The 64,562-nt window shown below is 39.0% G+C and overlaps 3 protein-coding genes across 3 annotated transcripts; 1 reads left to right on the top strand and 2 right to left on the bottom strand.

Annotated features, from left to right (window-relative positions):
* Positions 1-5,711: 5,711 nt before the first annotated feature.
* On the bottom strand, positions 5,712-25,785 carry C1H4orf47 (chromosome 1 C4orf47 homolog). The gene is made up of 8 exons (XM_029923673.1): positions 25,646-25,785; positions 22,983-23,166; positions 20,336-20,555; positions 19,199-19,336; positions 19,023-19,098; positions 14,713-14,892; positions 7,925-8,094; positions 5,712-5,949 (listed from the first exon to the last, which is right to left on the bottom strand). The coding sequence occupies exons 2-8, from the start codon at positions 23,080-23,082 to the stop codon at positions 5,901-5,903; spliced, it is 933 nt and encodes a 310-aa protein (XP_029779533.1). The 5' UTR covers positions 23,083-23,166; positions 25,646-25,785; the 3' UTR covers positions 5,712-5,900.
* Positions 25,786-26,046: 261 nt separating this feature from the next.
* On the top strand, positions 26,047-52,560 carry UFSP2 (UFM1 specific peptidase 2). Its single transcript, XM_029934668.1, has 12 exons — positions 26,047-26,178; positions 28,385-28,463; positions 31,109-31,292; positions 31,374-31,440; positions 34,150-34,307; positions 34,689-34,881; positions 36,508-36,654; positions 39,195-39,359; positions 39,569-39,693; positions 41,309-41,385; positions 42,255-42,379; positions 52,403-52,560. The coding sequence occupies exons 1-12, from the start codon at positions 26,176-26,178 to the stop codon at positions 52,487-52,489; spliced, it is 1,410 nt and encodes a 469-aa protein (XP_029790528.1). The 5' UTR covers positions 26,047-26,175; the 3' UTR covers positions 52,490-52,560.
* A 269-nt stretch (positions 52,561-52,829) lies between these two features.
* On the bottom strand, positions 52,830-55,834 carry ANKRD37 (ankyrin repeat domain 37). Its single transcript, XM_029922791.1, has 5 exons — positions 55,585-55,834; positions 55,224-55,376; positions 54,286-54,377; positions 53,323-53,526; positions 52,830-53,079 (listed from the first exon to the last, which is right to left on the bottom strand). Coding segments are annotated over exons 1-5 (477 nt in total). The 5' UTR covers positions 55,612-55,834; the 3' UTR covers positions 52,830-53,078.
* Between the last annotated feature and the right edge of the window lie 8,728 nt (positions 55,835-64,562).

Here is a 64,562-nt window from a genome sequence, read left to right as displayed (position 1 = left end):
CAACTTTATTTAAAAACTAGACAGAGGGACCTGAATAGTTACTCTTCCAAAAACATACAGCTGGTCAACAGGCACATGAAAAGACATTCAACATCACTAATCATGAGGGAAATTCAAGTCAAAACCACAATGAGATATCACCCCACACGTGAAGGAATGGCTAAAATCAAAAAGGCAAGAAACAAGTGTTGACAAGAATGTGGAGAAAAAGGAACTCTTGTACACTGTTGGAGGGAATGTCAACCAGTGCAGTCACTGTGGAAAACAGTATGGAGGTTCCTCAGAAATTTAAAAATAGAAATAACACACAATCCAATAATACCACTACTGGGTATTTACTCAAAGAAAATAAAAACATTAATTTGAAAAATAGATGCACTCATATACTCATTGTCTCTCTAATTACAATAGAAGGAACTTAATAATGGAAAGGAATGGAAGCAACCTAAGAATCCACTGGTAGATGAATGTTGTAACACAGATGGACCTAGAAGTTATTATAGTAACTCAAGTATATATATAATATATACATATTATATGAGTGTGCGTATGTGTCAAACTGAGGCAAATACCATATGATTTCACTGATATATGGAGTCTTAAAAAAATGAGTAAAAAAAAAAAAAAAGCAGAATCAGACCTATAAGCAGAGAACAAATTGATGGTTGCCAGAAGAGCAGGGAAATATAGGGGAAGGGGCAAAATGGGTGAAGAGGAATGAAACACAGAGGCTTCCAGTTATGGAATGAGTAAGTCACGGGAATAAAAAGTACACCAAATAGAGTCAATGGCATTGTAATAGCATTGTATGGTGACAGATGATAGTGGTGAACGTAGCATAATGTTTAAACTTGTCAAATCACTACATTGTACACCTGATACTAAAGTAACAAAAAAAAAATAAAAATTAAAAAAAAACATAAAAAAAGGGGCGCCTGGGTGGCTCAGCCGGTTGAGCGGCCGGCTTCGGCTAAGGTCAGATCTCACCTTTGTGGGTTCAAGCCCCGCGTCATGCTCTGTGCAGACAGCAAGCTCAGAGCCTGGAGCCTGCTTCAGATTCTGTCTCCCTCTCTCTGCCCCTCCCCCTCTCATGCTCTATCTCTCTCTGTACCCAAAATAAATAAAACATTAAAAAAAAATTAAAGTAACAGCGTGTGTCAAATACATCCAAATAAAAAAAATTAATTTTAAAAAGTATTGATGCACATAAATGTGAAAAACTGTTGTCTCATATTTCATTATAAAATTATATAAATGTCATGGAGTGCTTGGGTGACTCTTGATTTCAGCTCAGGTCATGATCATCTCACAGTTCATAATATTGAGTCCTGTGTTGGGCTCCACATTGACAGCATAGAGCCTGCTTGGGAATCTCTCTCTCTCTCTCTCTCTCTCTCTCTCTCTCTCTCTGTCCCTTCCCTACTTCTTCTCTCAAAAATAAGTTAAAAAATGTTTTTAATTATATAAATAGCAAACACACAATGACTTCAGGTACTGAAAAAAGGACTAAAGGTGAGCATTGAATCCATTAAATATAGAACTTTGATTAAAGAACTGTGAGACTTATGATTACGTAATAGAATATTTGTGTTAAAACCATTGCCAACTAAAACCAACTAAAAAGCAAAGTACATCCTTTTACTTTTAACCTATCTGTGTGTTTACAATTAGGGTGGTTTTATTTCAGAAAGCAAATAAATGGGTCTTTTTATCAAGTCTGACAATCTATGCCTTTAAATTGCAGTGTTGAGCTATTTACATTTAATGTATTAATATGTTTACTGTAATTAACTAGCATCTATGTATTTGATTTCTATTTGTCCCATCTATTTTGTTCCTTTTACCTTTTTCTGACTTCTTTCATATTAAGTATTTAAGACAACCTTTTTTCTCCAACTTGGCTTAACAGAGATCTGTTTACTTATTTTTTTACTTTTTATTTTATTCTAAAGTTAGGTAACATACGGTGTAGTCTTGGCTTCAGGAGTAGGCTCCTGAACTTTAACTTTATTAACCACTCTCCTTGCTGTTTTCATTCCAGCTAGCGTAGATTTATTTCATATTTTAAAATAAGATACAGGCTGGGGCACCTGGGTGGTTCAGTCAGGTAAGCATCTGACTTCGGCTTCATGATCTCATGGTTCATGGGTTTGAGCCCTGTGTTGGGCTCTGTGCTGACAGCTCAGAGCCTGGAGCCTTCCTTCCGATTCTGTGTCTCCCTCTCTCTGTCTCTCTCTCTCTGCCCTTCTCCAACTCATGATCTCTCTCTCAAAAATAAATAAAACATAAAAGAAAAAATTTAAATAAGACACGGGATGGCACTTGCCTGGGAGGGATTTATCTACTTTAGATAACTTGGAATATTTCCCACCATTTATCATCATCTTACTTTACTAACCCTAACTTATAGATGTTCAGATCTATTCCTTACTTAAGAAAACCTTGCTTGATCTTTGAGATGAAGGTAGGTTCCCCTGGTATGTATTCAAATAGTACCTTCTAAATTCATGTTTATAATATTTATTAACGCCATATCCTCTGTGAGATTATAAGTACCATGAGATCATATCTATTTTGTTTATGGTTCTTAGCACCTAACAGTGCTTGACACATTCTGTAGGCACTCAGTAAGTATTTGTTGACTGAATGAATTAAATGTATAATGGAGGCCATATTTTCTCATCTTTCATCTCCAACTTGAATATTTTGTAATTTCATGAAAGTGTCATGGTGTTTTGACTTACCATTTCTCTTCCTAGAATACCCTATGCCTTCCATTATCTTGCTAACTTCCCAATGATTAACCAAAACTGAGATCAACACAGTCCTCTAGGATTTAGGTCTCTTCCTAACTGAAGTGGAATGATTCTGTATCACTCTATGTTTTCTGAAAAATCACATATAAATCTGGGAACTATACATTTCTCTAGCTATCTCCCATAGGCTTGCAACCTGTGCCCCTTGATAAGGTGTACAGAGGAATAAACGGAAAAGTTTTCCCCATTTTCTTCCTTTGTCAACTAACTTCTCTATACTTGATTTCCTACAGGTGAGTAACTTCCGCCTCCTGCTCTCGCATTCTGATATGGGCTGAAAAATGAATAATGTGACTTGAAGCCATTTAGGAAGAATCATTACTTTTGTAGAAAATTGGGAAAGTGTCCTGGGGACAAAACATAGGAACAGGTAATTAAAAGCAGCCAGACCACCAGGCTTTGTCACGGTTGGTTGTGCTACTTTAGACAAGTTACCTAACTTTTCTCTGCTTCCTTTTCATCATGTTAAATAAAGAGTAAGTGATTAGTAAATATAAACTTATTAATATGTGAAGCACATGGAACGGTACCTGGCACACAGTAAGCACAATATAAGTGTTAGCTACGAATTCATTTTTAGCATTTTAAACAAAAGACTATCTTCAGTTATGACTAATGAAAATTCAGATTAACAAATTACCTTGAAGATTATTTACAACAAATTACTTGACAGGTAATGACTAATCTAGTTTTTTCAGTTTTACATATAATTTTTTATAGCTCACAAGGTATTTTAAATGTGGTCTTCATGGTAATTCTGCCAGATAAGGCAAGTGAAGAAAGGGTCTCAAGATTTGTGTGATTTGCTCCAGTCTACACAGCCTGTCATAGACTGACCCTGATTTATTATTCTTAATCTACCTTCCACAATATTAACATACAAAAGGAGCAGGCACTCTGAAGAACCAAGATAAAATTTCCAAAAATTCACACTACTATTTAACTTTCTATTTCCTGTTGGAGCTTCATGTTGGTCTCTCTTCAAATTACGCCTTTCTTCCACGATCAGGTTAACAACCTGAATGCTTGTTTCAATTATGAGCATTAGACAGATGTGGTAGGATGGCTCCTAGCAGAGACTAACAGCTGCTGAGCAAGCCTGTTTCTTCCATTATCCACTGAAAGTGGATGCAGAAAACGTCTCAAGTCATATTCAGGCACCAAATGGAAGGGAAGATAACTAGATGCCTGAGTTGTCAAGAGAGAAGATCTCAGTGCCCACTACCTCCTAACCCTTCAGGTCGGAGTCCAGAGAAAAAAGTAGTTCTACAAGAAACTACCTAATATTGTATTGTTGCATCTTCAGCATTAAGAGGCAATAAGTTGTAACAAAACAATTGGTGGACATCATAGTTTATGCCCCTTAAATCAAGTGTGTGTGTGTGTGTGTGTGTGTGTGTGTGTGTGTGTGTGTGTTCCTCTATTACTGATCATTTAAAAATCTTAGTTTTTCAATATGCTTCACTATTCCTGTTACTGGTTTCTGCATTTGCTTTTCTGTAAACTGACACAATGCGTTTGTATAAATTCTAAATAAGCTCCGCTAATTCTTATACTGCCTCTTACACCCTCCTATATTGCATAAGGCGTGCATTCCCATCTGTGAATATCATATGAAGTGTGCATGGCTATTAGAGGCACATTAAAAAAAAATCACAGCTAACAAAGGCGTAGGTGAAAATGAGCAATTATTTATATTTTAATAAAACCTGAAAATATAAACCTAATATCTCAACACATATATTCATAAGGCTTATTTAATAACACTTATCAGTACATATGAATTGTATTCAGCTATGTGCACCTGGTAAAACTATTCCTAAAGACAAATGTATTCCCTTTGAGTCACGTTATGCCCTTGATAATGTCTTTAAGATGTTCATTCCATGCTGTCCTTTGGGTAGGAAATAAAGATTTTTAAATACTTTAAAAAAAAAAAAAACTAAACAGTTTGAGATGTGAAAATAAATCTATATGGTGTTTAGATTTTACAATAGTAAAAATTCACTGTACTATCCGCAATCCCTTTAAAATAGACCCCTACTGAAAAAAATCAGTGGGGGGTTGGAAAGTAGGGTGTTGCAGCCACTAGACATTCTGATTGGCAGCTCTGAGAAGCCTCAAATGGAAAAGGGACAAATACTAAGGAAATCACCATGGATCAAAAATAACTTCCCCAGTACATTAATAGATATTGTAAATCTCCCTTTTTAACTACCACCCCACCCCGAACTGAATAAGGGCTGTCGATAAAGACCTCACTATGAATTACGGTAATGTACTTAAATCATATCTTTTAAGAACAACAGGTATTTCCTACAGTGGTAGGGTGGGTGAAAAAGAGATATGCAGGAACAAGAGAGTAAGACCAAGACGGGACGCTTGGGGAGAGGCAGCTTTGGACAGCCACAGAGGCACATGACAGGACACCGAAGACAAGCTGCATCCATCGTGTAACTTTGTACTTGGGTAAGATACTCAACTAAAAGGGCACTCCCATCCTCCCTCCCTCCACCTCATCCTGGGGCTGCCATTGACTAATATAAAGCTCTGCACAGGCCATAAATAGAATGTATAAGGACCACATAAATGGAGACATTTGCCTCACTTTAAACGTGTTCAATGTGCATACATGAATACATGCAGTATATTGGTTAGGACGCTTGGATAAGCTACCAGTCCAATTTTCAATTACCTCCAAGAACCACAAGGTAAGAATTTAATGTGCATTTTCTACCCTTCCAGACCCAACCTCCACATCTGCCCGCTAAGCTGGCAATTTTTTAACATTAGAAGCTTTCAAATGATAGACTACAGTTCAGGATTTTATAAAACGTGTAAACATTATATTTTCCTGAGAAAGATATAAGCAAAGATCAGCAATCACATACTAGATGATTAACAAATACTATTTATTCATTAAGAAATAGTATTAAAACAAGGAAGGATATTAGAGTTGCAGGTTTAAATATCTTTTAATTGCCTGACATACCTGTTCTATATCTTATGTGTTTTTCAAATAATTAGCACTTGATAATGAATTACTGGTAGCCAGGACCTAGAAAGCTATTTGTCTTCCAGATGCTAATAGGACTGTAATGAAGCAGTCTTGTAGTTCTTCGAATTTAGTGCCCTAAAATTGGAAAATAAATGCACATTTTATAGGTGCACATAAACATATCTGTATATTCTTGTAAAAAGGTTTTGCAATAAAAAACAATCCAAAACCAAACTCTCTCACCAAATTAGAAAGCTTCACTTGAAATGTAGTTTAAGAAGGAAAAACTGGAGGGACACCTAGATGGCTCAGTTGGTTAATCATCCGACTCTTGATTTCGGGTCAAGCCATGATCTCATGGTTCAGCTTGTGAATTCGAACTCCGTGTTGGGCTCTGCACCAACAGTGCTGAGCCTGCTTGGGATTCTCTCTCCCCCGCCCTCCTCTCTGCTCCTCCCCTGCTCTCTTTCTCTGCCAGTCAATAAATAAATAACGGAAAATTGTTTAATGGGACCAATTTTAAACATCATTATTTAGAGGTTTAGTAGTTTTAAAATTAGGGTTAAAAAAAGGTAAAACTTGATTTAGGATAATTGTAATAATATAAAACGAGCTTCAATAAATTCAAAATTACTAAGAGAAAATAAACTTCTCATTTTCTAAAAAAGCAATCAGTTCTTTTCTTTTCTCTAAACATATATATTTGTAGAACTTTCTCAGTTCTGTTCTCTGGATAGAAGAAAACACACAAAAAACCTGAACCTGCCCCTTTTGCTCCCCAAAAGAATCCCATATATTTGAGGGGGAGTGTGGTAAAGAAAATTATAATTCTACTCTCTGTTCTATATTACATAGATCAAGTTGAGCAGAGTACTTATAGGTGGATTGACAAAGGATGAAGTCCAAAGGACATGAAATAAAGTTTCCACATATTTCAATTTCCACCAACTAGCCGCCACAGAATATTATACCTGTAGCCAAGTCAAATTATATAATGATGATATAAATATAAATAAATAAATAATTTTGGGGATAGGATCATAAGACTGGCATTATAATCCCTGTCCACAAGTGATACAGATGTATTGAGATGTGTTTTTAGAAAAGAAGGTAAATTTGGTGTCCTTTACTTCATCCATTATATGATTATGCTGAAGTCAGATGTATGTAAATTAGCCTAATTGGCATTAAAACTTTTTCAGTGAATAAACAGAAAAGTAATCAAATGAATGCTTCCACTTATTCATGATCTTATACACACACCAAAAGACAATAATGGATTCTCCTTTCCTAATTTATATTCAGAACTCCTGAAAACTTCTTTTCAGTGTTGAGAGGGCACAAAACTTGGGAAAAATTGAGATATTTTAATAATATATTTCACTCAAAGTATTATAATGTGATATTAATAGCATTTTTTACTAATCAAAATATTTCCTAGAAGATTTCAGGAAAGATTATTTCAAACTTAAAGAGAGATGTCTTAAGTGTCATTAAAACTCCTCACAATTACTGAGAGCCTGAAGCCCACAAAGAGATAATAATTTAACAAAGATCAAAAACTCCCTTTGATGGGGCACCTGGGTGGCTCAGTCAGTTAAGTGTCTGACTTCAACTCAGGTCATCATCTCAGTTTGTGAGTTTGAGCCCCGCATCAGGTTCTGCACTGACAGCTCGGAGCCCGGAGCCTGTGTCTCCCTCTCTCTCTGCCCCTCCCCCACTTGTGCTCTGTCTCTATCTTTCAAAAATAAATAAATTTTTGAAAAAAAAAAACTCCCTTTGAGAAACAATGTTAACATGTAATGCTAACTGAACAATAAATACCTAAACAGTCTCAAACAACTCATAATAAGGTGCTACCGATTTACTTTAAAAATTAGGAACAGAATACTTTGGTACAAATAAATTAAGCTTTTTCAATTGGAAAATTTAGAAGACGGGAAAAGACTTCTGAGGGAGAGCTCCTAGGTAAAAGGAGCTGAGCTTTCCAAAGATGGCCAGATCGTCATTGCTTGTAGTATGTATGAACCAAAAGATATGATTTTGAAGGAATCTAAAAGTAAATAATTTTTCTTGGTTTATAGACTAAGTGTAACATATTAATTACTACCTTTTGACATTCAAAGTCATTATGCTTTCCATTGGTCTGCTCTTTGGTCCACTTGGTGGATGGAAAATCTTAGCACCTTTGCTGGAAATCTGGCTTGTCAATTTAGCCACATAAGGGTCAGCAGAATGGGAAGGGTAAGGATCAAATGTTCCTGCCTTCATTCCGCCAGCCTACAAATAAAAATGAGACAATTTAATGTAGTTTTGTAAAGTGCTTCTAACAAAATTAGATTTGGGAGAAGTTCATACATATTTGTGTATTGTCTATGGAGTTGGTTTTACATTTGAAGTTCTCCAAACAGACATTCCTCAGAGATGTTGTGAGTTCAGTTCCAGACAATTGCAATAAAACGAGTATCACAAAAAAGCAAGTCAAATGAATTTTTTTGGTTTCCCACTACATATAAAAGTTTTATTTACACAATGCTGTAGTCTGTGAAGAGTGCAATAGCATTGTATCTAAAAAAAAAACAATGTACATACCTTGATTTTAAAACAATTTATTGCTAAAAATATGCTAAACACCATTTGGGCTTTCAGTCAATGATAATATTCTTGATGGTGGAAGTTCTTGCCTTGATGTTAATAGTTGCTGACTGACCAGGTGGTGGCTGAAGGTTGGGGTGGCTGTGGCAATTTCTTAAAATAAGACAATGAAGTTTGCCATGCTGATTGGCTCTTCCTTTCATGAATGATTTCCCTGTAGCATGCAATCAGTGTGATAACATTTTACCCACAGAAGAACTTCTTTCAAATTAGTCTATCTTCTCAAACCCTGCTGCTGCCTTAGCAACTAAGTTTATATAAGATTTCCAATCCGTTGTTGTCATTTCAACAGTCTTCACTGCATCTTCATCAGGAGTAGATTCCATCTTAAGAAACCACTTTGATTGCTCAGCATAAGAAGCAACTGCTGATCCATCAAACTTCTATCCTGAGATGGCGGCAGCTCAGTCCCACCTTCAGGCTCCACCTGAGATCCTTGTCCTCTCACTGTTTCCACCACAGCTGCAGGTACTAACTCCACTGGAGCCTTGAACACCTCAAAGTCATCCAATAGGGTTGGAATCAACTTCCAAACTCCCGTTAATGTTGATATTTTTAGCTCTTCCCATAAATCACATTAAGATGTTCTTAATGGCATGTCAATGCTTTCCAGGTTTCCAATTTACTTTGCCCAGATCCATCAGAGGAGCCACTATGTATGGCAGCTAGATCTTTATGATACGTGTTTCTTAAATAATAAGACTTCCATGATCCATGGGCTGCCGAATAGATGGTGTTAACAGGCATGAAATCATTAGTCTCATTGTACATCGCCAGCAGGGCTCTTAGGTGACCAGACGCCTTGTCAATAAACAGTAATATTTTGAAAGGAAATTTTTTTTTTCTGAGCAGTAGGTCTCAATAGCGGGCTTAAAATATTCAGTAAACCATTTCACAAACAGATGTGCTATCACTCAGGCTTTGTTGTTAACAGAGCACAGAATAGATTTATCATAATCCTTTTTTTTTAATCAAATGTTTATTTGTTTCAGGGGGACAGGCAGAGAGAAAGGGAAAGAGAGAATCTCAAGCAGGTTCTACACTCAGCACAGATTCTGACATGGTGCTCAATCTCATGACCATGAGATCATGACCTGAGCCAAAATCAAGAGTCAGACACTCAACTGACTGAGCCATCCCGGCACCCAGATCACAGTTCCTCAGGGCTGTAGTACCTGGGGAATGGTAAATGAGCACTGGCTTCAACTTACAGTCGCCAGCTGCCTTAGCCCCTAAAAAGAGAGCCATCCTGTCCTTTGTAGCTTTGAAGTCAGGCATTGATTCCTCCTCTCTGGCTATGGAAGTCCTAGATGGCATCTTCTTCCAATAAAAGGCTGTTTAACCTACATTAAAAATCTGTTGTTTAGTGTCGCCACCTTCATTAATTATTGTAGCTAGATCTTCTGGGTAACTTGCTGCAACTTGTACATCAGTACTTGCTGCTTTACCTTACACTTTGGAGACTGCAACTTAGTGGACCTATCTCGGCTAGCTTCAAACTTTTCTTCTTTACCTTTCTCAGCCTTCAAAGAATTGAAGAGAATTAGGGCCTTGCTCTGTACCAGCTTTGCATAAGGAAATGTTGTAGCTGGCTTGATCTTCTACCCAGATCTTCTATCCACCAAAACTTTCTCCATCAGAAAGAAGTCTGTTTTGCTTATCATTTATGTGTTCACTGGAGTAGCACTTTTAATTTCCTTCAAGAACTTTTCCTTTGTGTTCAGAACTTGGGTAAGTAGCACAAGATGCCTGGCTTTTAGTCTATCTCGGCTTTTGACATGACTTCCTCAAGGAGTTTAACCATTTCTAGCTTTTGATTTAAAGTGAGGCATGCAGGGCCACCTCAGTCGGTTAGGCATCCAACTTCAGTTCAGGTCATGATCTCATGGTTTATAAGTCCAAGCCCTGCATCCAACTCTGTGCTGACCGATCAGAGCCTGGGGCCTGCTTCAGATTCTGTGTCTCCCTCTCTCTCTGGCCCTCTCAGACTCACGCTCTCTCTCCATCTCTCAAAAATGAATAAATGTTAAAAAAAAATTTTAAGTGAGACATGCAACTCTTCCTTTCATATCAACGCTTAGAGGCTATTGTACAGTTATTAACTGGCATCATCTCAATACTGTTGTGTCTCGGGGAGGACAGAGGCCCAAGTAGAGGGAGAGAGATGAGGGAACGGCCAGTCAGTGGGGCAGTCAGAACATACAACAGGCAATAACTTAAGTTCCCCATCTTACGTGGGTGGCATTCATGGCACCCCTCCAAACAATTATAATAGTAACAGCAAAGATCACTGATCACAGGTCACCATAACAAATATAATAATAAAGTTTGAAATATTGCAAGAAGTACTATAATGTGACACAGAGACAAAAAGTGAGCAAATACTATTGGAAAAATGGTGTCAATCAAGTTGCTCAACACAGATTTCTACAAACTTTCAGTGTGTTAAAAACAGTGTCTGCAAAGTGATGAAACTAAGTATGCCTGTACTGTTCAAATACCAGCACTCTCCCTGCCACCAATTTTATGGGGCAAGACACTATATTTTCAAAATTTCTCTATTAAGATGCAAATGTTTATAAGAAGGTAATATTCCAAACTATTGTCAAGTACTAATGTTTGTTTGTTTGAAGCTATTTATTTTGAGAGAGAGAGAAAGGGGGGAGAGAGAGAGAACGAACATGAGAAGGATAGGGGCAGAGAGAGAGAATCCAAGCCAGACTGTGAGATCATGACCTGAGTCTAAATCAAGAGTTGGATGCTTAACCAACTGAGCCACCCAGAAGCCCCAAATATTAATATCTTAGTGAGTTTACCAGATCAAGCTATCATCTAGCTATGGGATGAGCCTATTACCAAGAGAATAAGACCTAAGTCACGTATATTTTGATACATAAAGGAGTTGGGTCTGGGAACCAGAGGATGTTCAGAAGAGGAGGTCAAGGATAAGGTTTGTTCAAGAGGGAGGCTGACCTGAGTTTATTAAATATTGGTCAATGATGAAAAAGATACAAAAACTAAAAACTAAAAAAATGGAGTAGCACATAGAAGGTAAGAGGAAAACATAATCTACCTAATACTTTTCTTAGAGTCTATTAAGAAGTCAGTCAAAATTATTTTTTGACCTGTACACAAAACAAACCTTTGCTTTGACATTTTAAGCTGACTTACCACAATTTTAATCTTTATATTATATATAGTTACCAAGAAAGCTCTACAGAATCATCATACCCAATTTAAATAGGCATCCTTTATCTCATAGTTTCTATGCCGAATATACATGAAAATTTAATTCAATTAAAAGATATCATTGGAATATTTCAAGTTTTCCAGATTAAGGACACACAGGTTGTTTCAGAGAGCAACAAATAATAAGGAAACTTAAGTAAAATAAATTCATTAATAAAGGTAAAAGCAAAATGGATAAATTAAAAATAGAAAAATACAGGGCAAGGTGGGTGGCCCGGGCAGGTAAGCACCAACTTTGGCTCAGGTCAAGCTGCAAGGGTTCATAAGTTCGTGCAAGTTCAAGCCCCACGTCAGGCTCTGTGCTGACAGCCTGGAACCTGGAGCCTGCTTCAGATTCTGTGTCTCCCTCTCGGCCCCTCCATCTTTCCCAAAAATAAATAAACGTTAAAAATGTTTTAAGTAAAAAAAGAAAAAAAACTAAAGGAAAAATATACATGGTAAATAAATAAGCCAAACCACTGGATGATGCCTTACAAAATAAAGATAAATCTACATTATAATTAGGGATGAGAAAGGAGTGGTCATACATGGAATAACCAAAAATATAAAATAACACTTTTGTAAACCTCTATGTTAATAAATTTGAAGACACAAGTGAAATTATTTTCAAAGAAAATATAAATATCAAATTGATTCAAAAGAGATACAAATTAGATAAGGTGCCACAGAAGAAATTAAGCCCAGAACATTTCAATGAGAAATTCAAGCCTGCAAAGAACAGATATTTGTAGTGCTACTTGAATTGTTAGAGAACAAAGAAAAAGAAAAACATCTCCCTGATTATTTTAAGACAGTAACACCTACTTAAACCAAGATAAAACAAAGCATACAAAAAAAAATTAGACCAGTTACACTTAAAATTACTGATGCAAAAATAGTTAAAATATTAATAAGATAAAGTATTACACTTAAATACAATATAGCCAAGTGGAATTCGTTTCAAGAAATTTGTTATCATTCACCTTATAACAAGTCAAAGGGAGGAAAAAAAGATGGTCTAAACATATTACACAAAACATTCAATACCATTCTACATACATTCCTGATTTATTTCTACTTTTGGCAGTACGAATTATTCCTATTTTTATAGAAAAATGAAACCCTAAGTTCAAGTAATTCAAGTAAGTCAAATTCAAGTAAATTGAGTAAGGCAAAGAATGGCCACTATTGCTTTTCTAAGCAACTAGACATGAACATGACTCAAAAGCCACATACTGGAAAGGAGGGAGCAAAACTATTTGCAGATAGTGTAATCACATATCTGAAAATCTAAAGAGAATAAACATAATACTCACTAGAACATAAGAAAATTTAATGAAGTGGCCAATTGTCAAATGTTTTGATAAAGACAAATTACATAAGGGAATATATCATGGGAAAAAAATTGTTGACCAGAGCCTTAAAATAAATAGGAATAAAACATAAGACATATACATCTGTATGAAGCAAAATTCAGAATTCTACAAGGGAAATAAAGGTTTTAATAAGTAGTTTATTTCTAGATCAGAAGACTCAAACCCTAAATGTGCTGAGGGATGCCTGGGTGGCTCGGTCAGTTAAGCTTCTGACTTTTGACTTCAGCTTAGGTCATGATCTCACGGTTCAGGAGATCAAACCCCAAGTCAGTGCAGAGCCTGCTTGGGATTCTCATTCTCTCTCTCTCTCTAAATAAACTTTTTAATAAATAAATAAATAAGCTAAGATATCCAAAAATATAAAGATTTAACTTTTTAGCAAAATACCAAAGGTCTTTTCTTCCCCCAGAAATTTAGACAATAACTTCAAAGTTCTAGAGAATAAATATAGGAGAATAGCCAATGTAATTTTTTAAAGAGTAATTAGACCATCCAAAATTAAAATGTAATAGTAATTAAAAGGTAGAAATAAACATTACATAAAATGGAAATTGGCAGGGCAGAGGGAGGAATGCTAATTTGATTTGATAAGGGGGCCATTTCAAAGCAGTGCTGTTGAAAATTACTCCATCAGTGACACTAGGAACAATTGGTTTTTTTTTTAAATCCGTTTTCTTGAAGTCTAATTCATGTACAATAAACTGCACCCACTTAAAGCTTACAATTCTATGACTTGCGACATTTGTATGTCACCCATACAAACCATGACTGCAATCAAGATGTAGGGCAGGCACATCCTCCCCCCTCAACATGTCCTCCTACTCTCAAAATTGGATTTTGAAAAGTTAAAAGATGAATCCTTACCTTGCTCTTCATGTCAAAATATATTTCAAATGAAGATTTAAATGAAAAAGGAAAAAACTAATCAAGAATGTATATTTTTTAAATATTGTTGGTGAGAAGTCATTCTGAAAATGTCATCAAACTTAACACAAACAATCGACAAATTTCACTACATCAAATTATTAAGCTTCTGAATAGCAAAATGCCATAACTAAAGTCAAACATTGAACAAGCTAAAAAAAATTACTTTCAACACAAATAACAAAAGAATATCCTTAATACACAAAATGGTCTTACAAATCAATATGAAAAAGACAAATATCCTAATAGAAAATCTGCAGGGAAAATGAATAGATGATGTACAGAAGACAGAACAAAGTATAAACTAAGGTTTATAAACTATAGAAGCATTTTTATTTTTATTCATACTTGTAAATGTCAGCAGAGTAGGAGATAGTTCATTTTAACAACCATTTCAAAACTTGAAAGATGATCTGGCTTTTTATGGTTTTGTGAAAAACTATACCTAAGATCTAGAGAGGTACTTGGAAAATCCATTATAAATTCAAAAACTCATGAAATGATTAACAATTATTTCATTGCAAGAACTCATGATTCCCTATACGATCCAGGCTTTGTGTCTTTTTAAAATTTTGTTAAAACAGGTTTCACAATTCTTACTGTGAATAATAAACAAAAGTTTATTATTTACATGGGTAACAAAATGACTTGACATAAAGAGGCAACAATTCTTTATAATGCTTAATATTTTTTCATTCTAAAATTTTTAACTTACCTTTTTACCAGGAGAAGAAGGCTTAAAGGTGTGTGCAGGTAATTTTTTCTTTTCTGTTTTTTTAATTGGTGGTAAAGCTTTCTCAAACAAATAAGGATTGGTGTCAAAATATTCCCTTGGGTAAAGATGTAACTTGAAAGGTGTTCCTTTAACTAAACGATGGTGTTCTTCATTCTCCTTCTGTAAATCAGAGAGTTTGAAATTATGTAACATAAATTATTCAAATTAAAAGTAACAATCAAATTTTCTTTTAAATTTTAAAATAAGCATGTAGATTTTTTTAAATCTATACGGCTAGGTTCACTTCTTTAAAACATTCCTTTGTTATGTTTTGTTTCTAGGACACAAAAGATATGCTTACTTATGAATGGATGCAAGTATGATTGTTATGTTTAGATATGAATTTATTTGAAATATAGAGACCCATTTATCACCGGAAGAAATCTAAGTTAACGACCTGGGTGATACGATGTAGTAAACAAAAAGGATTGGTTTCTAGTTTCATGCTTTTTAGCATTTCTCAGGGACTCTGGGAAATTTATTTATCCTTTTCTTCAACGGCAGATGATATAATCTCTCTGCCCCTCCCCCCACAATGCTGATGTAAAGATTAAATAAGATTAACTGCATAAAGTACTCGGCATATGGTGGGCCCTAAATAACTAACAGTTTTTACTTCTAAAAAATGAGGAATACTTAACTCTTTATAACATTTTTATATTAACTACCTAGTACTGAAGCAAAACAGAGCTCATTTTTTCTCCTCCCATTTTGCAATCTTTCCTATGGGACAATACTTACAAAAATTTGTTAATAAAGTAGAAAAAAAATGCCATGCTATGAAATACAGACTTGAAGAGGCGACTATAAAATGAATATTAATACTTTTGTTCACTTTTTTCAAATATGAAATCTGGTATTTCATCATTCAACAAACACTTGGAAGCGTTTGATAAATGAAATCTAAAATAGATAGTTAATCCAGGGAAGACAAATTTTCATTACCAAGAATACTGCTGTAACACTTTCAGGATTTTTTACTCTTTTTTATATTTTTTTCCTTGCTTTTACTTGTCTTCTTCCTTTCTCCAACCCATAGAAATTTTACCTCTTCTTGCTGATCGTATCTCCCCTCTTCCACTCCGCAGTAGTAATGATAATTTTAACCATTCCATTTATCCTTTTGGGCAGTGTTTCTCAAATTTTAGTTCTCATAGGAGTCTCTTGATAATTAATATAAAAATTACCAAGCTCTTCCCTCAGAGATTTCTAGATCCTCTTGGTCTGCTATATGGCCAAAATCCATCATTTTTGGGGTGCCTGGGTGGCTCAGTCAGTTAAGTGTCCGACTTTGGCTCAGGTCATGATCTCACAGCTTATGGGTTCGAGCCCCACATCAGGCTCTGTGCCGACAGCTCAGAGCCTGGAGCCTGCTTCAGATTCTGTGTCGCACTCTCTCTCTCTGTATCTCCCCTGCTCACACTCTATCTCTTTCTCTCTCTCTCTCAAAAAACAAACACTTAAAAAACTTTTTAATCTATTATTTTAGTCACTCCAGGTGATTCTGATGCAGGTTATCACAAGGCAAGGCTTTAAAGAACACCTTTTGCTAGAGTATGGTCACCTTTTACTAGAATGCTGTGTTTGTTTTACCAATCCCTGCCCTAGAGTATTCGGTATAGTACGGATCAGTACATATGTGAGAGGAAGCTACTCAAAGCCAAAAAAAGAACCACCTAAGAAGACTAAAAGTAATAGTGGCTGGCTCTTACTACAGAGCCGGAAAGAGTTCTGGTTCCATCAGCTCTGCTGGAAAACATGATTCCCAGGTCACTGGGTAGACCACACAGAAAGAGGTGGCCCCCGTAGTACAGAGTAATCATCCCTAGACTGAGCATTGCTCCTGTCACACCTAACAAATCTGAAACCAAGCAAGATCTGAAAAAAAAAAAAAAAATCAAACTGTTTCCAAATCATTTTATTGCATCCCAGAATTTTTTACTGCAAGCCCAAGAATTTTTATAAGAATACAAAAATATACAGCACTCAACAAAGTAAATGTCACAGTGCCTAACATTCAATCAAAAATCACTAATCATGCAAAGCAGGAAAATATGACCCATATCAAAAAGAAAAACTAATAATTCAAAACCAACCAAGAACACAGATGTTAGAATTAGTAGAGAAGGAAACGAACAGTAATTAAACTGTATTCTATATGCTCATAAAGCCACATAGAAACATATAAGATATAAAACACTCAAAAAGAACTTCTGGAGAGCAAAAGTACAATGTGTGAGATTAGAAATACACAGGATATTGTAGATTAGATGTTGCAGAAGAACAGATTAGTGGCCTTGAAGACACAGGAAAAGAAAATTCAAAATGAAATACAGAGAAAGAAAAAAGAGAATTAAAAAAAAAAAGCAAACAGAGCACTGGTAAACTGTGAGATAATTTCAAAAGACCTAATGCATATGTACAAGGAGTCCCTGAAGGAGAGGGGAAAGATAGAAGGGCGGAAAAAAATAACTGAAAAAATAAAAGCTGAATACATTCCAAATTTGATGAAAACTATAAACCTACAGATCCAAGAAGCTCAATAAACCACAGGAAGCAAGATGAAAACATGACCAAAGCATATTATAATCAAATTGTTCAAATGAATGATAAAGAGATATTAAAAGTGACCAGAGAAAAAAGACAGTATGTGGAGAACAAAAATCAATATGACAGGGAATCTCTTGTCAGAAACAAGCAAGCAAGAATGCAGTGGAGAAATCTCTTTAAAATTCTAAAAGAAGGGGCGCCTGGGGGCTCTGTTGATTAAGCTCAGGTCATGATCTCACTCAGGTTCACAAGTTCAAGCCCCACATTGGGCTCTGAGCTGTCAGCACAGAGCCCGGAGCCTGCTTTGGATTCTGTCTCTCCCTCCTCCTCTGTCCTCCGTTGCTCATACTCTTTCTCTTTGTCAAAAATAAAACATTAAAAAAAATTTTAATAAAAAAATAAAAATTTAAAAGAAAATTCTAAAAGAAAAAGCAAGAATGCATTTTAAAAATTATTTTCATAATTAACTTTAAAAAGTCCAGGGATATAAAATATCTGACTTATGAATAATAAGTTCTGAAAAAAAAAGAACTTTACTATAAGGAGAGATAAGTATCTTATCACATAAAATTCAGAATAAAAGACTCATTACTGAGCCACTGATAAAATCGCCTTGTATATATTTATATCATGTATTATTATTCCTACAGATGAAAAGTTTATACACTAATTTTCTAATAATCCACACATAGAAACAAAGATGCTTATTAAATGACCACCATTTCTGCCCAATTTAATAGAAAACTGTGCCTGAGTTTGGACACACTGCCTGATAAAAATGACCACTATCCTTCTATATGGTGGCCCCACTGTTGCTTAAAGTCACCACAGCGAAACTGTTGAAGACCGTATGCCTGAAACAACAACACTAATGAAATGCTTGCCAGTTAATTTCTGTTGTTTAATAACCAGACTTGACTTTTCATTAATACCAGCTTTCTAAAGTTATATTGAAATTGTTAAATTATGTTGATACTGTCTCAAAATTTACAAAGTTTCCTCTATTCATTCTCATGTAGGCATTCTGCATATAAAGAGACTGTTTCGTTCTAAGTCGAGTATTATATAAAATGAGTGTAGAGGCATATACTAGTACATTTAGCTTTTATTTCTGTGGTTGAGTAGAGTGAGTACTCTCCCCTCACCGATCACTCTCTCTTCTGTAGGTGTTCATCCATTTCTACCTTCCGTCTTCTCCTTCCTCCCCATCACTCCTGCATTCCACTGCTGTCTTAGGCACAAGATATTAGGGTGTGGTGGTGTCCTAAGGGTTAGACCATGACTCTTTGATTCAAAAATAGGGAGGGGGAGGGAGGAGAGGGGGTGATGGTCATGGTGGGGGGCATTTGTGGGGGAGAAGCACTGGGTGTATTATGGAAACCAATTTGAAAATAAACTATTAAAAAAAAATAGGACATAGCTGATCAGCCCAGGTAAGAAAGGTCGCACAGCTAGTTTAGAGAGATATAAGGTAGATGTAGTAAACTACAACAAGAAATAAAAAGCTCATCCTGGGAAGAGCTGGGAAGATCTATAGCAAGATATGAATATCAAATATCAAAAAGGTAAAATTATCACAATTCATAGTTATCAGTCTACCATTGCCCTAGTAAATAAAACAGTCCATAATTAGATCACAAATGAATTCTCAACATCAATCAAGAGAAAGATTGAAGAAAGTTAAAATTAGATTATTTTACCTTAAAATTTAGTTTGGCTGCATCGTAGAAATCAGCAGAGTGTGAAAACTGTTTACCTATGGTAACATTTGCATAGCTAAGGAAGAAAATTAAGTAATGGTGACTTCATGATTCAGAAATTCTGAATTTTATTTAACTTCAAAACAAATTATAGGAAAGCATGAAAAGGATCTTACCCATATCCTGTTCCTTTCTTTCCTGGGTTTGTGTATAAATTCTTCCCAGGGACCTGATATTTGTCTTTGGGTTTTGCCTGGGAGCTGAAGAATGGCACCGGACCACCAATTGTGCCATAATAGCTTCCTAACCCACATCTAAAATATAGTTTTTAAAAAACAGAGCAAATTAAAACAGCAAATTTTGTGTTATACATATTTGACCACAATTTATAAAAAATGACTTAAAAAGAAGTAAAATATATACAATGGAATGGACTTGCCCAATGCTAGTAAAAAAAAAAAAAGCAATCATTTTGTTTAGTTTTTAATCTTATTTCTCCCATTTTTCAAAATCACAAATTTTGAGATATGTTTTAAATTTTTATGCTTATTTTAAATGTTCCACATAAATAAAATTTCATAATCTCTAGACAGTGAAAATAGTTTCCATTAATACAGAAGATTGCAGTTTTACTAACTTCAAAAAAAAAGAGCACAAGCACAAAATTGGCCTTCAACCAATCCTCATCTATCATAAATTCTACATAGAGACAGTCAACATTATAGAGTGTGCATTAACATCTTATTACAAAGCTCAGCCAAATATGATGTAACAGACTATATGATTTTCTTTGTTTAGTGGTTTAAAGGTAAAAAAAAAATGAACCTTCACATTGACAACTGTCACAACTAAACTATTGCTAACCTCTATGCATTATCTTCACAATAATTTTTAAATAACATGTCTTGATAAATTACTTTTTATCATACAAAGCCTTCACCTAATTTACAATTTTTACTTAAACATTAAAAAAATTTTTTTGCAAAGCAGAAAAAAGAGTGAAAGGAACAGATACAATGACTGAAGGAGGGTTTTTCAAGGTTTTCAAACAAATTTATTTGCATTATTTAGCTGGCTTTTATTATATAGACTGATAGCAGTGACATAAGCATAAATTTAATAAAATGAAGATCTGCTCAAACTACCTGTCAACTTATATCATCCAGTATAACTGTCTCCACCTAAGAAAAGCTCACCCTAAAAATCATACTCTACAAAATCCATCATACAAAATCCAGAAAAACACTTAATTTGGGGTAGAGGAGAGAAAGGTGCAGGAGATGAAATTTATGACTTTTCCCCCAAACACTTACGGCTTTTTAGCTCCACTACTAGGGAGGAAGGCTTTGCCTAGATTTTTTTTGGCTTCTTCCATCATACGCCGTCTCCTCACTTGGTTCATATTTACATAGCCTTCGCCTTCAAATATCCTTACAAAATAGGGATCAAAATAACCTGCCTGGAGATGTGACATTTCTTTGGATCCCCCAGGTAGCATCTGTTTATTTTTGCTTGCAGCCTCATTAAAGGGTCCTTTAAAAATAAATTAGGAATATCATGATTTTTAGCTCACTAATAATTAAAGACCATGAAAAACACCCGAGAAAAGTTTCAAACTTTGATTGGGGCTCTAAAATGCAGTCTCAAAATGCTCCCCAAAAGCTCTGTTATAGACCACACTGACAATAAGATCTAAGAGGTTTCCAATACAACATTTTAATAATTCGATCAAGGTCTTGTTTATAGACTCTGAATTTTAGAGCCGGGAGAGACCCTAACCATCATCTAATCTACTGTTTCCCCATCTACATACTAGGAAACAGCATGTGAGATTATCAGTAAATACGCATGCATGTGCGTGCGTGCGTGCGTGCGTGCGTGTGTGTGTGTGTGTGTGTGTGTGTGTAGGTTGCAGGGAAGGGTGTTCCAAACTCAAACTGAGGCAGTTAGTTCCCCTCCTGGATATGTACTCAAGACACATGAGTGTCTATATCCACTAAAAGGCATAAACCAGAATGTTCATGACAGTTTCATTCATAATATTCCAATACAGGAAACAACTCAAATGTCCATCAACAGGAAAACAGATAAGTAAATGTGTTATATTTATGCAATGAAAAACTAGTGGCCCCGCAATTTTTTAAAAGGCTGGTTTCATAAATATTTATAATTTTATTATAACTTAGATCTAGAAGAGTTCAATTTGGAAGTCCACCAATGTGAAAACTTTTTTGAAATTCAAACAATCCCTAAATCAACTAGTTATTTAGATACGAATTTATATCACTTGTTTTTTAACTTAAATTTTTGAAAAGGTAATATATTCACGTTTCTAAATTGAGTATATTAATGTTTTTACAATAAATTTCCCTCCCACACTCAGCCACCCAGTTCCTCCCCCACAGGAATTCATGATATTTATTTTGTTTTCCAGTGAGTGTTTAGGCATGTTCCAATGAATATTTTCATATATACCCTTTTCCATTTTTAATGCTTAGCATGCTATATAATAAACTATTCTGCACCTTGATTTTTTTTATTTAACAATATATCTTCAATATGTTTCAGGTCAGTGTATTCTAATTGTAACAAGGAAGTCACTGTATAGCCAAAAAAAGTTTGTTTTTTGTTTTTTCTCTAAATTTTTTTAACATTGCTTTTTTTATTTATAGCTTATTGTCAAGTTGGTTTCCATATAATACCCAATGCTCTCCCCACAAGTCCCCTGCCATGACCATCACCCCCTTTCCCTTTCCCCCTCCCTCTTCAGCCCTCAGCTGGTTCTCAATATTCACCAAACAGTCTCATATGATTTGCCTCCCTCCCTCTCCCTCTTTTCCCCTCCTTCCTTCTCATGGTCTTGTTAGATTTCTCCTGTTAGACCTATGAGTGCAAACATATGGTATCTGTCCTTCTCCGCCTGACTTATTTCCTTAGCATGTCACCCCTGAGGTCTATCCACTTTTGAATAGCCAAAAATTTAACTAAGATATATTAAATGTTTATTAACTTTAGCTCTTTTCATTATATATGACTCTTCTAAAACTCCCTCAGCTATTCACCTAGCATTTCAATTCTTCAAGAAAGAAATCAAGGCCGGCCTTTTGGGATGCAAATGTAAATGCTGCTTGCATAGCAGAGTGTCCCACTGAGCAACCATAAGCTGAAAACAAAACGTTCTGAGAGAAAACTGCCATGCACCTTTAGAAAGAAGTAAAATTATCTGTGAAGAGAATATATGAAAGTAGGGTATCCCACTGAAAGAAGTTTCCTGCCCTTAAGAAGGGGAAGGGGGAGTGGGGAAAAGGGGTAGTTGTGATGGTGGAGGGCACTTGTGGGGAAGAGCACTGGGTGTTGTATGGAAAACAACTTGACAATAAAATATTGAAAAAAAAATAAAAATTAAAAAAAAAAAAAAGAAAGTTCTCTCTTAACCGTATTGAAATTTCACAAGTTTATTCAACTTTAAACTTAATAGTTTAGGGGCTGTGGGTGGCTCAGTCGATTAAGCAAGGACTTCGGCTCAGGTCATGATCTCGCGGTTCTGGGGTTCCAGCCCCGCATCAGGCTCTGTGCTGACAGCTAGCTCATGAGCCTAGAGCCTGTCTTCATATTCTGTGTCTCCCTCTCTCTCTGACCCTCTCCTGCTCATGCTGTCTGTCTGTCTGTCTGTCTCTCTCCCAAAAATAAAATACTAAAAAAAAATTTTTTTTAACTTAATGCTTTAAGGGGAGTCTGGATGGCTCAGTGGGTTAAGCATCTGACTCTTTGTTTCGGCTCAAGCGAGCATCTCACAGTTCATCAGTGGATTCTCTTTCTCTCTCAAAATAAAAAATAAATAAATAAACTTAATGCTTTAAAATAAAGAGCATTAAAAACATCATTTAACCTAAACATGAAACCCAAAATTTCCTATAGGACATCCACTATGAGGCTGTAAAGAAAACCAGATACACTTACGATTGAAGGGGGACACGTATTTGTCGCCAACAGTGATGTACTCCATCTCACTGAAGAGGCCGACCCGCTCCATATCCGTCTTCCCTCCTTCCGCAGGCATGGCTGCTGCTTGTGGCACTGCTTTCTATACTGACAACCTCAAAAGGCTCCTTGCGGCTCTTCTACAGCAAAATCCTACTTTACACTGAAAAATACAGGGAAAAGGCTTAGGAAGAAGGTGAGTGCTAAGTTTCAGTGCAATTTACTTTCATTCTGAGAGTGGACATTACTATAAAATAATGGTTCTGAACAACGCAGGGAAGGAATCTACATTGTGGGGCTAAAGTGGGGGTAACGGCCCTCAAAATGATCACCATGAGCCCTCCCCTACATTCTCCAGGTAAAGTATCCTCAAATCACAAAGAGATGTGTATGAAGGCATTTGCCGAATTTCCATTCGTCTGTGGCAAACGATAAAATCGGTACTGTGTAGTGTAGTAAAAACACTGCATATACACCCCTCTTCTGAGACGTTCGAAATAGATTTAAAATTCATAATTACACAAAACGGGATACTTTCGGTTTAGATCAAATGATTTAAACATAGTGTGTTGTTTCTCATATTGGAAATTAAGTTATGCATAATACATACAATTATTATGTGTTATAGCCTATAGTTCTTGAGTTTTTTCAAGTTTAAATGAATACAAGAAATGTGTCACTGGAAAAATTAATCCACAAAGGGATGGGTGGGAAAGGACAATTGTCTAGGCAAGATTAAAATAAAGAACAACACAACCAACAAAAATCCACAATGAATTAAAAGTATTTGTTAAAGAACAAATTGCAACTGTGAATTTTCTGTTTTAAGCTTATTTTTTAAAGGGAGAAAGAGCATAAGTGTGGGAGAAGCAGAGAGAGAAGGAGACAATGGGCTCTGCGTGAACAGAACTCATGAACCATGAGCCAAAGTCAGACACTTAACCGAAAAAGCCACCTAGGCAGCCCTTTCTTTTGAAATATCACATTAAACAAATATTTAGATTTTTTTTAATTAGACATGTTCTAGAAAGGAAAAGCTAAGGAAGATGTGCCTCCATGTCATCATAGAATTTTTAAAGTACCAACTAGATCTAAGTACTGGGCACACATTTAGTGAATAAAACAAGCATTGGCTTATGCTTCCCAGTTTATAATCCAAGGTAACTACCTTTTGCCTTGAATTTCAGAGACACTAAACACATGTGCCTGTTTGGAACTGTCGCTCATCTGAGCATGAATCTTTACTAACATGTAATATCAAGGGGCAAGTAAAGATTCCATTTAAGCTAAGCAAAAGCGGGCGCCTGGGTGGGTCAGTGGGTTAGATGTGGGACTCGATTTCAGCCCATGTCATGATATCACAGTTTGAGTTCTAGCCCCAAATCTGGCGCCATCCTGATAGCCAGGATTCTGCTTAGGATTCTCTCCGTCTCTCTCTCTGCCCCTCCCCCACACAGTCTCTGTCAAAATAAATAAACTTAAAAAAATCAAAGCATAAAAAGGTATGCTTCCTTTCCCCTATTCCACTTATTCCTCTGATCATGTATATTTTAAAAGTAAATGAGGGGCACCTGGGAGGCTCAGTCTGTTAAGCATCTGACTCAGCTCATGATCTCATGGTCAGTGGGTTCAAGCCGCCCTTAGGGCTCTGTGCTGACAGCTCAGAGCCTGGAGCCTGCTTCGGATTCGTCAGTCAGTTGGGATATACCACTTCCATTTACAGCCTGTTTCAAAGCTCCATCCCACAGCCCAACTGCAAGGGCTTCCTGTGATGTTACAGGGACTCAATTCCTTTTCATGGCTCCCCAGGTCCACTATCACCCACATCTTGACACCATAGGAACCCCATTCCCCAGCACCTGGGCTGCATTTGTCTTTTTCCAGTTCACGGGTAAGGCTCTCGCCAGCCACAGGACCGTGGCATATGCTGTTTCCCTTCATGCAGGTACTTCACTGTGCCCACCCCTTATTTCCCCCAGTTAACACTGATCTTTCAGATTGTGTTATGTTGCTCATTCATCCCTTCTTTAACTCCCTCTGTTTTAGCAGCCTGTCCTGTTTCCAAGCCCTCACCACGGTTGTCTAACGGGTTATCACTCGCCATTCACAGTGTACCCATCTTGTAAGTAACAGCTGCCTTTTCCCCCCCATTGAACTGTTGGCGGCAGGAAGGCAGGAACCTCAGGCAGTTCGGTTCTTCCTACCACAGGATTTCCAGTCAGCACAGCGTCTGGTGCACAACGAAGGGAGCCACAGACCGGAGGAGAGGGGAAAAGTTCTCGCCTTGAATATTTCCTCTAAACTCTTCTTGAACATTTACAAAATCGTTCATTCACTTAACACTTTGCAGACCCCTCCTCTGGGTAAAGCTCGCTGACAGAAGCTAGGAAAACATTTTAAAAGGCCTGGACCCTGACTTCAGGGAGCTTACAATCTAAGCAGACAAGCACATAATGAAGACTAACGCAAGTGGAACTTGGCAAGGTCCCACCAGCATAATGAGCGGAGGGGGGCGGGGGTACGGTGAAGGAGGGGCAGAAAACTGCCTGAGTGACAGGAAAGTGATTTCTCATTAGGGAAACAGGCTCAAAGAACGTAGGTAGCTGAAAGACAACACCCGGCGGCCCAGAGGACCATGTCACCTCTCAAAGAGCACGGTCTGACAACCAGGACCAGAAGGTCTGAGCTCGCGTTGGAGTTCACTCAGCTGCAGGAGCCGCGGGGCCACGCGCCTCCCCGCGCAAGCGCGGCCGCGCGACGCCTCGCCGCGAAGCGCCCCCGCACGCTCCGCGCGACGCGGCTGCAGATTGTGGCGGCAGGTTTGTTGTGGCGCGTTGCCTCGGGTACGGGAGAACTCGTTTCAAAGTACGCTACGGAAGGTTACGTGGAGATTTCGAAACCACACCGAGGGACTCAGAGAATGACTTAACAGTGTCTATAGAAACGGGTTACTCAACCAATAGAATTTACTGAGCAAACGCCGCTGCGGTGCCCCGCCTCATTATCCCTCCGCGAGGAGTTGTAATGGGATACGCCCCATGACGTTGCTGCGAAGCATGCTGGGAATTGTAGTCACTCTTCCGAGGCCCCGCCTCTGGAAACACGAGTTCCGGGCCAGCTAGCTGAGCCCAAGGGCAGACGTCAGAGCCCTTGTCATAGCCACGTCGCAGACATGGTGAGTACTTCTGCTGGTCATCGCCTCTTGTGTTTCCCCTCGGGTTTTGGTAGCAGCCATGGCTCCACAGCCTTTGGAAGGAGCTGGTCACGGTGGCAGCTGCGAACTCGGTGCTCTGAGGCCGGAGGGAAACTGCCCGGACACTACCTAGAATACCCCAGCTCAACGTCAGGATCTATGCTGCCCGCGCCTCCTCCTTGTGTATGCATTTTGAGAAAGAGAGATTATTAGGCGTCTTTGAAGGTTTGAAAAAGTATTGGACCTAACTTTCTTTAAATACTCCGTTCTCTTAGCTCTGGTGATTGTCACACTCCCCGAGTTTCCCTCCTAATTACTCAGCCAGGCCCTCCAGGCCTTTCCTAGCCCAGATGTGCTGATCTTCCGGGATGCATTCCTTTACACCCTGTGCTTCCTCCCAAATTTGTTATCTCCGGCTTTTACAAAACTGTATTCCAGGGGCGCCTGGGTGGCTCAGTTAAGCGTGTCACTCTTGATTTCCGCCAAGGTCATGATCTCAGGTTTGGTAGGGTTTGCGATGACTGCTTGGGATTGGGATTCTCTCCCCTGCTAACATCTATCTCTCAAAATAAGAAAGTAAACATTAAAAATAAATCTTAACTGTATTCCGAGCTTACATCTACATATCTACTAATTGTACCTTCACTCAGGGAATTCATATGTATTTCATTTTAAAATATTTTTTTAATGTTTATTTATTTTTGAGAGAGAGAGAGCAAGAGCTGGGCAGGGGCAGAGAGAAAGGGAGACATTGACTCCCTAGCAGGCTTGCAGGTTGAGGCTCTGTGCTGACAGAGGCAGGGCTCCAACTCACAGCCTGTGAGATCATGACCTGAGCCAAAGTCAGATGCTTAACTGACTGACCACCCAGGCTCCCAATTCATATGTATTTCAAACTCAGCAAGTTCAAAACTGATTCATTATTTCCACTTCACCTCATCCCACACTCGCTCTTCCTCCCATGATCCCCATCTTGGTAAATGGTACCAACACCCGCCATGTTGTACAGGCCACACACCTGGAAATCATCCCTGACACCTTCCTCTTAACGCCTGAACATCTGATCAAGTGTCAGATCCTATGCATTCTTACTCCTACATGGCTGTCAATTGTCATTCACTCTACTCCAACCATCCCTGTCCTTGTCACCACCAGATCTAACCATCTGCGGCAGTCTTTTAAATGTTTTTTAAGCAGATCTTCACCAATGTGTGCAGCTGCTTGGAATGGGTTCTTCCATCTCCAGCCCCATCTTTCCTTTGGAATTGTTAATACTCACACCTACTCATCCTGCACATCTCAGCTTAAGTATTGTTTCTTCTTTGTCATATGTCATCAGCTCCTCAAAACTCAACATATAAACCCATATTAGGAACTACTAACAGATTCCATATCACAAGGGCTTTTTCCTTTTATAAGTTGCAAGCATTTTCCTATGCCATCAAATATTCTTCTAAAGCATATAGATTCTTCATGACTGTATAGTATTCATAATTATTTAACCAACCTCCTGCTGGTAACATTTAGATTAACATCCTTAGACCTGGACCTTTGTATGCTCTGCAGATTTCTTTTGACTAAATTTCTAAATGCAGACTCTTTAGACCAAGAACGTGAGTATGAGACTTGATGCCTGCTGACGCATCGCCCTATGAAGAGTCCTGCGGTTCATATTCCCAGCATTTTGATGTATTGGTTTACTCTCATTGGCTTGACCAGCACTGTCATCATATTAGATTTATTGTTCTTGTCCTATTCTTAAACCAGTTCTTTACCATTGATGTTTTCATGTCATTCTTAAACCCATTGTTAAGACTATAATTAAGACATTTTATTTTAAATCCGTGGTCCTCAACCTTTTTACATTAGAATCACTGGCAGAGAGGAGCTGTTAAATACCCTGTGCCTAGACCCTCCCCAGGTCATTTAATCAGAATCACTGAGGGTGCAGCCCACGTGTAAGTATTTTAAGCTCCTCAGGTGATTTCAATGTGGAACAAAGATTGAGAACTCCTGATACAGAATTTAGGGTATTTTGTTTTTCTGCATAAAACAAAGCATTAACTCATGAAATAATTTGAAGAATCAAGGTTAATTAATGCCTTACCCCAATCTCAGGAACAGTGTCATTTGTATGAGGCTGAGGTGGATTTGTTTGACAATGGAACTCTGCTTCTGTTTGTCTTAGGTGACTTCAGAGGGTACGGATATACTCTTCAGAATACGGGGAGGCCTCGATCTAGCTTTTCAGCTCGCTACGGCTAATGGTAGGTCTGACAAACAAATCAAAAACCTCTTCTTTTTTATTATAAAATTGATAATGAAATACACAGAGACTCTCTTCATTTTGCAGATGAAACTGAGTGAGAGATAGGATGAATAAACTAAAATCATATGGTTAGTAAGCTGTATAAATGGGACATAAACTTAGGGATTGTGTTCCAGCACCACCACTAGCCCATGAGGCTCCTCTGGGCAAATCAGGAAAAGTTGTCCCCCTTGTTAAAAAAGTCACTGCCCACTGGCAGAAAATCGTCACAATACATATAAAGATAAATGAGCACAATGTAAATGAGGGACCGACATTTGTGCATTGCAGACTTACACTTATACATAACCCTGCGTCCCCAGAGCCTCCTCTCGTCAAGGTTATGTTGCTTGGGCATGGTACAAGAATTCTGTGGGAGAAAACTCAGCAGAGTTTGTGTAAAGCAAATTCTAGGAGGTCTTCCTGTTTCTGATTTGGGCTAAGGCCACAAAGAGAGATAAAGACTATCAGAGGAGGAAGATGAGGCGTTGTGTTTGAGATGTGTTTCCTATGAGATGCTAGACTATATCAAATGCAGATTCCCAACAGGCATTTGGCAGTTTGAATCCGAAACTTAGGGGAGAGAGGTCAGGACTAGAGATAGAGAATATCTCTAAGGATGATAATTAACACCACGATAATAAATAAAATCACTCATGAAGAGTACGATCAGTGGTGTCAGAAGCCACAGAGAAGTTCAGAAAGATAAGGAATGAAAAGTGCCAGGTTCCTTGAAGGAGATCACTAGCTGGCATCGTTTCCATGGAAATAGGAAGGGAAAGAACGCAGAGTATTCTTTCTGACTCATCCCTTTATGCTAAAAAATTGTTCTCAGTCTTGGTCCATATTCTAATCCACACTCCCAGGTGAATGAAAGTAAGTCTCTGGGACAGAGAATCAGGTATCAGTAAGCTTTCTGGGTGTTTCTAATGTCCCATCAAGAGGAGAACCATTTTACAAAAATCAATCAAACTCATTTTCAGGCTGATCTTATCAGTAAAGTGTACTTGTTCCCTAATACGTTACTTGTGTGGTTAAAGCCTTGTCTTTCACAACTCCATGTAAATTGATGATATTCTTTGCTATGAACTTATTGCAAAGTATAATTAATCCATTAATAAGGTATGAAATGTAACTTCAAATAAACAAGGACTGTAGATACTTTTTACGTAGTAATTAATATATTTGAGCTTGTCTTCTAATTTATTATATTCCTACGCTATCAAAGTCTTTCAAACACTCAATGAAGAGAATAATTAATGAGAAAATATAGAAGGAGGTGCTTAACTTTAAAAACATCACAATTTTTTTTAGATTACTTTACCTCATGGTCCTTCAGGAATAAACAGAAGATAATCCAGGAATTAGGTTTGTCTTTCATAGTGGACCTAAAAATCTTTAAATTCAGCTTTCTGAAAAAGATCAAGATGTCTTAAAGTCTGACTTGGTATAAGCAACCTTTTCTCTACCACAACCCCAAGGTATTTATTTAAGATATCAGTGTAATATTTAAATAAATATTTTAATCCCAAAGTTAAATAGGTTTAGGATTTAAGAGTATAAAGCTAAGACAAGTATATATTATCTTCTTTAAATATTCCTTCTTGAACCATGAAAATGTTTTACATATTTCTAAATGTTGTATTAAAAGGAAATCCCTGAAAAATAAAGTCAAATAAATATCAAGTTAATGACACATTACACAGAAAAAAAAACTGTGACTGTAGAATACAGTACTTTGGTTGTACAGTCTTAGTGGGATACAGTCCAAAGAGAAGAAGAACTACAAAGAAATTTGTTTCATTCAACAGTTTTACTGCTTTAAGTTATATGGTATTTTGAAGATAATTGGAATCCTCCTACATTGCTGATGGAAATATAAACTGGTGCAGCTCTTTTGGAAACAATTTGGCAGCTCCTTGAAAAGTTAAACATAGAGTTAACCCTCTGAGCAGCGGTTCTTCTCCTAGGCGATCACCTCAGAGAGTTGGAAACATGCACACACTAACTTGCACACAATGTTCATAGCATTAGTCATGATAGCCAGAGAGCAAAGAGACAACCCAAATGTTTCTGGTTTGAATGGATAACCAAACTGTGTTGTATCCATACAAGGGAATGTTATTTAGCCATAAGTACTTAAGTACTGATTTATGCTACAATATAGGTGAATCTTGAAAATACTGGGTAAAAGGCAGACTTGGACACCTGATGTGTCATTCCACTTACAGGAAGTATCCAGAATGTGGATCTGTGGGTGCCATGGGTATGTGCGGGGGGGATGCGGAATGAGTGCTGATAAATACAGGGTTCTTTTGGGGTGAGGACAGTGTTCTAGAATTAGATAGTGATGGGTGTAAAACCTTGTCAGTGTGCTAAAAGCAGCTGAGTTGTCCACGTTGAAAGGATAGATTTTGTGTGATCTGTGACTTTTATCTCAATTTTTCAAATAGAAAGGCAAGATGATTTTTTTATTATTGAATCTGGGGAACAGTTCCTTGGGAGTCAGTTTTACTCTGCTCTACTTTTGTGTATTTGGAACTATTCGTGTTGAAAAGTTTAAAATTCGTCTTAATAACTTGTATTTATATTCTTTTAATTTAGAAATATTTATCAAGAAAGCACTAAAACATGTGCTGAGTGACCTGTCAACCAAGCTGTCTTCAAATGCACTTGTGTTCAGAATTTGCCACAGTTCAGTGTACATCTGGCCTAACAGCGACCTAAACACTGTCCCAGGGGAGCTGGCCGACACCTCTGCCTGCAAGACCATCATGCGCTTCATTCAGTGAGTATGTTTGAAAATTGCTGGAAATGTTTTCAAAACATCATTTCATAGTATAAACATCTTTGTGTATTTAAAATTTAGCCTTGAACAGGAAGAAGATACAAAACGAAAATTTATGAGAAAGAAAGACAAAAAGTTATCGGACGTGGTAAGCAAATCACCTGCCTTCTTAGTGTTAAAACCGCTTAATCCTTGAATTTGGAGTGAAGTGAGATCTTAGAGATTATTTAATCCAACTCTGTTATTTTCCACAGATCAGATTATTGAGCTCCAGAAAGAGTAGAGGACTCTCTAGAGGTCATATTTCTGCTTTGCGTGTCTAAGCTTTTGTTCCGTATGAATACATATCTTAAAAGGGTTTTCTTTTGATGCTTTCTGTGCTCCCACAAAAAATATACGGCTCAAGTAGGTTTACAAATTATATAAAAATAAATAAAAAGGAATCATTGTGGATCATGGTAGTGACGCATTATGCTGTGAGATAGTAAATAATAAGTAATTTACTCTTCTTCACATTGCTCTTAGTTCTGTTGCTTTTTGAACCACGTTATTGAGTGCTTGCCATATGCCACAAACTTGGCAAATGCTGGACATGAGAAATGGAGCTCCTTCAAGGGAGGAAGTCATATAGTTAAAATGACTGCAGTGTTTTTGTAGGCTGTTACGGGAGACTAGGACGACATGAGGTTAGAGAGGTGGGCAGGGGCCTCTTCAGAAGAAGCTGAACTAAACCCACAGGTACGATAATGGAGAGGAGGCAGTGGGGACAAGAGATATTTAGGGCATGAAATGGATTTATACTGGGAAATGATTGGATATGGGATGACCAGTCTCTTGCTTAGTAAAGATGGATGAAGGGGAGGACATGAGGTCAGGTTCAGTCATATTGTGTGAGACACCAATGAGATGTCCTCATGAGCTGTTAGATTTACAAATATAGAATGTACCCAAAAAAAAAAAAAAAACTGGCTGTAGATCAAATGATTTGAGAATTACCAATAGTTGGAGCTTGACATTTTGAGGAGTGTGGGTCAGTTACTTTGTAGAATGCCCATCAGTCGGGGTGTGTTAGGCGTCCTCATGATTAGACTCATTCATTCATACACTGTTGGTAAGACTCCGCAGAAGTGATGCCATGTCCTCCTCAGCACATCATAGTAAAGAGTCTTCTGGTTTTGTTGACGTTAACTCTGATCACTTAATATGGTGTCTGCTGGTTTTCTTCTCTGTGAAGACACTGTTTTTTCCATTATGTGTAGTTAAGTGAGACTTTATGCATGCCATACAGCTATTTTTATGTATCCTATTCTTTACCAAAGTCGTACTCCCCACTTCCAGTGGGTATTGATAATTATTACCCGAATCCAACATTAACCTCATGGTTGCAAAGTGGTGATTTTTTTTTTATCATTTCCTTCCACATTTATTAGATGATATTATACCAGATGAAATTATACCATAATGAAGAGCTTTGCTTTTCTTTATTTATTATAAACATGGAAGCATAGGTTTCTATTTTATTCAGTGAGTTACAGTCTGTTACTCTCATTAGTTATTTGGATGCTCACATTTTGTAAGATTTGGCCAATGGAAGCTTCCTCAAGCTGGCTCCAGTGTCCTTTTGACACTGTATTTTTGAGTACTTCCTACTTCCTTCCACAAGGTGTTCTAGGCACATCGTGTACTGTCCCTGTTCTGGCTTGGGAATCAGCCATTTCTCCAAGGGGCATGCACATGCATACATACTCACTACACACACACACACACACAATACATGCATTCATCTTTATCTATGTAAATCATATTTGTATTGCCAATTCTACTCCCACCTCACACAGCTCATAAATGTTGGCCAGTGGGAAACCTGGCTTCCAGTATCTTCAGTGTTTTGCCAGGTTTGTTCAAAACAGAAAATATTTCCTAAGTTGTTGTTTTATACCACTGTCAAAATCAAACCTACCAACGGACGCCTGGGTGGCTCAGTAGGATGAGTGTCTGACTTTGGCTCAGGTCATGATCTCACTGCTGGTGGGTTCGAGCCCAGCTCAGAACCTGGAGCCTGCTTCAGATGCTGTGTCTCGCCCTCTCTCTGCCCCTCCCATGCTCATGCTCTGTCTCTCTCTGTTTCTCAATAATAAATGTTAACAAAAAAAATTTAAAAATTAAAATCAAACCTACCAATAGAGTTCAATATTTCTTTATAGTTCTCCATGCCTTTAGACCAGAGGTGTATAGTTGTGATATATGTTTAAAAGTTCCTTTGGTATCTTGTTCATTTGATTTTTTTTTTTACTTTAAGCCTATACAAAAGTAGAGAGGATACTATATGAATACTGGTGAACCTCTCCCAGCTTCGCTGTTTATCAATGCACACACACAAATGTTTAAAATAAAATGTTTTTCAACACAGGATCAGTCTGGTTTCATCTTTATCCCCACTCACTCTCCACCTCCCCTCAGATTATTTTGATGCAGAGAAGAAGTTTTTTAAAGATATGATTTGTGCTTTTATGTATTCGTATTTTAAATGTTTATTCATTTTGAGAGAGAGAAAGAAAACACAGGGGAGGGACAGAGAGGGAGAGGGAGAGGGAGAGGGGGAGAGAGAGAGAGAGAGAGAGAGAGAGAGAATCCCAGGCAGGTTCTCTACTCAGTGCAGACGAGACCTTGACCTGAGCCCAGATCAAGAGTTGGACGTTTAACTGACTGATCCACCCAGACACCCCTCAGATGTGTGCTTTCAAACATTTTACTGTCATACAGCAGCTTTATGTGGCCCTTAAAAAGTCCTTTAACTTGCCCTTAATATTTAATGTTCAGTGTGCTCTAAGTTGACTATTACTGTTTGTCTTTATAGCATCAGATAGTGAATATAGATCTTATGCTGGAAATGTCAACCTCTCTGGGAGCCGTAACCCCCATCATTGAAAGAGAAAGTGGGGGGCACCACTACGTTAGTATGATTTTACCCGTTGATGTAGTTCTGTCTGTTGCTCCGGAAGAAACCTGGGGGAAGTAAGTACTGTGTCCTACTACTGCATTTGAGTGAGCACTCCTCCCCGAAGTAATCAGAGCCCGCTTTCCAATATCATATAGGCATATTCAGGATTGTTGTTTCTTTTACTGCGATTTATTCCTTGTTTATTATTAAAATGAGTCATCTAGGAAGTAAATGTTTATTTAGGGGATGTAGGGTAGTGTGCAAAACCTATACGGTTTTCGCTTTACCAAATACAGGAAATGCAGAGTTTAGTTCACTTTGCATAATCCACACTTCCTTTCATACACCAGGTCCAATCAATTTTTTTACTGTATTTGGGATATGTTTACTCTCCACTCTCATTTATCATAGCCACTATAACTTCCGTTAATGCACTTGAATATTTCTCTCCACAGAGTTCGTAAACTTCTAGTTGATGCAATTCATAATCAGCTATCTGATATGGAGAAGTGCATTTTGAAATATATGAAAGGAACATCCATTGTGGTCCCTGAACCACTGCACTTTTTATTGCCAGGGGAAAAAAATCTTAAAACAATTTCATACCCATCAGGAATTCCAGATGTCCAGCTGCAGGCCTATAGAAAGGTAAAGCCAATTCATGTATTGTTAGAGAAAATAGGCCCATCACTCATTTCGTATTTACTTGAACATTTCTAATAAATGGAAATTATTTTGTGGTTTATTATGAAAGTGTGGAAGCAGACTGTTATTTTTACATGTTATGTAATTTCTGTCCACATAGAACTTTTTAAAAAGTGGTATTAATGAAAAAACATTGTGCTAACCCATATGTCACATTCTGATTTCATACATTCAGTGTGGTTCATATGGTCTGTGAAATTTTTCCATAACCAACTACAGAAATAAAGAGATGCTTACATGCCTGGAGCTACTGATGAGTGTTTATAAATAAATTCCTTTTCCCTTCCGTTACTTTCAGATTTGTGAAAGAGACAAGATTCCAGCTAGGGAAGGAAAGTTAGAATTTATACTGATTTTGATTAGGATTTATAGTAAATAGTCCATCCCCCACATCCCATGGTTATTTGGGTTTCATTAGAGGTATTTTGAAGAAAACATGATCAGCATTAAAAGAACGGAGATTGATGAAATGATTGGTTTTGGAATGCATATTTTTAATGTCTAGTCTTGCCTGGCACCCATCAAATTATATTTTGGGAGCATCTTCCTCCTCCCCCTGGGAAGAGGTGTAATCCTGTAACCCTCTACGCCCTCTGTAAGTGGTGCTGGTGGAATTGACCTGCAAAGGCACCACGTGATCCCACTCAAACTGTGAGATGCGTAGGAGATACAAAAAGGAAAATGCCAGGCTTTACAGAGAAACTGTCACATTTTTATACAGTTGGGGAAATTCTGCATTTTAAACCTGTGTGTGTGTTTTAATTTTGATGCCATATTGGTTGGTTTCCTACCACCGAATTTCTACCTCATAATTGAATCACCAACCCTTGTATTTGTGAAGTGCTCTAAGCATGATTCTTCAAAATCCTGTCATATAATTCTATTAGTGTTAATTATAATTTACTCATTTACAAGGCTGTTTCAAAACCAGTGTTTAGCCTGGACATGTTTAACAGAGCATGTTATAATAAAGAATTAATTTGAGATTCTCTTACTTCTCTCACTCTGACAAATTACAGCTGGCCCTTGAACAACACGGGTTTGAACTGTTGGATCCGCTCATACACAGATTATCTTCAGTAAATACAGTCCAGCGCTGTAAATGTATTTTCTCTTCCTTACGATCTTCTTAATAAGGTTTTCTTTTCTGTAACTTACTTTATTGTAAGAATGCAGTATATAATACATATAACATACAACATATATGTTAATCAGTGATGTATCTAGATTATCAGGAAGGCTTCCAGTCAACATGGCTATTCAGTTTCTGAGGGGTCAGTGTCTCTAATCCCCACATTGTTCAAGGGTCAACTGCATTTTCATTTTTTCTACCTTTTTTTTCCAGTTTTTACCCATATCCATAGAAAAACGTAAATAACTCTCCTTTGGTTCTAGTTTGTTTTGTTATTATTATTCTGTATATTATATTAGTTTAGTGAATTATGTGTATTTGATAACTTTTATAGCCAATATGTAGTTAGTTTTGTTTTATATCTTTAGCTTGAATTTGTTTACTGATAAGAAATCTAAGTTATTTAACTTTTTTCTGTTGATTCTGACTTCATTTAGGAGTTACATGACCTCTTCAATCTGCCTCCTGACAGACCTTATTTCAGAAGGTCTAATGCTTATCACTTTCCAGATGAACCATACAAAGATGGTTACCTTAGAAATCCACACTCTTATCTCAATCCGCCCAACACAGAGACTGGCATGGTGAGTCTAATAATTATTTCTAAGTCAACTGATCATCAGTGTCAGTGGTGGGTTTTTTTTTGTTTGTTTGTATCCTGGGGAAGCTATAAGGATTGATTCATAATGTCTATCATCTCTAAAACAAAATTTACCACTCGTTTCCTTTAATAATCACTGCTTAGGATAGTAGTAATTCACAATTGTCTAAAAAGGTCAGGAATAGATAGTATGTACCACATTTTTCCTACTGAAATCCCATTCCCCAATTTATTTAAAGGCTTGTTCCCATTTATTCCACTTATTTTCATTCCGAACCTGAGAAATCACACCGAGGAGAGAGCACATTCTCCCCGGGGCACGCCGCAGCCAGGAGTGGGACCTGCACCGTGTTTCCTGTGCGCAGCGTACCTGGCTGGGGGTGGCGGGTCCTCACTGCCGGCAGCGCAGATGGGAGTGGATTGGTGGAGCCCGCGGAGGGTTCCTCTTAGGGTGTGAGGAGGCCGCCAAGAAAGGGTCTCGGCCCACGGGGAGCAGGAATGCTTGCGCAGCCGGCGGCCTAGAGCTCCGCAGCCCTGAGATTGGCAGCCACCTGTCTCAGGCCCCTGCTCCCGCTGGTGGCATTTCCGCTGCTTTCTGTGGGTATGCTGTGGTCCTCTCTGGCCTGCTTTTCTCAGCCTCCGGCCCCTCATCACTTCAGCCTGAGTGCAGCAGTTTCCTGTCCTCCTCAGAGCTGCTCACTGCCCATATCCTGTAAGGTCTGTTAGGGCCTCACACTGGTCTCTGTGCTGACAGCTCAGAGCCTGGAGCCTGCTTTGAATTCTGTGTGTCTCTCTCTCCCTGACCTTCCCCTGCTCACACTGTCTCTCCCTGTCTCTCAAAAATAAAAATAAATGAAACAAAAGTACTAGTTTGTGGGGGGAGAAAAGGTATTCTCTTAAACTTTTTTTTAAGCATTTATTTATTTTTGAGGCACAGAGAGAGAGAGAGAGCATTAGCAGGGGAGGGGCAGAGAGAGAGGGAGACACAGAATCTCAAGCAGGCTCCAGGCTCTGAACTGTCAGCACAGAGCCCAATGTGGGCTCAAACTCATGAACCATGAGACATGACCTGAGCCAAAGTCAGATGCTTAACCAACTGAGCACCCAGGCGCCCCTCTTTTTAGCTTTTTTAATGTTTATTTTACTTTTTGAGAGAGACAGAGCATGCGTGGGGGAGGGGCAGAAAAAGAGGCAGACACAGAATCTGAAGCAGGCTCCAGGCTCTGAGCTGTAGCACAGACCCCGATGCAGCGCTTGAACTCATGCACCGAGAGATCATGACCTGAGCCGAAGTCAGAAGCTTAACTGACTGAGCCACCCAGGTGCTTAATATTGTTTACTATTATACCATAAGAAATAAGTTATATGATCTTGGCCTTTATTTAAGGATTTTTAAAATTTTTTAATGTTTATTTTATTTTATTAGAGAGAGAGAGAGAGTATAAGCAGGGGAGTGGCAGAGAGAGAGGGGCAGAATTTGAAGCAGGCTCCAGGCACAGAGACCAGTGTGAGGCCCTAAGAGACACTGAGATCATGACCTGAGCCCAAGTCAGCCCATTAACCGACTGAGCCCCCCAGGTTCCCCTATTTAAATAGCATACCTGGCGTGTAATTAATGGCAGGTTTACAAAATTGGAGAAACATTCTTCACATGTCCCATTATGTAGCCCTTTGTTTGTTCATTCCTTTATTCCTTCCTTCCCTCCTTCATGGTTTACTCAACAAATATTTACCGTTAACCATTCGCCAGGCCCACTGGAGAAGCCCAGGCCCAGAGATAAGTGAGACCCAGGACTTGCCCTTATTGAACTCGCATATTAGTATGGTTAGACAGAAATTTAAAAAGTAACAAGGAAAAGAAGAATATTCTGCTATTGGATGACAGTGTTGTTTGGTTCAACTCTATTCTTACTGATTTTCTACCTGCTGGATATGTTAATGAATGATACAGTAGTGTTACAATCTTTGTTTAAAAAAAAAAGTAGTAAGTAATGGGTCAAGTAGTGCTTTGAAAGGAAAAAAAAAGCAGGCAAGAGAGTGACAGCCAGGGCAGGAGGTGGTGGCGCGGGAGTAAGCATGCCATGTTTAGGTTGGATCATCACAAAGGCCTCTGACGTTTGAGCAGAGACCTGAGTGAAGTACGGGTGCAAAGCTGCAAAACTATTTGGGAAAAAGAGTGTCCCAGGCAAGGAGAACAGAAGGCTCCGAGATCGGATTGCCCCTGGCGCATCTGCACCTAAATCTGCACCTAAAGCAGAGCAAACTATAGGGGAAAGCCAAAGCCGGAAAGATGAAACTGCCAGAGGGCGGGACTTGCCAGGCCTGACAGCCTATGCCAACGACTTTGAACATTTACCAGAAAGCCAAGAGGGTATAATGTTCGACTGTAGTTCTCTGGAGGCATTTTTCTAAGGAACTACAGTAATAGTCTAGCTCTGAGAACAGTAAACTTGGCTCGGGTGTCCGTATAGCATATGTGCATCTATCTTAAGTTGATATGTTACTCCGTTTCTTTTCACACAGATTTCTGTGGTCCAGGGCACATACAGCTATCACCACTACATGCAGGACCGGACAGATGACAATGGCTGGGGCTGTGCTTACCGATCTCTGCAGACCATCTGCTCTTGGTTCAAACACCAGGGCTACACAGAGAGACCCATTCCGACGCACAGAGAAATTCAGCAGGTACAGAACATGCCACTTAAAATTGTAATCAACTGTACATTTCACTAGCCCTTAAATGTGCTGTTAACAACTATTATTACCTCATGGTGCAAACTTATTTCTGTTTTGAAGGAAAAAACTTACACTCGTAATCAGGAGAAAAGGTCCTAAATAGGGTTTTTAACAGCTGTCTTGTGTATGGGTTTGTTTGTATTTTTAAATGCGTGAAGGCCCTAGTTGATGCCGGGGACAAACCAGCAGCCTTTGTCGGATCTCGGCAGTGGATTGGATCCATTGAGGTACAGCTCGTACTGAACCAGCTGATTGGAATAACATCAAAAATACTGTACGTCAGGTGAGGACACGAAGAAATTAGTGAAATCACTTCAAGCCAAGATTGTCACTTTATTAAAATAATAAAATTCTATCTTTTTCTCCTTTTTCCTCCACATTCTTTCTCCTTTCCATGTTGTCTCATTGCTTTGCTAACCCCATTTTTTTAAACCCTGAACGTTTTTTGGTTATTTTTTAGAAGACTTTGAGTTGATGAGTAAACTTCGTGATATATACTTGTATGGTCTAGACTTAATTTTAGCCTACAAGAGGAAAGCTTGGAAATATGTCAACTTTGACTGGAGTTACAGAAAATCAAGTTTTTTTATCCTCAAGTCTTTAAAAAGTATTCAAAGTTGAAAATCAAATGTTGATCTATGACTCCCCTTCTTATGTAACTCCTGCTCTTTTTCTTCTTAAGATGTCAATAAACTATTGAATCTAAATAATATATTTATTTTTCCAATACAGTTTAACCATAATTCTAGCATTAAAATGAGCAAATATTAAATGATTGATTTCTACGACCATAACTAGCTTACTCCTTATTTATGAGCTTATGTTTTATGTTTTCTTAAGTCGATTTATTTATTTTGATAGAGACTGAGAGCATAAGCCAGGGTAAAGGCAGAATACCAAGCATGTCCACGCAGTCAGCGCAGAGCCTGATGCAGGGCTTGAACTCATCAAACCATGAGAAAATGACCTGAGCTAAAATCAAGAGTTGGATGTTCAACCAGCTGAGCCACCCAGTTGCTCATTTGAGCTTATGTTTTAAATATATTTTCTATTACAACAACCCCAATTGATTTTGTGCATGTGGTTTTGTCCTAGTTCATCTGATTTCACACTTGCAGTTTGGATTGGCTCTGGAAACCAATGCTAACAATAAATGATAGACTAAGTAGTGAAGCATATGGTGCTTAAAAAGTGAGCATTTTGGCACCTTCAAACTTGATAGATTCCTTACTAAGCAAGAGCAGGATTAGCACCACCCGGCATGTCCAATCTAAAAAATAATCTCCCTTCATCTGGCCGACTTTGTCTTCTCAAAAATGCAAATTGTATACGATATTAAAATAGCCCCTAAAAACAGTATGTTGTACTTGAAAACGTTTTGCAGTTTTCACATCGGCCTCACAGATATTGTCTATTTTAGTCCCGAATCTCCTGTCACGTAGATAGGCCAGGGGTGATTGGTCCCAATTTAAAGATACGGAAATACAGACTGAGTCTGATGGCAAGAAGACAAGAACCCAGGACTTAAAACTCATTCATCCAAAATTACACCCACCCGTAAGAGCCCGCTGGGCATCAAGGCGACCCGACCCTTTCACTGCCCCCGCCCCATTAAAAATCCGGGCCCTTTGTGCAGTTCCAGAAGAAAGGAGCAGGTCTTCTTGCTTCTTCCCAGCACGTTTCGTGGCCTTAAATATTTAGACAGGTGAGGGTGCTTTCAATTGCTCTCAGGTCAGTTGCCTACCACTTAATTGTATTTAAATTTATATTACGTTTTTTTTCAGTAACCAAAAAAAAAAAAAAAAAAAACTAGGTAGAAAACATTGGCTCCCAAACTCTTTCTTATTTGACCTTAGTGTGAGAAATTGTTCATCTGATAGAAAATGGTTTCTTTCTAGCCAGGGTTCTGAAATGGCCTCTCATGGACGGGAGCTGGCTAATCATTTCCAGAGTGAAGGAACACCAGTAATGATCGGTAAGGTGCTTTGGGCATCTTGGGCTCTTTTGGTAGGGTGGAGAATATGTCAAATGTATAATTAATATAAATAATGTCACATAAAATCAGTCATTTTTAAACCTTTTAAAATTAGCTTTTATACCATATATACTGACGTCTGGGTATTTATTTTTCAATTTCCAAGGTGGGAAGAAAGACAAAAAAAGACTATAATAACCAGAAGGAAAGGTTAAGACGAGAAGTGATAACTGTGCTGAAATATGTAGAGTTGAGAGCCGTATAGAAAAGAGACCATGGTCACTGTTGAGCCTCATAGGTCATGGTGCTGTCACTAACTTGGCTGGCTGTGTGACATGGTACAAATCGCTTCACCTCTCTGGGATTTATTTGTCAGGAGGACCGGAGGAGTCCATCTAATGATTGAAGGCTTGTTCTTTGACAGAAGGCGAGCGAAGACTGGCCTAGAAGCCATGCAGACAGGCAGATTTCAGCAGAGAATTAGAGCCCCGAAGGGGTCGGTGGGCACCAAGCACGGCCGCACCGCCCATGTGCTCAGAGTCTATCACGGGGGGCGGGCTGCTGACTCTGCTGGCAGCACTTTAGACGCTGCATCGCCCTTTCTGATCAGCGTCGGTGAGGCCATGCAGGCAGCAGTGCAATATAAACCTATGTGATTATAAGTATGGTTGTATCTTTTTTGTCTTTGAAGATAAATTTTACCTCCTCAGTATATTTGACATCATCTGTGGTCTTTTATAATATAGGCTGGTCCGTTTTAATGCGGCATTAGATCAATTGGTAGGCAAGGTAGTCCTTTTAAATCGGAACTGAACAGAAAGTTGAGATTCATACATGCCCTCTCACAGTTCACATTTCCCTTGTCGCAGGGGGAGGAGTTCTGGCTCACACAATACTAGGAGTGGCATGGAATGAGATTACGGGACAGATAAAATTTCTGATTTTAGATCCACATTATACAGGCACTGAAGATCTGCAAGTTATTTTAGAAAAGGTAAGTATCTGTTTAACAGAAATTAAGACACAAGGCAAGGAACCTGGAACCAAAGGATAGCGAACTAGCCATTAACAGAAAGACTAAACCGAAGGCAGTGATCACACTGTCAGGAGGCATTCTGGGGCTATCAGGACTCTCTGTCTCAGTAGGGAAAGCAAAAGGAAACTAGAATGAATTGCAAAGGAAAAACTTCAGGTTAGACTTATAAACACTTTCTTAATTATTAAACTTAATAATGGAATACACAGCTCATCAATATATTCCTTTGGAAATGTTACAGCTTTGCATAAACAAATGTATTGAAATAGGATGAATTAAATAACTTTTATAACTGTATTATTAACTAAAAATAAACTGAGCAGTATGTTGGACATTATGGAGGCTTAACTACTTTTAATTTATTTACATATAACTTAATCTCATTCTTTAGAAGATTTAAATTTGAGTCAAATTCCAGAGTATTCACTGATACTTATAGTATCAGTTAAAGGAGGGATAATTATAGGCAGCTAACTCACACATGTGAAAACTCATACTAAAACTTGAAAAGTCAAGTATCATAAGCCATAATTAACTTGAATTTTAACTACTATAGTCTTTGCCAAATATAGTAAAATTACAGTGCATACCTTTTCACCCGTAAGCCAATAAGTATTTCCTACCGTTACCCACTATCATTCATTTTTACCATGTTGTCACTAAGTCAACACCAACACGAATGAAAAGGTTTCTCTGAACTATGAATTGGTAACTTAATTAGATCATTATGTAGAAAGTCTAATTAGGGGTTATAAATAATATCTCACAGCTGTATATTTAAAAACTCTAGTTGGGGGTGGGGGCAACTTGGTGGCTCAGTTGGTTGAATGGCTGACTTTGGCTCAGGTCATGATCTCATGGTTTCTGAGTTCGAGCCCCACCTCGGGCTCTGTGCTGACACCTCAGAGCCTGGACCCTGCTTCAGATTCTGTGTCTCCCTCTCTCTCTGCTCATGCTCTGTCTCTCTGTCTCTCTCTCAAAAATAAACATTAAAAAAATAATAATAAAATAAAAATTAAAACTCTAGGGGCACCTTGGTCAGTTAAGCATCCAACATTGGCTCAGATCATGATTTCAATTCATGAGATCGAGCCCCTCATCGGGCACCACAGTGACAATGACAACCTGCTTGGGATTCTCTGTCCCTCTCTTCGCCCCCTGCTTGCTTCTCTCTCAAAATAAATACACTTTAAAAAAAAAGAATAATGTTAAAAATAAACTCTAGAATTTGCTTGTATTTTACTTTTTATGTATATATTTTTTATTTTAATCCAAGTTAGTTAACGTCAGTGTAATAATGGTTTCAGGAATAGAATTGAATGAGGCATCACTTATGTATAACACCCAGTGCTCATCACAAGTGCCCTCTCTGATGCCCCTCACCCATTTAGCTGGTCCCCCACACAACCCCCCTCCAGCAACCCTCAGTTTATTCTCTGTATTTAAGAGTCTCTTATGGTTCTTAAATACACAGAACAAACTGAGGGTTGATGGGAGGAATGGCAGGGGGAGTGGAAAAAGAGTCTCTTAGGGATTGCCTCTCTGTTTTTATCTTATTTTTCCTTCCTTTCCTCTATGTTCATCTCCTATGTTTCTTAAATTCCACATATGAGTGAAATCATATGATATTTGTCTTTCTCTGACTTATTTAGCTTAGGATAATACACTTTAGTTCCATCCACGTTGTTACAAATGGCAAAATTCCATTCTTTTTCATTGCCGAGTAATATTCCATTATGTATAGATAGCACATCTTCTGCACATCTTCTTTATCCATTCATCTGTCGTTGGACATTTGGGCTTTTTCCATAATTTGACTATTGTTGATGATGATGCTATAAACATTGGGGTGCATGTGCCCCTTCAAAACAGCACTCCTCTGTGTATCCCTTGGATAAATACGTGGATAAATAGTGCAATGGCTGGGTCATAGGGTAGTTCTATTTTTAATGTTTTGAGGAATCTCCATACTGTTCTGCAGAATGGCTGCTCCAGCTTGCATTCCCTCCAGCAGTGCAAAAGTGTTCTCCTTTCTCCACATCCTCACCAATGTCTGCTGTTTCCTGAGTTGTTATTTTAGCCATTCTGACAGGTGTGAGGTGGTATCTCATTGTGGTTTCACTTTGTATTTCCCTAACGATGAGTGATGTTGAGGATCTTTTTCATGTGTCTGTTAGTCATCTGGATCTCTTCTTTGGAAAAGTGTCTGTTCTTGTCTTTTGCTCATTTCTTCACTGGATTATTTGGTTTTTGGGTGTTGAGTGTGTTAAGTTCTTTATAGATTTGGCATACTAACCCTTTATCAATATGTCATTTGCAAATATCTTCTCCCATTCCATCAGTTGCCTTTTAGTTTTGTTGATTGTCTCCTTTGCTGTGCAGAAGCTTTTTATCTTGATGAGGTCCCAGTAGTTCATTTTTGCTTTTGTTGACCTTGCATCCAGAAATATGTCAAGTAAGAGGTTGTTGCCACTGAGGTTGAAGAGGTTATTGCCTGCTTTCTCCTCTAGGATTTTAAAGGTTTCCTGTCTTGCATTTCAGTCTTTCATCCATTTTGAGTTTATTTTTGTGTATGGTGTAAGGAAGTGGTCCAGGTTCATTTTTCTGCATGTCACTGTCCAGTTTTCCTAACACCGTTTGCTGAAGAGACTGTCTTTTTTCCATTGGATATTCTTTCCTGCTTTGTCAGAGATTAGTTGACCATACATTTGTGGGTCCATTTCTGGGTTCTCTCTTCCGTTCCCTTGATCTATGTTTCTGTTTTTGTGTCAGTACCATACTATCTTCATAATTACAGCTTTGTACTACAGCTTGAAATCTGGGATTGTAATGCCTCCAGCTTTAGTTTTCTTTTTTAACATTATTTTGGCTATTCACGGTCATTTCTGGTTCCATACAAATTTTAGAATTGTTTATTCTAGCTCTTGGGAGAATGCTGGTGTTATTTTGATAGGGATTCCATTGAATGTACAGATTGCTTTAGGTAATCTAGATATTTTAACAATATTTGTTCTTCCAACCCATGAGCATGGGATGTTTTTCCATTTCTTTGTGTCTTCAATTTCTTTCATAACCTTTCTATAGTTTTGAGTGTATGGATCTTTTATGTCTTTGCTTAGGTTTATTCCTAGGTTTTCAGTGCAGTTGTAAATGGGATTGATTCTTTGTTTTCTCTTTCTGCTGCTTCCTTATTGGTGTATAAAAATACCACAGATTTGATTTTATATCCTGTGACTTTGCTGAATTCATGGATCATTTCTAGCAGTTTTTTGGTGGAATCTGTTGGTTTTCCATGTAGAGTGTCATATCATCTGTGAAGAGTGAAAGTTTGACTTCTTCCTTGCCAATTTGAATGCCTTTTATTTCATTTTGCTGTCTTGATTGCTAAGGCTAGGACTTCTAACACTATTTTAAACAACGGTGGTGAGAGTGTACACCCCTGTCATGTTCTGACCTTAGGGGACAGCTCTTAATTTTTGCTCATTTAGGATGATATTAGCTGTGGATCTTTCATATATGGCCTTTATGATCTTGAGGTAGTTCCTTCTATCCCTGCTTTTATGGGGAATTTTATCAAGAAAGGCTAATATATTTTGTCAAATGCTTTTTCTGCATCTATTGAGACTATCATGTGGTTCTTACCCTTTCTTTTATTAATGTGATGTATCACATTGATTGAAATGCAGATATCGAACCACTCCTGCAGCCTCGGAATAAATCCCACTTGATCCTGGTGAATAATTCTTTTAATATATTGTTGAATTTGGTTTACTAGTATCTTATGGGGAATTTTTCCATCCATATTCATTGGGGAGATTGGTCTGTAATTCCCCTTTTTAGTGGGGTCTTTGGTCTTAGCATCAAGGTAATGCTGGTCTCATGAGTTTGGAAGTTTGCCTTCCATTTCTACTTACTGGAACAGCTTCAAAAGAATAGGTTTTAATTCTTTAAATATTTGGGTATAATTTCCCTGGGAAGACGTCCAGCCCTGGACTCTTGTTTGTTGGGAGATTTTTTATTATTGATTCAATTTCTTTACTGGTTATAGGTCTTTTCCTATTTCTTCCTGTTCCAGTTTGGTAGTTTATATGTTTCTAGAATTGTCCACTTCTTTCAGATTGCCCAATTTGTTGGCATAAAATTGTCCATAATAATCTATTATTGTTTGTATATCTGCGGTGTTGGTTGTGATCTCTCCTCTTTCATTTATCAATTTATTTATTTGGGTCCTTTCCTTTTTCATTGATAAATCTGACTCAGGGTTTATCACTTTTGTAAATTCTTTCAAAGAACCAGCTCCTGGTTTCACTGATCTGTTGTTTTTTTGGCTGTGATAGCATTGATTATGACCCAGTATGTGATCTGTTCTGGAGAATATTCCATGTGCACTCCAGAAGAATGTGTAATTAGGATGAAATGTTTTGAATATATCTGATCCAGTGTGTCATTCAAAGCCATTCTTTCCTGGTTAATTTTCTGCCTAGATGATCTGTCCATTGCTGTAATTGGGGTGTTAAAATCCCCTACTATTATGTCAATGAATTCCTTTAGGTTTGTGATTAGTTGATTCATATATGTAGATGCTTTCAAATTGGGAGCACAAATATTTACAGTTTGTTAGCTCTTCTGGATGGATAGACTCCCTTAGTTAAGATATAATGCCCTTCATCTCTTGTTACAGTCTTTATTTTAAAATCTAGTTTGGGGGCGCTGGGGTGGCTCAGTCGGTTAAGCGTCCGACTTAGGCTCAGGTCATGATCTCACAGTTTGTGAGTTCGAGCCCCACTTCGGGCTCTGTGCTGACAGCTCAGAGCCTGCAGCCTGCTTCAGACTCTGTGTCTCCCTCTCTCTCTGCCCCTCCCCTGCTCTTGCTCTGTTTTTCTCTGTCTCAGTAATAAATAAACATAAAAATTTTTAAATAAATAAAAATTAAATAAAATCTAATTTGTCTTATATAAGTGTGGCTACTCCAGCTTTCTTATGACATCCAATAGCATGATAGATGGTTCTCCATCCCCTTACTTTCAATCTGCAAGTGTCTTTAGGTCTAAAATGAGTCTCCTCTAGGCAGCATATAAATAGGTTTTTTAAATCCATTCTGATAGCCTATGTCTTTTGATTAGAGCATTTAGTCCATTTACATTTATAGTGATTATTTAATGATACGAATTTAAGTGCCACGGTGTTGCCTGTAGAACTGGTGTTTCTGGTGGTGCTCACTGGTCCTTTCTAGTCTTTTTTGCTTTGGGTCTGGTTTATTTTGTTGTTTTTTCTCCCCTTAGAGAATCCCCCTTAAAATTTCTTGCAGGGTTGGTTTAGTTTTTGTCTGCCTGGGAAACTTCTTATCTCTCCTATTCTGAATGACAGCCTTGCTGGATAAAGAATTCTTAGCTGCATATTTTTCCAGTTCAGCACATTGAATGTATCCTGCCACTCCTTTCTGGCCTGCCAACTTTCTGTGGACAGATCTACTGCAAACCTGATCTGTCTTCCCCTGTAGGTTAAGAACTTTTTCCCTTGCTGCTTTCATGATTCTTTCTTTGTGTGTGTATTTTGTGATATTGACTGTTATGCCTTGGTGATGGTCAATTTTTGTGGAATCTAATGGGAGTTCTCTGTGTTTCTTCAATTTTGATGTCCATGGCCTACCTAGATTAGGAATGTTTTCAGCTACTAATTGTTCACATAAACCTCCTGCCCCTTTTCTCTCTATCTTCTGGGATTCCTAGGATACAAATGTTATTCCTCTTTAATAAGTCACCGAGTTCTCTAAGTCTTGTACTGTGATCCTCTTTTTTTCTGCTTCATTATTTTCCATGATTTTATCTTCTGTATCACTGATTTGCTGCTTTGATTGATCCATCCTTGCCATCACAGCATCCATTCAAGATTGCTTATAGAATTTTTAAATTCGGCCTAAGTTTTAGTTCTTTTATCTCTGCAGAAGGGGATTCTCTCTTGTCTTCTATACTTTTCTCAACACTATAATTGTGGTTTTAAATTCTAATTCAGACATCTTACTATATCTGTGCTGATTAAATCACTGGCCATCATTTCTGTTTTTTGTTTTTGTTTTTGTTTTTTGGTTTGCATTCTTCTCTCTCTTGATCATGACCTGAGCCGACGTCAGACACATAGCTGACTGAGCCACCCAGGCACCCCACAAAAGATATTTTAATAATGAAATACAACAAAATAAAATAAGGAATATAAATAGTATAAAAAATTTAAAAATTTGCTTGCTTTCTGTATCCAAGAAAGAAAGAAAAAGAAAACAGAAGCAGAAACAAATGAACAAGCAAACAGAATACAGCCTGAATGAAGTTAAATCTAGTTTCCCCAAGAATTGAAACCTTGCAGCATGCGGTAGTCCCTTAAACAGGTGGAAGGAATTTGTGCTGGTCTTCCCAGGGATGTGCCTGGAGGGTGCAGTTTGGGCAGGACTTCTTGTAACAACTCCGTTGTCCACTTGGTGGTGCTGATTAGCTCACTGGGGTCTAGCCCTATGTGTGCACATGCGCGTTTGAGGTGAAAATGGTTTCACCCAGCTCTCTAGTCTCTGGCGTGGGAATTTTGTGTCCTCACACATGTGATAAAGCACCCCTCCTTTGTTTCAGGCTCCTGCCTTTACTCTGTCCGTGTCCACGGGGTCTGCCTACCAGGCATGAGCTCTGAAACTTCAGACTCTACACTCCACTGTTGATAGAATCCTGGCAGTATTGAAACCCCTTTCTTTCTCCCTCTGAATGGATTTGGGGAACTGATTTCTTGTCCAGTCCCCTGCAAGTGTTTCCACTCTTTCTCTTTCCAGCTACTTTCTGAGGAAGTGTTTTTCTTGCACGATCCTGATGCATACCCTCTCCCCCTTTCTCTCTGTCCCCTCTCCATGAAAACAGCCCCTTACCCTCTCTGGCTCCACTGCTTTTCTCTCCCTAGTTTATCTCTCCACACCTCTGTACCTGCCAAGTTATCTGGCTTCAGTTATGCAGATTGTTGCATTAATCCTCAGATAAATTTCCTAGGTTTTCAAAATGGTCTGATGCTCATCTAGCTGCATTTCATGGACAAGTTCAGGGTCCCCAGAATACTCTGGCTTCTTCATTCCATCCAGGTCATTTTTTTTAAAGCAGAATTCCTGGGAAATTGGGTGTTTTAACATTGAAATTGATTGGTGATACACTTTCAGAAGTTGAAAAGAATGTAACTGCACGAGGTTACTAAAGCCCTGATGATAAGGGGTTTTAGTATGTAAAGAGCTTTGGTGTGTGGGGGGCTGAACTCTTATATTCCAGTTTAGTAAAGTCTTTTGCTAATGCTAAGACTATCTAAATACTCACAGGATATAAGTGCATTCTGCTTTTCTCGTTCAAGGCATTTGGACTTTTAAACATATGGAATGGATTTGGCTGGTACATGAAAATGGAAGCAGTATTTACTCTTAAGTAAAGTGTTCACTCATTCGGCATTAAGTGCCTACCTAATATCCACTGCCATCCACTGTCTGAAGCTCTAGGGATATTAAAGAAGGTCTGTAAGAAGCTCTTAGTGTGGCTACAAGGACAAAGGAGATCCCAAAAGGATTCCCCAGAAAGACTATGGTTATCTAAGGGGGCGGTAGGTCCTGCAGAGTTATAGATCCTGCAGAGGCATCACTTAGAGACAGTGAAAAGAAAGCTGGGCATGTTCCCGGAACTACAGTCGTTTTAACCTGAGCAGAGCTGGTGAAGGGGTGTGGCGATGGGACAGTCATGAGCCCTGCAGAGAACCCAGACATTTAGATTTTATCTGTGAGGCAATGAGAAGCCTTAATTATTTTAATGAGAGGTGTGATACAGATACAAGTACTTCTTTCTGGCTGCCTTGAGGAACTCTGTGCTAGACGGAGTTGTCTAAATGGGGTGTTCTGAAGCGTCTGGATAGGTCCCGTAAGCTTTGTCCCTGATTACTCTCTGAGGATTGTACTGTCCTTTGCTAGTTATATTTCTGTAGATTCTGTAAAAAACCCTTTGTATTAGTACATATGAGGAACCATGAAGCCAAGGCCTGGCCATCAGTAGTACTGACTCTCACTGAACTCAAGAATCTAGAGCACTGTTTCATTGTCTGTTCAGCTGCTATCACAGAACACCAGAGCCGGAGTGGCTTTTAAACAAGGAAAATATTTTCCTTACACTTCTGGAACAGAGACATCCTAGGCACCAGCGGGTTTGGGCTGGTGAGCCCCACTTACTAGTTGACAGATAGCAGTCTTCTTCACGGTCTTCCACATGGTGGATGAGGGACGTTTCGGGGGCCTCTTTCATGAGGGCACTCATCCCATCCATGAAGGTTCCACCCTCATAACCCAGTCACCTCCCAAAGGCCCCGCTTCCAGCTACCGTCACCTTAGGGATTAGGTTTCAACATGAATTTTAGAAGGACACCAACCTTCAGTCTGTAGCCGGAGCTACATGGAGAGTTCTGTCTCTGCCTGTCCTCTCTTTACCCTTTTGTGGAACTTTCCTCTTTGAAGTTTCCAGACTAGTAGGCTCAAAGGAAAAAAGCAGGCTCCCCTACCTACTCCCATCAGTTGCTGGTTGGGGCACCCTCTCTACCCACTTCTTTTTTAAATGTTTGAGTCTGGTTACCTAAAAAAGACCTAAAAGATTAAAACAGATAGTATAAGCCTTTTTTCTGTTCATCATTAAGAAAACAGATTTTATAATATTAAGTTTATTAGAAGTTTTGCTAAAAGAAATAATAAAAAGTTTATTTTCATATAGAAACAGGCCTCAAAGATACATTAGCAGTTACCTGGGAGCAGGAAAACAGGACCGACGGAGGATTTTGTTTTTTACTTTCATTTGAACTCGTATAATGTATATATTATTTTTGCAGTCAGAAAAAGAAAAATGCAAAAACTAAAGAGCATCTCTACTCAACCCTCCAACCTCCACAAATAGAGCTAACACACTAACTTCTGTAGAAAGCACGCACTTGAACTCTGGGTCCCTGACTCAACGCCCAGCAGCATCTGAGTTAGGGTAACTACTAGCCACTCACTCATTGGTATTCATTTTAAGGGTCCTAGGTGGCCTCCTCGCAAGTATTTTGCAAGCAAAGCATTTCATTTCAGAATGATATAACTCAGACTAGTCATTAGCTGGGTCTTTAAGAAAATAAACCAGGGGCACATGTGTGGCTCAGGGAGTTGAGCATCCGACTTCAGCTCAGGTCATGATCTCTTGGTTCGTGAGTTCAAGCCCGGCTCTGTATTGACAGCTCGGAGCTGGAGCCTGTTTCAGATTCTGTGTCTCCCTCTCACCCTGGCCCTCCCCAGCTTGCACTCTCTCTCTGTCTCTCTTTCTCTCTCTCAAAAAAAAAAAAGTAAACATAAAAAAAATTTTTTTTTGAAAAGAAACCAATGACCCTAAAAGAAATTTGATACACTTTTGTACTTACAATGAGATTTTGTTGGAAACTAACTTTCTCTGCGGGGAACAAGGAGTCACAGAGATACGAAGAACGGAGAGGGGAATGATTATGGCCCAAAGACCATGAAAGGCATCTCAAGAAGCCAGCACAGATTTCCTCATAGCTGAGATGCACTGCTTGGTCCTTACGACAGTCCCTACAACAGTTGTCCTGTAGTGGACAACTAAGAAAAACAGACTTCCAGTTCAACTATCACCTGCCATCAACTAACTGCCAGAATTGTAGAAGGGCACATCTTAGAATCAAGAAAAACGTAACCATTACCATAAGCAATTTTTTGAATAATTTCTAGGATTAAGTACTATAGAGTTAAAATTTTGTTAACTCTACCTGAAATGGACCCAAGTCTGTTCATCTCCATGCTTCACAGGAGTTCAGATTTTTGAGTTACAACACGTAGTCTTATTCCAGGATCCAGCAGACAGAAAAAGATTGTAAAATGTTAGTTTTGATCACATAGTCCTATAATTTTGTAAAAGATTTTCCTTTTGCTTTTCCCAAATCTAGGGCTGGTGTGGATGGAAAGGCCCAGACTTTTGGAACAAGGATGCTTACTATAATTTATGTCTTCCTCAGCGACCGAATGTTTTTTAAAATATCTTGGACTCAAAGACTGTAAAGTTGTATTATAAATTTGTTAATAAAGACAGATTTTAAATCCTGGGTATAGTCTGGTGGATTAAACTATGATTTTTGGGGGGCACCTGGGTGGCTCAGTTGAGCATCTAACTTCGGCTCAGGTCATGATTTCACAGTTCGTGGGTTCGAGCCCCACATCAGGTTCTGTGTTGACAGCTCATGAGCCTGGAGCCTGTCTTCAGATTCTGTGTGTGTCTCTCTCTCTCTGACCCTCCTCTGCTCATGCTGTCTGTCTCTCTCAAAAATAAATAAAACATAAAAAAAAATTTTTTAACTATGACTTTTCCCCCAAAGGTTGTACACAAAGAAAAGTTTATTCTTTAGACATTCTTTAATAATTTAACAGACAAAGCATGCACAACCAAAATATTCTAGGCATGTAAAAACATGTGTTCCTAAATGCTATCTTCACTTAGAAGAAAGTTTTCCTCCTTCTTAGAAGGAGTTTAGGTACACCTGGTGAGCCAGAAGCCATTGCTCATAGCCGACAGTAGGTCTGCGTGGCGTGAAGGCTTTCTTCAAAGCTTTTCAGAACCGACATGAATCTGTTAAGAAACAGTGACATTAAACAATTTTTTAGAAAGGTTTTCTCCTCAGCCTTCCATCCTACAGGACAATTTCTGGCCTCTAGACTCTAGCAGTAGTTAATAAAATGAGTATTTAAATGTGTTAATGCAAATAAAAAGATACCCTAGAAATTAGGCTGCCCACATTTAAATGAAACCATAAACTCTGTACTAAATAAGAGATCTCTGAGGGAGGAAGAAAAACAGAACTGAGGTACTTACCAACACTTCCTTTTTCCAGTTGTATTTTCTGCACTTCCAAAACTTCTTTTCTGTCTGAGCCCTGGAACACAAGGATCTCTATCCGATTGTTCACTTGCTTTTATTGTCTGCATACATTTAATTGTTGTAAGAAACTTGGCACAGTCTAGAAATCCACATGACCAAGCTAGATCTTCGGCTGTTTGCCCGTTCTTGTTACATAAACTGGATTTAAAACAGAAACTGAGTTACATAAAAGTTGACAATTGTTCCACTTTGCATTTTTAGATACATCTTTCTACCAAGGAGATTTGGGGTCCCAAGAATGTTGGTTTCAGAACAGAAGTAAAGGAATCCTAGGGGAATCCTATATTCCCATACTACTGCAACCTCAGTGGCTAGCAGAGTTCAGCACAGACTGGACATTCCACTTCTGAACAAATGAAAGAATATTCTGTGCTCAGTATAACAAGAAATACTCAAAAGAGGTCAGTGAGAACTTTTATAAAAGGGATAATCCTGAACCAAAACAAAGATGTAACGTTGCCACAATAGATGAAAAGAACTGCACCTCTCATTGCTAAGAATCCATTTTTTTCTTAAATGTAGTAATATTAGGTATCATTAATAGCCTAATTTAACATTTAAATAGCTAAGTTGTTAATTAGGCAAGCAACATTTTTAAAGGTACTCATAACTAAGCTTCAGGAGTCTGATTAGTTTGGTGGCTCACTCGGTTAAGCATCAGACTTCGGCTCAGGTCATGATCTCGTGGTCCATGAGTTCGAGCCCCACATCAGGTTCTGTGCTGACAGCCCAGAGCCTGGAGCCTGCTTCAGATTCTGTGGCTCCCTTTCTCTCTGCCCCTCCCCTGCTCATGCTGTCTCTGTCTCTCAAAAATAAATAAATCTTTAAAAAAAATTTAAAGGAGTCTGATTAGTCCAAGAAAATTATGAAATGTGAAGCCATTGGTTTTATACTTACTCAATTTGGGCATCACTGGCTACAAGCAGGCTAAGGCATTCCAGACTTCCAACTTTTGCCGCCTTGTGTAGTGGAGCTTCTCCAAAAACATCCTTAAAGATAAGACAGCACATTTAGTCTCTCCCCACAACACTCTCCGTATAAGTTGGTAGGTAAAGTCTAATTACCGTTCGAGAAAGCCAGTTAAAACTACATGGTTGCGAATTTTTTGAACTCAGGGGTTTTTTAAATAAAGTTCACTTGGTGTTTATTAAATACAAAGTTTTCATCAATAAAAACATACACAGCCACAGCTACATATGTTAAAATTTAGGTGAACAAAAGCAAGGTAGAGTTTTATAGAGGTAAAAAAAAATTACAATTTAAATTCACCATACTTTACTACTCAATGGAAGATGCAGGCTACCATATAGGAAACCACAATGGTTATGAGTTCGCCTCACAACTGTTACTTCAGTAATTACTATACCGAGACTTTTAATTTGGCCAGGTAGCAATTGTTCCTTTTGAAATAAGCTGTAGACCCAGGTATGCTGTCCGGTACAGTAGCCAGCAGTCATATACGTGGTAAATGAGCACCTGAAATGTGGTTAATCTGAACTGACATGTGCTGTAAATGTAAAGTACACGCCAGACTGAGATGTACGAACGTAAAATGCAACACCTGTAAGTAATGTAATATACTGATCACATATTGAAATGATCATTTTTAGGTCAGTTGAGTTAAATTCTAAAATTTATTTAATGTTTTATTTTCTTTCACTTATGTGGCTATTAGGACCTTTTAAATTAAGAGTCGCACTTTCTATTTCCATTGGACTTGGCTGCTATAAACATGTAACAACAGCGACAACTTGAGGTTTGGGCGACTAAGAAGCGTTTGCGTGGACTTGGGCGGGGGGCAGGGTGCACACAGCAACAATCCGTAACCTGCTTACCTGTTGGTTGAGGTCGGCGCCCGTCTGCAGCTGCCACAGAAGAAAGCAGGCGAGGCCGCCACCTGCGGCCAAATGGACCGGCGACTGCTCGCGGGGGTCCGGGGGTGCGTTGACCGAGGCGCCCGCCTCCAGCAGATGCGTCAGACTATCCACCTGCGGGAAGAGAGCAGCTCGAGCACGCTCTTGCCTCGGACCATCCCGCGCTCCCCCGCCGTTGAAACTCTTCCCCCCGCTCCCCAAATCTAACTCTGAAGAGGCTGGACCCGGCAGCGCTCAGCGGTCAGTCACCCTCGCTAGTGCTCCCGAGCTGCCGGGCATCCGGAAGCGTAAGCCTGCAGGACAAAAGGGGCCCGAGTCTCACCTCTGGGTTGCAGTCAAGCAACAACATTGTCCACCGAAAGCAGAGGACCGGAGGCCTTGGGAGTGCCGCGCGGCGGGGCAGGCGCTGCTGACCGGCCGGTAAGAGCACAGCCAGCCCCGGTGCGGGAGGATTTGTACTGCCCGGGCCAGAGGGACGGCCCCTCGCGGACGCGCCCCGGCGGCCTCACCCTCGGCTCCCCGGCCCTTCCGCGCCCGGCGGCGGCCGCACGTACACAAACACCGGCACGTGCGGCCGCGAGGCCAGCTGGGGAGGGAGGGGCAGGCTCGCCAGCCGATTGGTCAGGCGCGCGCACCTCGGGGCGGGGCCCTCGGTGGCCGTTGCGCAGCCCCAGGGCGCGTGCGCGGCGGAGCGCGCCTGGCGGTTGGGCTCCGGCGGCAGCCATGGGGCGCGCTTCGTTTGACACGTCTCACACTAGCGTGCCCAGCCCTCTCGTCCCTGTGGAGAAGCCGCAGTCCTCGGTTCTGCTAGCACGCACGTAACCAGGAAACCAGGGAGCTCCGGCAGCACCAGCTTTGGAAGCCGCGGTGCGTGGTGCTGGCGCCGCGTCCCCGCCCTCTGGTTCCGGAGGAAGGATGAGAGTTCTTTCCCATCACGTTCAAATTCGGCCCCCTGCTCGCCTGTCACCTTCGCCCTCGACTTTTAGGGCAGAAGGCCAGAGGGGGGGGATGGGGGACCGGGGTAGAGGCTAACGTGAACCGAAGTGATGAGTTTTAGCACAGGGACTGCTCCGACCTGTGCTAAATGACTTACCAAACCTCACCTTTTCTGTGACGCCGCCATATTGGGAAATCCTGTAAAATAAGCCAACCGTGGTCATGTGTCCCCTCCTGGAAAAAGGTTAAAGCACGCCCCTGGGCTTGCCGCCTGTGGAAATGTCCCGGCTATTAACCGTGAGCTTCCGTAAGGGAGGAAGACACGTGTCAGCCCTAACACTGTGGGGAGAGTTCAAGGACAGAGGAGGGACCCAGGCCACGGAAGTTTGTGAGTTTGTGGCCTATGTGTGGGGCTCGTCCCCAGCAGGGCAGACAGGACCCCCCAGCTGCTCTGAGGGGGGAGAGGGGGGAGCTGGGGAATGGCTCTCCTGGAGCGCGTCATTCAGCTTGAGTCATGCCTTTCTGCGCAACATTAGAAACAGGCTTCCTGACTTCAAATTGTAGCCATCTGCCGCGTCTGTAATCTCTTGACTATCTTTTCCTAAACGTTTTTCCCCCAGATCAATCTAGCTGAAAACTCAAGCTCAGTGATTTCCTTCCTACTGATTCCTTTGAGGGTAGGTAGGACTGATAAAGGGTTTGTGTTTATTATTATGCTTCTAGAGGACAAGCTCTCTGAGTGGCCTTTTAGTTCTGATTGTGGTTACAGTCTTTTTTATTTCATAAGAGCCATAAAATAATTTTGCAGTCATAAATTTATTGTATGTAGGCACTGACCCAAGGGGTAGTTCTACACGTTCTTGTTCATATGTGTACCTGAAGATAAATGTGTATATATTTATGTTTAAACACATAGAACAGTGGTTGTGGTCTGTATTTTTATATTGAAATTATTCAAAATATTTTTTATGGTCTTTGAAGAATGTCAGATCTGTGAGGACACGTGAGTATACTGCCAATTTCCCTTTTCCATTCATGTTTATCAATTAGGTAAGCCCTTTTTAAAGCATTTAATTAAGCTTCAGGTTTGCACAAGTGACATTTTCAGGACTTCTTAAATGATTCAAGATATTGTCAGAGAAGTTCTTAGACTTCTAAACATATTGCAGTTAACATATGCAATGGGATATCTGTGTGATGAATGTGCCTCCATATTACATCCATTTTATTTAAAACAAGATTCTATTCAGCACGTGTTAATCTGGTAATTGTTAACTTTTTGTTATGTATGTAAGTTTCATGAGGAAAGGGAATTTTGTGAGTTGTTAAAGCTCTTCTCCCTTTAATCACTTCCTACTTGTCCATTGCTCACAATATGTTTCAGAAAAACGATGTCTCAGCTAAGTTAATAATGAGCTTAAAAGCTTTCTAAAAACTGAACAAAGCTGGTGGAGCACAAAAATCTACAGAAGAAATACTTTGGGGGGAAAATACGATTTTTTTTAGAGATTAATTCTATTCGCCTTTATTTCCATTGGCTACTCCATGTATTGAGATTACTTCTTTGCTCCATGCATTCTTTACTGCTTTCTCTTTTTATGCTTCTTTTTTTGTTTCTTTATCTCAACCTTCTATGCCGTTCTGGTAGTATAAGAAAATGAATGAAACAAATTTCCAGGGCACCTGCCTCCTGGTTATCTTCACCGATGGTGCAGGAGGGATCACGTTCACATGCGAGGAGGAACACAGGCGCTTTTCTCCTCGGGCTGTTCTGCCGGGCGGCACATGGTCTGGTGTCTGCGCACAGCAGAAGTACCAGCAGACAACTTTGAAATGCCTGCTACTCGGGTCCCTGTTCGGGTGCCACTCGGTGCAGGGGACCAGCCCACGCACCTTAGTCTAAGGGTCCCTGAGTAGGGGGTTGGTGTCGGCGAAGTATCTCCGAGGAAAGAATGGACCCGAGACTCCTGAGCGGCACCAAAATTCGAGAGGAAGGGGACAGATCGCCATGCCCTTTTCGTGTCTGGGAGAGCGTTAGGTCCCAGGCCCCGAGCTCCGCTGCACAAAGACGGGGAGAGAAGAGCCGGCCGACACTCCCCAGGTCCCCAGGGAAGCGGCCGTGGCGACACGGGGATGGAGGACTACCAGGCACCAACACCTCACGTGCCCTCAAAGGTCACCAACGTGCCCTCAACTACCACTTCACCTCTGGCCCCACCAGCCTGGGCGCGCGGATGTGGCGGGGCCGCGAGGCCGAAACTGGCTGAAGGCGAAAATACGATCTTATGAACAAGCATCTGGAGTTATTTCTGAACATGTAGCAGGTGGGATCAGTTTTCTGAAGAGGAAGATGGTCTAAGATGCATATTGAACAGGCACTCTTCTAAGCAGTGTTAATGTTATCAATGTTTAATTTGCTGGTAGATGTGTTTCCAGAAGGAGGATGCCGTTTAGAGTGTTTATAAATGTTGGATGATGAGTAAGCGACCAAATGAATGCAAGATATGTGGACTGAGTCTTGAAGGGTCAGTAGGAGTTAGTTAGGCAGTCCGTGAAGGGAAGAGTATTTCTAAGGAGTGTAAAATATCTTCCAGTGCTAATAGAACTATGTGCAATTCAGTCTGCTTGCAGTATTTGATACAGATACAGTATTTGATATAGTGACGGAAAGTAAAGATTTACAAATCTTTACAAATTATATTAACTGACCACTAATATCTCTTCAATTTATTATAATAAACTGACATTGAGTCTTGCTATGGCCCAAGATTAATACAGATAGGTATTATCTTCTCCACTTTATAGGAAGTGAAATTGAGGCTTGCAGAGGTTCAATAACTTGTCTAAGTTCATATCATTAAGGGGTAGAGCTGGACTCAGGCCATTTGACACCAGAGACCACATTCTCCTATCTAAATTTTAAAGAATTTTGGTTATTGTTGGTAGCTTTGAAGTTACTGAGATTAACTTCTTTAAAACAAAAGAAAGTCCGTAGAGAATATACATAGATATTAAAATCCATAGAAAAACAACTCTTTCATTCAATAAAATATAGCAAAGTTGAATCACTAAGTTGTACACCTGAAACTAATGTAACATCAACTATATTCAAATAAAAAAAATTTCAGAATATTTGGCAAAAAACAAACGATAGGGGAAACTGAGTGGGGGCAATTCTCTGTACTATCACTGCAATTTCTGTAAAATTATTCTAAAAATATGAAGTTTATTTTAAAAAAGAAGACTTGAGTCCACTTAAACCATTATGTATTACATTTCTTTCTGGAGACCCCAGCTATTGAAGTTTTTGTTTATTCAAATATTTAGTTTCACTTTGAAGTAACCCTCTTTCCAAATATAGTAATGACAGAAGATATCTAAAACCTTAAGAAGCTAGTTTTCATCAAAGAACAACAAAAAATACAATTTTCACAACCAATCACTACTTAGTTCCGTCAGTTCCTCTGCAAAGCACACCGTCCATTGCATTGATCACTGGGAGGTTTTACTTGGCTGTCCTCTTAAATGTTGAATTACATGGGCTCATATCACTTTTTTCCATACCTATAAGGATTATTATATAATTAAATATATATAACTGGCTCAATGAGAGGTGAGAGCTATAATTTTTAAGAAAACTAAACTCAGGGTGCCTGAGCGGCTCAGTCGGCTAAGCATCCGACTTCAGCTCAGGTCATGATCTCAGGACTCATGGGTTCCAGCCCTGCGTCAGGCTCTGTGCTGATCTCTAGCTCCGAGCCTGGAGCCTGCTTCAGATTCTGTGTCTCCCTCTCTCTCAGCCCCTCCCCTGTTCATGCTCTGTCTCTCTCTGCCTCTCAAAAATAAAATGTAAAAAAAAAAGAAAAGAAAAGAAAGGAAAACTAAACTCCATGCTTTCAAAATCATCAAATCTCAAGAAAAATGCTTTCAAAGTAGGTGAGGATAAATCAATTATAAAAGATGAGGAGAAATAGATCTACAGTCAGACTATTTCATGGGCATTTTTAAACTACTCCATTTGAAAGAAACAAAAGTGGAACTCATATGCATGTGAATTCTTTTTATGAAAGAAAGGTAAACTCTCACATTCAAACTCTATTTAAAGAAAAAGCTTCTGACCCTACATGAAAAGATTGGGAAGTAATATATATTAAATGTTTTAAGTTAAAATGTATATGGGTATACTTGTATACTCTTTATTAATTATACATTGATTCTTGTTTAACTGACCACAATAAATGCATGCAATACAAGCATTTATTACACAACCTATTTCTTTCATTTAAGGAATATTAAGAGAGTAGCTGAACAGAATGCATTACACTTCTTTCTGTAGGCCATAACTCCATAGCTACTTGTTATATTTGATATATCATTTATCTAGCATATAAAGTTGAAACTCATTTTTTTATGTTTATTTTTGAGAGGGAGACAGAGCACAGTGGGGGAGGGGCAGAGAGAGAGGGAGACACAGAATGTGAAGCAGGCTCCAGGCTCTGAGCTGTCACCAGGGAGTCCAATGCAGGGCTCGAACCCACGAACTGTGAGATCATGACCTGAGCTGAAGTCAGACACTTAACCAACTAAGCAACCTAGGCACCCCAAGTTGAAACTTATTTTTTACTATAACTTAAGATTTGTCACAATTTGTTAACATCCTCAAATTAATCTTTTTTCCTAAGAGGGGAAAAACAGGGACAAAATGTTGATTTTACTAATTAATTAGAATAAGTAAATAACAATGTAGTACATGATGTTGAAACAAGTTCTAAGCAAATATACAAAGCATATATCTAATATTTTATGTTTCTACCCACTTTCAATAGTATGCATTTTTTAAATAGAAGCAAAAATTTCAAACTTTTGATACCATTCCCCAAATCATCTAATAAATCATTTTTTATTAGCCAGTTATCTTATACAGCTAGAAATGATAAAATAAATTTCTTACATGTTTGATAGTTTTTAAAATTAAGTTACCAACACACATTGAGAGTTCCTTGTGTAAATGCCATTAAGCACAGAAATTACCTAGATCAATATTGATATTTAGCATTTCATGAAATCTGCTCTCTTACCCAAAGGAGTTGGGAAATAGGTGTGAGATGATGGTATTATTTGTTACCTATATGTTGTCTAAGTCATGGGGTAGGGACAAGAAACCTTGTGGATCTGCTCATGATTATTTTATACAAGATTAATTCTGTTTTCTTGTTTGATGTGACCCTCTTAGTCATTAGCACAGCAGGTCAATTTAAGTTTGGATTGTTAAAGATTTTTGTTACTTCCCCTTATAATTGTTTCTTGTCTCAACCACTGCCACCCTTTGAGGGTGATAAGCAATTTTTATATATTAAAAATCTACTTGGGGCACCTGGGTGGCTCAGTCGGTTGAGCGACTGACTTCAGCCCAGGTCATGATCTCATGGTTCGCGGGTTCCGGCCCCCTGTCGGGCTCTGTGCTGACAGCTTGGAGCCTGGAACCTGCTTCGGATTCTGTGTCTCCTTCTTTCTGCCCCTCCCCTATTCGTGCTCTGTCTCTCAATAATAAGTAAATAAATAAATATAAAAATTTACTCAATTATTGTATTACCTGACCCCTGTAAATAAATCATTCCGGACTGTATCTGTAACTCTAACTGCATCAACTCTTCTGTATGAATAAGCTTCTATGAATCCAGAAAACAAATACACAGTCACTAAATATTCATGTTCATTTGTCTCTGGATGTTGAGTGAATCCCCCCAGGAGAGGCTCTGGTAGCCCTAACTGGCTAAAAAAGGTTTCCACACAGGCACAGGACAGATGAGGCATTTGAATCCCACATAATGACCAAGATTTTGGAAATATCAGTCTTTCCGAGTGTAGCTTATGTGCTCACAGAATACATGGTAAATTGCAGAAAAATTAAAAGCCACCAGGCTCTCCCACTCAAGTGCTTCTCTGGTAGTAAAAGACATCCTACCTTTTCCGACCTTTTTTCCTCTCATTTCAAGGCATGATGTAAATTCACCACACCCAAGAGGAAGTACCATGGAAAAAGCTCTGACTGAGCTTTTGTTTTAAATAAACAAATAGACCTAACTAGAAGGGGGGAAATAAAATATAAGCTACCACCTGATTCAATATTGTCCTTTGAAATTTCAGTAATAATTATGTTCTTTTCTAAGTTTCCGTCATATATGAACAGAGTATGCCTCCAGTTAATAATATGAACACTACCGTTTCTTTTTTAATGAGTATGAGACAACAGTCATGAAAGTAACAAGAACAATAAACACAGGCCTTTGCATGTTTGCCCTGGACACTTATTTATGGGCACCAGTAACTATCTTTTATGACTGGAACTTCAGTGTTCAGTTCAATTTTAAAAGAACTTTAGATACTATCTTAGTATTGGATTAAGACAACCATTAAATCCCAAAAAAGCTCATTAGAAACATCAGCAAAAATAATTAAGAACAAAAAATAATGGTAATTTTTTAAACTTGACCAAGGGCTCCACGAAACATGTAGGCTCATATTTTTACCACATAGTCTAACATACTGTGTCCGGACTCAGACTTAGCACATGGCTGTCCTCATGGCTCAAGTTTATTACAGTGAAAGAATATATATTGGATCATCAAAGAAAAAAAAAAAAACAGGGGAGTCTGGAGAAATCCATGCCCAGGCCTATGGCACTCACTTCCAAGAAGAAACACACAAATGTGCCTTTTTCTCCGGCAGGGAACAACGCAGGATCGGGTGTGCAATGTTTCTGCCTCAATAAGCCCATTCCGGAGTGTATCTGTAACTATAATATAGTTGTGACCCAGGACCCAACGTTTTTATTGGAGGCTGGTCATGTAGGCATCCTCTGCCTAGCAAATACTAACATTACAGAATTCTAGAAGGAAACCATGTTCACCAGACATCATCATATCATTTATACAAACAACAGAAACAATGCAAACTACTCTTGTCACCTGGGGGATGACTTAATTGTCAAGTTCCCAAATGCCTTTCTAAAGATGGCAGCCTCGGGGCACCTGGGTGGCTCAGACGGTTAAGTATCTGACCCGAGATTTTGGCTCAGGTCATGCTCTTGTGAGTTCGATTTGTGAGTTTGAGCCCACATCAGGCTCTGCACTGATGGTGAGGAACCTGCTTGGGATTTTCTCTCTGTCTCTCTCTGCCCTTCTGCTCTTTCCCACACGAGCTCGCTCTCTCTCTCTCTCTCTCTCTCTCTCTCTCTCAAAATAAACAGTGAAAAAATTAGAAGGAAGCCAAGAAGGAAGGAAAGGAAGGAAGGAAGGAAGGAAGCAAGGAAGGAAGGAAGGAAGGAGACTAACTCTTTTCTGCACAGGAACACAAGAATAACCCATAAAAGACACTATTTAATATACTTAAATTCATTCTCACAACAGTTTTACATTTAAATTACCTTTTGCTAGTCCATAAAAAAATTTACAAGCCATTCTTAGACAATTTTATCACATTCCCAAAGGTTTACATCTTTACCTAAAAATTTTTTTGTTTTAAAGAGGAAGGGATACTTTGGTGAGAATTGCTATTTGGGAGTTGCAAATATACAGATTTTCACATGAATAAAGTATCAGGCCACCCGGATATGTGAACTGGGCTGAGTGTAGGAGCAACACAGAAGCAAAAGGCACTTTCTCAAGGTCTACCTGGTGCAACAGATTCCAGGATTCTCCAAGGATGGAACGTGATTTTGCCAAAATCCAAATGGGCTGTTTGGACCTGGTTGGAGTAATTTTTGTTTGTTTGTTTGTTTTATAATAGCTATGACTTGTTGAAGTGTCCCAATGTGTGATTCTAGGATCTTTCCACTTGACATTCACATGGGAGCTAATGAAAGGGTATCATTTTGCAATCCGGGTGGCACCTGTCTCCTGGCAGGAGACGGGCTTCCAACACAAGGCTCTACGCGCCGCCAGCCTGGGGCCTTTACTCTCAATTTCGCCCAAGATTGCAGAGCTTAGCCACACTCCGTTTGGGCAGTTTTTCATCAGATACTTCATTCTCTTTCCCACCCATCCTGAGCCCAGCAACAATCTCCCAAGACCTTCTCTTTGTCCCTGTTTCTCTAATTGTATCCTTTGGCTCGTTGGGGTCCAGGCTGTGCATGATGAGAGATGAGGGGCACCTCCAGCGAACTGAGGTCCATGTGTCTTCTCTGCATCCACAGCAGCCTGGTTCCTCTCTTAAGCTCCTCACACCAGATTTCTTGATACCTTACTGACCATATTGGATAGCAAAAATTTTCCGTTTATCAATGTTATCCACTTAACCTGCTCTCTAATGTTTTAGCATAGAAGGAGGATGAGGAAAGTCTAGTCCCCCTGTTCTTTACCATTT

The sequence above is a fragment of the Suricata suricatta genome, chromosome 1 (assembly GCF_006229205.1).
Source record: "Suricata suricatta isolate VVHF042 chromosome 1, meerkat_22Aug2017_6uvM2_HiC, whole genome shotgun sequence".
NCBI classification, from domain to species: Eukaryota; Metazoa; Chordata; class Mammalia; order Carnivora; family Herpestidae; genus Suricata; species Suricata suricatta.
Note: the sequence above shows the minus strand (reverse complement) of the source record. Positions and strands in the feature narration are given on the sequence as shown.

Bases quoted from the DNA above. Each gene is read 5' to 3' on its own strand.
- UFSP2 (XM_029934668.1), top strand. The intron at 28,464-31,108 runs GTAGGTCTGACA...CTTTTAATTTAG, and splicing joins TCAGCTCGCTACGGCTAATG to AAATATTTATCAAGAAAGCA. The intron at 36,655-39,194 runs GTGAGTCTAATA...CTTTTCACACAG, and splicing joins CCAACACAGAGACTGGCATG to ATTTCTGTGGTCCAGGGCAC.
- ANKRD37 (XM_029922791.1), bottom strand. From the start codon at position 55,611: ATGTTGTTGCTTGACTGCAACCCAGAG. The intron at 54,378-55,223 runs GTAAGCAGGTTA...CTTATCTTTAAG, and splicing joins GCGCCGACCTCAACCAACAG to GATGTTTTTGGAGAAGCTCC. The intron at 53,527-54,285 runs GTAAGTATAAAA...TTTTAAATCCAG, and splicing joins GCCAGTGATGCCCAAATTGA to TTTATGTAACAAGAACGGGC.
- C1H4orf47 (XM_029923673.1), bottom strand. From the start codon at position 23,082: ATGCCTGCGGAAGGAGGGAAGACGGATATGGAGCGGGTCGGCCTCTTC. The intron at 14,893-19,022 runs GTAAAATAATCT...TCTGATTTACAG, and splicing joins CAGCCAAACTAAATTTTAAG to AAGGAGAATGAAGAACACCA. The intron at 8,095-14,712 runs GTAAGTTAAAAA...TTTTATTTGTAG, and splicing joins CTTCTTCTCCTGGTAAAAAG to GCTGGCGGAATGAAGGCAGG.